Raw genomic sequence first — 72,089 nt, 5'->3', positions numbered from 1 at the left:
CTTTTCAAAGGCCAAGATTACATGGTTGCATTCAAGACAAGGTCGTTTTTATCTGTTTACAGCACCAGGCTATTCTGATTCTGCTAATGTTTCCAGTCAGTGTAGTGGAATTGCATGAAAAGTTTAACAAAATACACATTTTTTGCAATGGAAATAAACTCCTCTGATATAGCCTATAGGCCTACGCGCTCATTAATAGCCTAAATTATGAATAGCCAATCTACTCATCACATTAGGAATAGTAGGCTTACATCAGACTGCAAATGCAATGATAAATGCATGCAATCAATCCTTTGTTACAAAAGGTGATTTTTTTTATGGGGGATGGGGGGGGGTCCCCAAAAACTTGAAACTCACGCGCTGCCTATGTAAGAGAGACTGCAAGCTATCTAGCTAGCTAATGTTGGCTGACTTAATAGAATTGGGGTGAACACCTTGTTATAGCAGCGGAACTCGAAATCGGACTTACCAGTTGGTTCCGGTCTTGACGGGCAAAAAGGTTTCTTCGCTTTTCTGACAGTTCTTGAGTCTTATCTCGTTGTATTTTCCCGTTGTCTTTTGTACCTTGTTAGAGCAACCAAATACAGCACAGAAATGGACTGTGGTGATGAATCAACTAGTTTTAGGAACCGTTAGCACGCAGCTTGGGGTAGCCTCTCAGATGTGGTCGAAAGAATTGATTGTGTGGTTTTACAACATGGCCGCAAGGAGGCGTCATATGTCAACTCCCTGGCCACACTAAAGCAATTTTGGGCTGAAGAATCCGTCTATCGTCTGCACAAGGGCTTGGAAACCACCGCACTAGTTTAAGCACCGCCTTTGCCAAATCCTGATTCGTCCAAATAATGGAAGAAAACCACAAACTACTACTGCTCATAAATTACACAATTATACGTCGTGAGCGTTGACAGATTCTCGCCGTTTCATCTGTCCACCAGAGATTAATAGCAGCACCAAAATAAGAACTCGTGATACTGTTCGGCAGACCACTGACCTCAATGTAACAAGCTATCCACCTGGTATTACAATAATAGCATAAACTAGCTACAATTGAAGAGTTGCTTCTGTTTCTGGGTCTGCAGAAGTATGCAACTCTTGGCTTGTATATACACAACTTTGACTTCTAGCTGTGCTAGCTAGATTGTTGCTATTACCCAGGAAGAGAGCAGTGCCTGACTGGCTGAGTTTCTAGCATTTCTGCTTTGCTGCAGCGGCAGACACATTAGCCTAGGCTAGCTAACGTTTGCCGGTGAAAGTATATTTTAAAACCCTGGTGAAATTGACAACATATCCCTTACAAACTGCTCAATAACTATCTCATGAGAAGAAACGACTGACAGAGATAAGGTTAGCCTTGCACAACTATGGCTAGCTAACGTTAACTGGTAAACATTCAACACTCAATGGCTAGCTAGTTACTCTATTACATTAACGCTAGCTACTTTCTTACCTGTGGTTGGACTGTTGTTGACAAGGAAAACATTTCCAATGTCGCTCTTAGACAGGCCAACAAATATGTTTCAACGTTCCTTTCCGAATTCTCCTTGTTTCTCTGTCTGTGTTCCTTTAGCTAATGTTACTGAAACTCCTGTTCAATGTGCGATCCACCCATTTAGCTTGTGAAGTTCGCAAGAGGAAAGCTGCTCATTTTAAAGGTCAACCGGATATTTTTCTTTTTGACAACCGGAGTAAATTCGCTGGCTAAAGGCTTAAAGAAACAACCCTTAAGGGATAGTTCACCCAAATTAAGACATCTTATCATAAAGTGTGGGTCATGACCAATGACGTATACCAGACTGTAAAAACATATAAACCCTGGATTGCTGATGCTATGCATTGGCCATTGAGAGGCTGTCCTCCATACGAATGAATGAAATACTAAAGTATTTCAATTAAATACAACATTATATAGTATCTCCTCCTTGTCAAGAAAAGCACATGAGCTAATTATAATACACAAAGTAAGCAAAACAATCAAGTCATTCCAACATAGCCTAAAATGATGAATAAGATACTAATGAGATAGACCTATATAAGCAATAGGCCTATACAAATTTAGAAGTATAAACTATGGCATAAGGGAATGATGAGCGGATAAGAGGCAATCCGTAATTTCTATTAAGACATTAATGAGCGAGCAAAGATGGACGTAGTCAATATAACTATTTGTTCAGCACTTTTGAAATGTACAGTGACAGAATTCCGAACACAGGTCGTTTTTACAGTATTCTCCCTGTACACCAAGTCAGAACCGTAGGATAAATAAAGGGGGTATATAAAGCAGACAAAGAAAGCTCTTGCAATATTAAATGACATTACTCTAAAACAGGCTATAGGCTACATGTGCACCACAAAGTCAGAACAGTAGACTAAGTTCTGAGGGGGAAAGGGACCAAATTATTAGGGTAAGGCACATGGGCTACTAAAAGCTTACTACACAACATACACTTAGTATTACTTTCTTAGCTACAGTATACAGTACCAGTCAAAAATTCGGACACTGCTACTGTAAGGGTTTTTCTTTATTTTTTACTATTTTCTACATTGTAGAATAATAGTGAAGACATCAAACTATGAAATCATGTAGTAACCAAAAAAAGTGTTAAACAAATCAAAATATATATTATATTACAGATTCTTCAAAGTAGCCACCCTTTGCCTTGATGACAGCTTTGCACACTCTTGGCATTCTCTCAACCAGCTTCACCTGGAATGCTTTTCCAACAGTCTTGAAGGAGTTCCAGCATAGGCTGAGCACTTGTTGACTGCTTTTCCTTCACTCTACGGTCCAACTCATCCCAAACCATCTCAATTGTGTAGAGGTGGGGTGATTGTGGAGGCCAGGTCATCTGATGCAGCACTCCATCACTCTCCTTCTTAGCGGAAACCAGATTGGATGGCGTATCGCTTGCTGAATGCTGTGGTAGCCATGCTGGTTAAGTGTGCCTTGAATTCTAAATAAATCACTGTCAGTGTCACGAGAAAAGCACCATCACACCTCCTCCTCCACGCTTCACAGTGGGAACCACACATGCAGAGATCATCCGTTCACCTACTCTGCGACTCACAAAGACACGGCGGTTGGAACCAAAAATCTCAAATTTGGATTCATCAGACCAAAGGACAGATTTCCACCGGTCTACACAATCTCCTCAGTTGATGTTGAGATGTGTCTGTTACTTGAACTCAGTGGAGCATTTATTTGGGCTGCAATTTCTGAGGCTGGTAACTCTAATGAACTTATCCTCTGCAGCAGAGGTAACTCTGGGTCTTCCTTTCCTGCCTCATGAGAGCCAGTTTCATCATAGCGCTTAATGGTTTTTGCGACTGCACTTGAAGAAACTTTTAAAGTTCTTGAAATTTTCTAGATTGACTGACCTTCATGTCTTAAAGTAATGATGGACTGTTGTTTGTTTTTGCTTATTTGAACTGTTCTTGCCATAATGTGTACTTGGTCTTTTACCAAATAGGGCTATCTTCTGTATACCACCCCTACCTTGTCACAACACACAGCACACCTGTTCATTGAAATGCATTTTCAGGTGACAACCTCATGAAGTTGGTTGAGAGAATGCCAAGAGTGTGCAAAGCTGTCATCAAGGCAAAGGGTGCCTACTTTGAAGAATCTAAAACATAAAATATGTTTTGATTTGTTTTAGAAAAAAGTTGGTTACTACATGATTCCATGTGTCATTTCATAGTTTTGGTGTCTTCACTATTATTATTCTACAATGTAGAAAATAGTAAAAAATAAAGAAGAACCCTTGAATGATTAGGTGTGTCCAAACTTTTGATGTTACTGTATTTACATATGACTGATTCACTGGGGGCTCCCGAGTGGCGCAGCGGTCTAAGGCACTGTAGCTCAGTGCTTGAGACGTGGCTACAGACACCCTGGTTCGATTCCAAGCTGTATCACAACTGGCTGTGATTGGGAGTCCCATAGGGCGGCACACAATTTGCCCAGCGTCGTCCGGGTTTGTCCGGTGTAGGCCATCATTGTAAATAAGATTTTGTTCTTAATTGACTTGCCTAGTTAAATAAAGATTAAATAAAAATACAAAAAATTCACAGGGCACAGATGACATACAGTATAGGACACTCACCTCCTCTTTTGTTGTAGGTAAATCTGAACCAGCCAATGAACGAACAAAGGCCAACCAGTAGCAAACACCACAGTGATAGGGGACAGGTGAAAAGGACTCTGGAAAACCAAATGGACAACTTATCATTTATCTCATCCGTGTTGACATTAAAGAGTAGCCAACAGAAGGCAATGCACTTCTCTTGTTTATAATTACACATTTTAAACCCCTCCTGTTAAATGTGTACATGTTTTAAGATATTAGATTTAAAAATATATATTTGAACTATTATTAATAGTTAGACACAAGCACATACATTTCTTGTTAGGGATGAGGCGTCCTCTTGTCTAGCCTGAGAAGACCATCTAGTCGTAAAATTAACACAAAATGTAGACCATGGTGGTCTCACTTGGTCTTATTGGGGGCATGACACTAGCCCTGATAAAAAGGTTGCAATTTGGCATTTATTGGAATGACACATGTACTGGAGGCTCTGCAGGATAGTCACTAGCTGGCACAGCCACAAAGTCATAAAATCTGATTTTAAACCTGACCCTAACCTTAACCGCACTGCTAACCCTAACCTTGAATTAAGACCAAATACCACATTTTTGTTTTCATTCATTTTTACGATATATTGCGTATCTTGCTTTTGCAGCAGGCCCATCTAGTGGAAATCGCTCAGCTCTGTCTTCAGGACAAGATTCATACCAATAAACGCCTGACCCTGAATCTGCTCTAAAACTTTTCTAATCTATTTTTATCTCACTGAAAGACAAACACTCCCCCATCAAACGCCTTAGAGCAGGCATAGTCGTGGTAATTTTTTACTTGTACAGACTACCAAATACAGCACAATCCCAAATAGTTTCCGAGGTTTAAAATTCTACAAACACAAATGGCACTATTTCGCTCGACCAATAGGTGGCAGTATAAGATAGATGTTGACCTGCTGCATCTACATGTGCAGTTGTGTAAACCGTTACTTCACTCTCAACGAGGCTAGCTATGGAGGCAAGAGGCACGGACTGAGAGAAGCAACAGTTTGGCCCAGAATTTACGGTATGCGTTTTGGGCCGCACCAAAGTCAGTATTTATCACCATCTTTGGCCGAATCGAACTACCTTGCAATTAACATTTAAAAAAATCATTGGCTCTCCATATAACTTTTAGATCTCATTATGATGAGAAATCAGGCCTGCGCCAAAGCTAGAAAATCTGACTGTAGCTGATTGGCAGCTTTTCAGGCAATTGGGAAATAGATGCAATTCCTATATGAAGAAAGATAAATCAAGCTACTTTCTAAAGCACAGTTCAGACACATAAGATGAGACATGACGTCTTAAGGCGTTTTAGAACAAAGATGGTTTGATATTTGAGAGAATGCCAAGAGTGTGCAAAGCTGTCATCAAGGCAAATGTTATGCTAGATTGAAGAATCTCAGATATAAAATATATTTTGATTTGTTGAACAGTTTTTGGTTAGTACATATGTGTTATTTCATAGTTTTAATGTCCTCACTATTATTCTACAGTGTAGAAAATATTTATTTATAGGCAATATAGTTATCTACAACCTAAGCTCTGTGCTTCTCCGGCCTACACACAGGCTATAGCCTACTCTATTGAAATGAGACCACAGATATACTGTAGGTGCACTTGATGTCACACGCCCAACTCAAGAGAGCTACAGATGTTGAATCTTAATATGATCACTCTTTTGTCACAGAGAGTTTTCCTGCTGCACCAGGAAAATCAAATGAGCCTTTAAGTCCCTTAAAAAGAGCAGTTCTCTTTCTCTCCATGCAGGGGCAGTCGAGTCATTGGGATCAGGGCATGCTAACAAAATCATTTCTTCTCTCGCTCGCTTAAACCTAGGCCTAGATCTTATTACTGCAACATTCAAAAATGCAACCATCATTTTATATAGCTTAATAACACAAGATAGATATTGGTCTCCACTAGGCTACGACATAGTGTATCTTAATATAAAAATATATATATATTGTAACCTGGGGTGGTCTAGCGGTTAGGGCTGCTGCCTTCAGATTGCACATATAGGCCTACCATATCGGTGTCGGTTTGATTCTGGCCTGCGCCCTTCTGGCACAAATAACTAAATCCCCCAGATTGACTTGATTTAGTTACACCTTTCAAATATGGACAGTCCATTTATATTTACACCCGATCTTGATAAGAGATGACCATACCAGAAACTTTTGGATAACATAAATAGGAAACAAATAAAGTAATACCACCAACATTAGTTCCCATTCATACAAAGTGTCAGGTAAATCACCACAGTAGATTTGCCGTGGTAAACAATGAAATGCTCTATTTATATTGTTCCGGAATGCTTCTCAAATAAATAAATCACCCTTAGACTTTTCAAAAAAGACTAAGTTGTTCCAATTACAATACCAACCAGAGGGTGAACATATCTTGAAAGCAGGTCTAAGGATAACACCGACATCTTTTAGGGAGCAGTAATGAGGTGACCAATAATGGTTGCAATTGAGATCAGCTGTGCGGGTGAATTGAACTCTTATTGATGGTTTAATGACATCAGCAGTGGCGTGGATTCATGGGTACTGTTGGTCAATTTCTTCAACAAATGATCAGGTCTATATAATTATCAAACATACTTTAGTAATGGAAAGGAAACACAGACTCTTTGTTTAAGTATTAAAAAATACTAATTTAGTAATATAATTTGTAGGCAGAAGTTGGTACAGAGTACAATATAACAGTATATGAAAGACATTTTGCAGAACTTGGGGAGAAACTAAGACATCCTGTAACTCATATAGCCTCCCCAATCCCCCTTATGTAACTTTCCCTGGCAACAACATTTTAATAAATCTAACCTCACCCTGACAGCAGCAACCATCTTATCATTAAGTAAAAACTCAGAAGTGGGTTTGACCGAAACTTGACCTTTCATCACAAGTATAGGGTCATAACAAGGTGAACGAGTGTAAGCATCTTCTAACAGGGGGCTGGTTTCATCAGGTCTGTGGCAGCCTTGTGTTCTCAGAAAACCAGATAACCACAGTGGGATCCAGATAGGAGGAGTCTGAATGTAGATGCCTTCTGATAGTATCTGAAGGTCACAACACTCAAAACAGGTTTTAACACACACACACCGAGGTCCCCTGAAGAGGAGACCTTATCATAACATCATTTATTAACCCTTTAAAAGGTATTAGGCCTTGGTATAAGGTCTTTAATACCAAAGGGAAGCCAGGCTTCCCCAAAAAATGTAACAAGAAAAAAAACATTAAATCATTTGTCCTTCAATTCGCAAGCGGCTGAATGTTTCACACCAGAGAAAGCATCCAAGCGAGCAAAACAGCGCCCCTCTGTCTCAGTATGTGTTGCCCATCTATCTGATGCTGTCTGGTCAAAAAGAGTATAACGTTGTTGCCGCCCGTAGCATTGAATGTAAGGGAAGCCAGCGAGCATGTGGCCTCCCTTGATAAAAAATACAATAAAATAACACCAATCTGAGCTAAACTGAGTGAGCTCAACTCTGAATGGTCCTGGTACACCAAAATAAAGTATGTCTGGATTTGGCTTCACACCAGTTACATCAAAAGCTAAATGTCAGAACAAACAAACAGAAAAAAATTCTTGTGTCATTGTCCTCCGGTGGCTAGCTAGCTAAAAAAAGTTTTACTAATAAAAATATCAAAATGCCCCAGGGCAGTGATTGTGGACATTTCCCTGTGTAGGGTATCCTGACACTCTGTGGTCCATAAATATGTTGCATAAAGATCTCATGACATTTATCATAAGAGTAGGGTGTTAACCCTGGTGTCCTGACTAAATTCCCAATCTGGCCCTCATACCATCACGGCCAACCAAATCATCCCCACTTTCCAATAAGCTTATTCATTCTCCCTTCTCTCCCCTGTAACTATTCCCCAGGTCGTTGCTGTAAATTAGAATGTGTTCCCAGTCAACTTACCTGGCAAAATAAGGGAAAAATAAAAAAGCTAGCTAAAATCGTCCCTTCTAAATTAGCCATGGATGGAGATAGGGATTTAACCTTGTGGTTTTACTTAATTCTCCATGCTGGCCAATGATTATAGCGGTGATTCTGATACAACCATAAATTAATACATTGTGCCCCTGGCCTGAGAGGATTGAAGTTCAATATGTACAGTTGAAGTCAGAAGTTTACATAAACCTTAGCCAAATACATTTAAACTCAATTTTTCACAATTCCTGACATTTAATCCTAGTAAAAATTCCCTGTTTTAGGTCAGTTAGGATCACCACTTTATTTTCAGAATGTGACATGTCAGAATAATAGTACAGAGAATTATTTATTGCAGCTTTTATTTCTTTCATCATATTCTCAGTGGGTCAGAAGTTTACATACACTCAATTAGTATTTGGTAGTTTTGCCTTTAAATTGTTTAACTTGTGTCAAACTTTTGGGATAGCCTTCCACAAGCTTCCCACAATAAGTTGGGGGAATTTTGTCCCATTCCTCCTGACAGAGCTGGTATAACTGAGTCAAGTCTGTAGGCCTCCTTGCTCGCACACACTTTTTCAATTCTGCCCACAGATTTTTTATAGGATTGAGGTCAGGGCTTTGTGATGGCCACTCCAATACCTTGACTTTGTTGTCCTTAAGCCATTTTCCCACATCTTTGGCAGTATGCTTGGGGTCCATTTGGAAGACCCATTTGCGACCAAGCTTTAACTTCCTGACGTCTTGAGATGTTGCTTCAATATATCCACATAATTTTCTTTCCTCATGATGCCATCTATTTTGTGAAGTGCACCAGTCCCTCCTGCAGCAAAGCACCCCAACAACATGATGCTGCCACCCCCGTGCTTCACGATTGGGATGGTGTTCTTCAGCATGAAAGCCTCCCCCTTTTTCCACCAAAAATAAAGATGGTCCTTATGGCCAAACAGTTCTATTTTTATTTCATCATACTAGAGGACATTTCTCCAACCATAGTCTGGCTTTTTTATGGCGGTTCTGGAGCAGTGGTTTCTTCCTTGCTGAGCGGCCTGTCAGGTTATGTCGAAATAGGACTCGTTTTACTGTAGATATAGATACTTTTGTACCTGTTTCCTCCAGCATCTTCACAAGGTCCCTTGCTGTTGTTCTGGGATTGATTTGCACTTTTCGCACCAAACTACGTTCATCTCTAGGAGACAGAACGCGTCTCCTTCCTGAGCGGTATGACGGCTGCGTGGTCCCATGGTGTTTATACTTGCGTACTATTGTTTGTACAGATGAACGTGGTACCTTAAGGCGTTTGGAAATTGCTCCCAAGGATGAACCAGACTTGTGGAGGTCTACAATTTTTTTCTGAGGTTTTGGCTGATTTCTTTTGATTTTCCCATGCGGTCAAGCAAAGAGGCACTGAATTTGAAGGTAGGCCTTGAAATACATCCACAGGTACACCTCCATTTGACTCAAATTATGTCAATGAGCCTATCAGAAGCTTTTAAAGCCAAGACATAATTTTCTGGAATTTTCAAGCTGTTTAGTCAACTCATCGTTATCCATTAAAGAAAGTTAGGCTAGCGAGCAAGCGATTTAGCCAGGTAGCCTATGACATCAAAACCAAAAAGCATGTACTGTATGACAGAGTCATAGACCGTTTCCCATTAGGTTCAGGATCAAATGGATACTTACAATATTTAGCCATGGTTTTTGTTATCGCTATTCACACTTGCTTTGTTGACTTTCTTAAATGGATTGTTCAAGACTCAAAGTCAACTGTTCAAGTGCTCAAAATCACTGTCACTGTCCAATGATCCTGAACATTCCCCTGTCCAAGTGTCCAATGTTAACGTTGTCTACTTGCACACACACACACACACACACACATAAATCAGTACCATGGACAGATACATAATATAGAGTTCATGTTGATTGGACTAAATTGTTTTTGTTATCTTTTAGTTATCACTGTATTAGAGTAAGCATAGGTGATTTGATGATGTTGAAATGTTGAAGTTGAAATGGTAGTAATCCGAAAATGTCGGAATCATTAACTTGCTTGACCATGCTATAGATCATGTAACTGTTTGTTACATACAATATGCTTTGTGGATTTCACCGGACAGATGTTGCTCTCTGGTTTTGTAATGAAACAAAGGTGTGATTAAATGTATTCTGCCACTTTGTCTTCTTATTGTCTTGGCCTTAGGCCTATATATGATAGTGGCAGATTATGGAGCAAACAGTGCAATTATCACAACACATGGGTTAATATCGAAAGCCTGTATTGTGTGGCTTCAATATTTCATTTTGTAAAGCTACAAAAATTCTATCTTATTTTTCCATTTCATGACATAAGCCCATTTTCTGGACATATTCACTGAATTTAGTCTTCAGAAATAACACCAGGGTTTGATTTTATGCATTTGAGCCTATCCAAAGACTTTAGTTGAGTGGACACACTTTTCTTTGATGTATAAATTAAAATTAAAATTATCAGAAGCCATCATTTTACTTCTTGAAAACATTTAAATAAATGCAACTAACTTTTGGGCATAATGTAGGCTCAGGCTGCTCACTATATCGCCCAGCAATGGGGCACGAACTCATGAGGCTCGGAGCCGGGGCGCACTGCCTACACCACTGCGGTGTGCATTGTATACAAACACTGCTTCCAGCTGCCCCCCTGGAGAATCTAAATATTTCTTCAAATCCTCCTGCTACAGGATTATTTTTCTCCTGAGACAAAAGGGGTCAAATTAAAATCCAACATCTGTAGTCTACTGAACTTGAAGCAGCGGAATGCTGATAGTATGTGAATAATGTGACAAAGAGGTGACTTTCATACAATAGGTAGGCTGACGCATACGAAGCAGAAAGACGACCATTTCCAAATAATCTGCGAGACAAAAACACATTTTCATCCCAAAGTTGTCTGTCTGACCACCCATTCCAGCATAATAAATGCTGACTGCGTCGCTATGATCTCTGTCAGGTCCAGCAGGAATGCAGCCCACTACCTTGAGGCAAAAACTCAACCAATGTTTTTACTTTTCATTCGCCTTTGCCTCGCTATGCCATTCTTTTGCTGTTTAATCACATTTTCAAGCGGTTGCTTTGCCAAGCAGTACTTTCAGAAGTGCTCTTGCTGTAGGCTGGCATATCTCCTGTCTTAGTAGTCAAATACGTATGAGTCAACAACATTCGCATTTACTTGTTTTTCTTTGCCCATGTTAAAACATGCAATATTTTTTTCTAACATGGGGCAAATTGACTGTCAGCTGATTTGATAACCTATTGCTGCAACAACATCATTCAACAGGGTCATGTTCAGTAGCCACAGAACCGAAGAGGTCCAAAGCGGAGTGAAACTGGGAGGTTCTACTCTATCTGAACATGTCCAATGAGAAAAACAAATGTTTGTTTTCTGTTGCAAAATGCTTTGCTACGGTGAGTGCTAATGAACACGACCCAGTCCAGAAACATAATTTACCATTTGGCTTTGCCTGCGGTGTCCCAGTATCCTGTGGGTCTTGGAATGTTACAAGGCCCTAACATAGCCTGCTTGTAATAACTATAAAACATGAGCATCATGTCATCTGCCGGCTGATATGGACCTATAGGAGAGCAAATAAAGATAGGAGGGAAAAAAGAGGATGAGTAAGGAAGTTTGATGATTGACATGATACGTTGAATTATTGTTACATTGTAGCTGATAGTCCCTCAACTTGCAGCGATTACTATAGGCTCGCTGCAACTGATATTAAAAATATATGTCATCAGAAGATATAAATAGACTTCACTTTTAAATGCAATGCTTTAATGTGTTAATCTGCCCATCTTCAGCTCTAAAGACACAGCCTGTCATTTCTATAGCCTGCCTACAGAGCTATACAAGGACTGGCTGTTCATGAGATTGACATGATAGTTTTAAACATATTTTGAATCACTGTTTATAAAGACTCATATGACGACAAAAACATAAACAATGGAGAAGCCTAATACAACTGTAACTGTATTTGGGGTTAAGACAGGGTAAAACAGTTGTAATAATTGATAAGGTAGTTATGTTCTTCAAGAACAGCATAACATCCAACTGAGTGTGACATAAGAGCCAACCAACACAGAGGAACTCTGGATATCTGTCAGAATGACCATCAGGTTTTTGGTCACCTCCTTGACCAAGGCCCTTCTCCCCTGATTGCTCCCCGGATTGCTCAGTTTGGTGGTTCCAAACTTCTTCCATTTAAGAATGATGGAGGCCACTGTGTTCTTGGGGAACCTTCAATGCTGAAGAACATTTTTGGTAACCTTCCCCAGATCTGTGCCTCAAAACAATCCTGTCTTGGAGCTCTACGGACAATTCCTTCGACCTCATGGCTTGGTTTTTGCTCAGACGCACTGTCAACTGTGTGTCCTTATACAGACAGGTGTGTGCGTTTCAAAATCATGTCCAATCAATTGAATGTACCACAGGTGGACTCCAATCAAGTTGTAGAAACATCAAGGATGATCAATGAAAACAAGATGCACCTGAGCTCAATTTTGAGTCTCATAGCAAAGGGTCTGAATACTTATGTAAATTTGCAAAAATGTTGAAACCTGTTTTTGCTTTGTCATTCTAGGGTATTGTGCGTAGCTTTGATAAAGGCTGTAACGTTAAAAACAAAAATGTGGAAAAAGTGAAGGGGTCTGAATACTTTCCGAATACACTGTAACCTACCAATTGTACTTGTAGAATCACAATAGAGTGGTGAGGAGGAGGAGCTCTGCGGACCCTTAGTGTCCGGAAGTAATTTAGCCATTTCATTGTAGTCATTGCGATCGATTGTTTATATTTTCTCAATTTTCTTGTGGTGTCAATTAACTCGTGACATTCCTGGATTACTCATTAATAAAGTAAATGTAATCAACTAATACAATAGGTTAAGGGTACAACTGTGTACATATCTGTCTGTTTTGGCAAAATCACTACATATCATTACTACTTAACGGCGAGCCAAGCAGGGAGAGGCTGCCCATTGTCACAGTTCCAAGACCAGTCAGACCAATGAAACAATACATAATTTTAAAGTTTCTTTCCAACAAATTGTTAAGTTGAATGATTGTATAACTAGCAAAGGAGTGTTGAAGTTGAGGGAGCAATATTTATGAAGTTTGGTAATGAGGACAAAAACTAGCATAGTTCAGCTAGCCAGCTAGTTTAGCGAGGGAAAATGAGCTCGGGCCTAGCATACTAGGCTAGTTCAGGAGACATATTGTAGTTTTTATGCCCTGATATCAGGAGCTGGTGGCAAAAAAAATTATTAAAACAATTCAGAAACAAATAAATCAGATGACTTATATTTAAAGGAATACTTATTTACAGGACAAGAGGGCATTTTCACCTTAAATCCACGGATGAGATAGTCACGCTTCATATACAATGTAGGCTATATTGGATGATAGATAGCAAGTGCACAAACATTACTAAATACTCCCTCCCTTTTGACTGTCTCTGAAAAACACCAAAAAAAGATGCCCAAGGTCCCTGCTCATCTGCGTGAACATGGCTTAGGCATGCTGCAAGGAGGCATGAGGACTGCAGATGTGGCCAGGGCAATAAATTGCAATGTGTGAGACACCCAAGACAACGCTACAGGGAGACCGGACGGACAGCTGATCGACCTTGCAGTGACAGACCACGTGTAACAACACCTGCACAGGATCGGTACATCCGAACATCACACCTGCGGGACAGGTACAGAATGGCAACAACAACTGCCCGAGTTAAACCAGGATCCCTCCATCAGCGCTCAGACTATCCGCAATACTCTGAGAGAGGGTGGACTGAGGGCTTGTAGGTTGTTGTAAGGCAGGGCCTCACCAGACATCACCGGCAACAACATCGCCTATGGGCACAAACCCACCGTCGCTGGACCAGACAGAAATACTTTTTTTGCAAAAAGTGTTCTTCACTGATGAGTCACGGTTTTTGTCTCACCAGGGATGGTCAGATTTGCGTTTATAATCGAAGGAATGAGCGTTACACCGAGGCCTGTACTCTGGAGAGGAATAGATTTGGAGGTGGAGAGTCCGTCATGGCCTGGTGCGGTGTGTCACAGCATCATCGGACTGAGCTTGTTGTCATTGCAGGCAATCTCAATGCTGTGCGTTACAGGGAAGACATCCTCCTCCCTCATGTGGTACCCTTCCTGCAGGCTCATCCTGACATGACCCTCCAGCCTGACAATGCCACCAGCCATACTGCTCGTTCTTTTTTTGCTGAGTTTATAAGGTCCCACAGCAAAAACCAAGCGACGAGGTTGAAGGAATTTGTACATCTCTGAGACAGGATTGTGTGGAGTCACAGATCTGGGGAAGGGTACCAAAAAATGTAATTCTTAAATAGAAGAAGTTTGGAACCACCAAGACTCTTCCTAGATCTGGCCTCACGGCCAAACTGAGCAATCGGGGGAGAAGGGACTTGGTCAGGGAAGTGACCAAGAATCCGATGGTCACTCTGATAGACTTCCCTCTGTGGAGATGGGAGAACCTTCCAGAAGGACAATCATCTCTGCAGCACTCCACCAATCAGGCCTTTATGGTAGAGTGGCCAGACAGAAGCCACTCCTCAGTAAAAGACGCACGACAGCTCGCTTGGAGTTTGCCAAAAGACACCTAAAGACTCTCAAACCTTGAGAAACACGATTCTCTGGTCTGATGAAACCAACATTTCAGGCTTGTTTTGGCCTGAATGTCAAGTGTGTGCATTGTGTCCCGCCACTCACCACCCGCCAACCCCCTCTTTTACGCTACTGCTACTCTCTGCTCATCATATATGCATAGTCACTTTAACCATATCTACATGTACATACTACCTCAATCAGCCCGACTAACCGGTGCCTGTATGTAGCCTTGCTACTTTTATAGCCTCACTACTGTTATTTTACTGTCTTTTTACTGTTGTTTTTATTTCTTTACCTACCTATTGTTCCCCTAATACCTTTTTTGCACTATTGGTTAGAGCCTGTAAGTAAGCATTTCATTGTAAGGTTTACACCTGTTGTATTCGGAGCACGTGACAAATAAACTTTGATTTGATTTGCTTTGAAGCATGGAAGCCATTAACTAACAATGCAGTTAAAGAAATAGAGTTAAGAAAATATTTACAAAATAAACTAAAGTAAAAAAATACAAGAAAATCTAAAAGTAACACAAGAAAATTACATAACAATAACTAGGCTATATACAGGGGGTACCGGTACCGAGTCAATGTGCGGGGGTACAGGTTAGTTGAGGTAATTTGTAAAGTGACTATGCATAGATAATAAACTTCGAGTAGCAGCAGTGTAAAAACAAAGGGGTGGGGGGGGTCAATGTAAATAGTCTGGGTGGCCATTTGATTAATTGTTCAGTCGTCTTATGGCTTGGGGGTAGAAGCTGTTAAAAACAACTTAGTGATAGGGGGCAGTATTCGGAAGTTCGGATGACTGACGTGCCCAAAGTAAAGTGCCTGTTACTCAGGCCCAGAAGCTAGGATATGCATATAATTGGTAGTGTTGGATAGGAAACACGCTGAAGTTCCTAGAACTGTTACAATAATATCTGTGAGTATAACAGAACTGATATGGCAGGCAAAAACCCGAATCCATCCTGAATTCTTTTGGGTTGAGGTGACCACCCATTGAAATGCTTGTCTATGGGAAATTCAAAGGAAATCCTCCCATATTGCAGTTCTGGCTTCCACTAGATGTCAACAGTCTTTAGAAAGGTTTTCAGGCTTGTTTTCTGAAAAATGAGCTAGAATTAGTCGTTTTTCAAGGTGGCTCTCATTTGGACTGTAGTCTTGTGGCGCACGTGGACGAAGGTGTGCACTTCGTTTTTATCTCCGGTATTGAACACACTATTCTCCTTCTTAAATGTAATCATTCATTTACATATTAGGGTACCTAAGGATTGATTAGAAACGTTGTTTGACTTGTTTGGACGAAGTTTATTGGTAACTTTTGGGATTCCTTTGTATGCATTTTGAATGAGTGGAGCAGGTGTATTACTAATTCAAGCGCATCAACTAAAGTTACTTTTTTGGGATGTAAAGAAGGACTTTATCGAAAAGAAAAAAACATTTGTTGTGTAGCTGGGACCCTTGGGATTGCAAACAGAGGAAGATCTTCAAAGGTACGGGATTTATTTTATCGCTTTTTCTCACTTTTCTGACGCCTCTGCTGGTTTGGAAAATGTTTTTAATGCTTTTGTACGTGGGGAGCTGTCCTCATATAATCGCATGGTATGCTTTCGCCGTAAAGCCTTTTTGAAATCTGACAAAGCAACTGGATGATTTTTTTTTGTTTTTTTTCATGAAAGTTTAATATTACGGTTTTTGTATTTTGAATTTCGCGCTCTACAATTTCACCGGATGTTGTTGAGATGGTGCTAGCGCCCCACCTTTCCCAAAGTTAAGGAGCCTTTTGGTCCGAGACTTGGCGCTCCGGTACCGCTTGCCGTGTGGTAGCAGAGAGAACAGTATGACTTGGGTGAGTCTTTGACAAATTTTGGGGCCTTCCTCTGCCACCGCAAAGTATATGTCAGGAAGTCAGGAAGCATCCCAGTGATGCACTAGGCCGTACGCATTACCCTCTCTAGTGCCTTTACAGTCAGATACCGAGCAGGTGAGACACCAGGTGGTGATGCAACTGGTCAGGATGCTCTCGATGGTGCAGCTGTAGAACTATTTTTTATTTTTTTTATTTTACCCCCTTTTTCTCCCCAATTTCGTGGTATCCAATTGTTAGTAGCTACTATCTTGTCTCATCGCTACAACTCCCGTACGGGCTTGAGAGAGACGAAGGTTGAAAGTCATGCGACCTCCGATACACAACCCAACCAAGCCGCTGCTTCTTAACACAGCGCGCATCCAACCCGGAAGCCAGCCACACCAATGTGTCGGAGGAAACACCGTGCACCTGGCAACCTTGGTTAGCGCGCACTGCGCCCGGCCCGCCACAGGAGTTGCTGGTGCGCGATGAGACAAGGATATCCCTACCGGCCAAGCCCTCCCTAACCCGGACAACGCTATGCCAATTGTGCGAATCCAGAATCTCTGGTAGCACAGCTGGCGCTGCAGTACAGCGCCCTTAACCATTGCCCCACCCGGGAGGCCAGCTGTAGAACTATTTGAAGATCTGGGGATCCATGTCATACATAATTTAATCCCTTTACTCCCGCTTGACAAGCACTACTGTCCGGCAACTGCGTGGGAAGTAGCTACCTAGCGGCCAATATCAACAACTTGTAGACTTGTTTACGTGCTGCTGTGCAGTTTGTTGCTAATGATTCTTTGCTTCCTGACAACTTTACGGTTTTTACTTTTGAATTACCATCTTTTATTTTTCCCTCGCTCAACTTTTTTCATTCAACTTTTTCACCTCGGATACTTTATCTGGACATGGTTCTATACGACCTTCACCAGCCGAAGCTAAGTAGTAACATTAACATTATGCCTTCTAATTGCAGTCACTGTACTCATAATATACAGGAGAATGATCGCCTTATGGCGAGGATAGCCGTGCTGCAAACCTAACTTCAGAAGCAATTGTTAGGCAAGAGTAATTTAAGTGTAGGAAAGGACGAAACAGCGTCTGTGCCACCAATAAGTACAGATAGTAGTATAAATCCCCTCGCACAGTCCCCACAGCCGGACAATTTTCTCATGTCTTCTGAAAGGAAATGCTGTAGGAATGTCCAACCGGTGTCGCTCATTCAGCCAACATAAACTTTCAACCTCATTAAGCAACGAGTCAGAGTCTGAGTCTTCTCTGGTCTCTCCTCCACCCGTTACGGGGTCTGAGTCGCCGAAGCCTCACACCATTAGCTCTGACAAATTGAACACCCTAGTCATTGGTGACTCCATTACCCGTAGTGTTAGACTTAAAAATAATCATCCAGCAATCATACACTGTTTACCAGGGGGCAGGGCTGCCGACGTTAAGCTAATCTGAAGATGGTGCTGGCTAAGGCTAAAACTGGCGAGTGTAGATTGTATAGGGATATTGCTATCCACTTCGGCACCAACGATGTTAGGATGAAACAGTCAGAGGTCACCAAGCGCAACATAGTTTCAGCGTGTAAATCAGCTAGAAAATGTCGGCATAGAGTAATTGTCTCTGGCCCCCTCCCAGTTAGGGGGAGTGATGAGCTCTACAGCAGAGGCTCACAACTCAATCACTGGTTGAAAACTGTTTTCAGCCCTCCCAAAAGATAGAATTTGTAGATAATTGGCCCTCTTTCTGGGACTCACCCACAAACAGGACCAAGCCTGCTGAGGAGTGACGGACTCCATCCTAGCTGGAGGGGTGCTCTCATCTTATCTATGAACATAGACAGAGCTCTAACTCCTCTAGCTCCACAATGAGATAGGGTGCAGGCCAGGTAGCATGCTGTTAGCCACCCTGCCAGCTTAGTGGAGTCTGCCACTAGCAGAGTCAGTGTAGTCAGCACAGCTGTCTCCACTGAGACAGTGTCTGTCTCAATCTAGGTTCGGCAAAACTAAACATGGCAGTGTTCGTTATAGCAATTGCACTGGAATAAAGAACTCCTCCATTCCTGTCATTATTGAAAGAGATTGTGATATCTCACATCTCAAAATAGGGCTACTTAATGTTAGATCCCTCACTTCCAAGGCAGTTAGAGTTAATGAACTAATCACTGTTCATAATCTTGATGTGATTGGCCTGACTGAAACATGACTTAACTTCGTACGTTTGATGATTTTCATCAGAATGCACTCCCAGGAATCCCAGTTCCACAATAAATGTTTGTTTTGTTTGATAAAGTCCATCATTTATGTCCAAATACCTCCTTTTTGTTTGCGCGTTTAGTTCACAAATCCAAATTCTTGAGTTGCGATCACTAGGTCCAGACGAAAAGTCAAAAAGTTCCGTTACAGTCCGTAGAAACATGTCAAACGATGTTTTGAATCAATCTTTAGGATGTTTTTAACATAAATCTTCAATAATGTTCCAACCGGAGAATTCCTTTGTCTTTAGAAATGCAATGGAACGCAGGTCGCTCTCACGGGCGTGCGTGAGATCAGCTCATGGTTGAAACAGCTCTCATTCGTCCCCACTTCACAGTAGAAGCCTCAAACCAGGTTCTACAGACCTATGACATCTAGTGGAAGCCTTAGGAAGTTCAATCGGACCAAATCTACACTGTATCTTGGATAGGCAAAGATGAAAACCTACAAGCCTCAGATTTCCCCCTTCCTGGTTTGATTTTTTCTCAGGTTTTTGCCTGCCATATGAGTTCTGTTATAGTCACAGACATCATTCAAACAGTTTTAGAAACTTCAGAGTGTTTTCTATCCACATCTACTAAAAATGCATATCTTAACTTCTGAGCCTGAGTAGCAGGCAATTTACTCTGGGCACCATATTCATCCAAGTCACGCAATACTGCCCCTAAGCCATAAGAAGTTAAGCCTGATGAATTTACTGTGTTAAATGATGCCTCTCCTTGTAATGGATTTCTTCATCTGAACAAGAGGCGGACCAAAGCGCAGCGTGGTTGTTTTGATTAATGTTTTAATAAATCCCTTCACATGAACAAACTAACAAAAACAAGAAATGTGAAAACTCAAAACAGCCCTATCTGGTGCAAAACACAGAGACAGGAACAATCACCCACAAACACACAGTGAAACCCAGGCTACCTAAGTATGATTCTCAATCAGAGACAACTAATGACACCTGCCTCTGATTGAGAACCATACTAGGCCGAAACATAGAAATACCCCAAAACATAGAAAAACAAACATAGACTGCCCACCCAACTCACGCCCTGACCATACTAACTAAATACAAAACAAAGGAAATAAAGGTCAGAACGTGACAGTACCCCCCCCCCCCCCCCCAAAGGTGCGGACTCCGGACGCAAAACCTTGACCTATAGGGGAGGGTCTGGGTGGGCGTCTGTCCGCGGTGGCGGCTCTGGCGCGGGACACGGACCCCACTTCACCATTGTCTTAGTCCGCCTTATTGTCCGCCTCCGTGGCTTTCTCACCATGGCCACCCTTCTCAATGACCCCACTGGACAGAGGGGCAACTCGGGACAGAGGTGGGGCAGCTTGGGACAGAGGTGGGGCAGCTCGGGACAGAGGTGGGACAGCTCGGGACAGAGGTGGGACAGCTGCTCCGGACAGAGGGGCAGCTGCTCGGGACAGCGGGGCGGCTGCTCGGGACAGAGGGGCGGCAGCTCGGGACAGAGGGGCGGCAGCTCTGGACAGAGGGGCGGCGGGCCCCTGGCTGACTGGCGGCACTGGCGGCCCCTGGCTGACTGGCGGCACTGGTGGCCCCTGGCTGACTGGCGGCACTGGCGGCTCCTGGCAGACGGGCGGCACTGACGGCGCTGGGCAGACGGGCGGCACTGGCTGCGCTGGGCAGACGGGCGGCACTGACGGCGCTGGGCAGACGGGCGGCACTGGCGGCGCTGGGCAGACGGGCGGCGCTGGGCAGACAGGCGGCACTGGGCAGACGGGCGGCACTGGCGGCGCTGGGCAGACGGGCGGCACTGTGCAGACGGGCGGCCCTGGCGGCGCTGGAGAGGAGGAAGGCTCTGGTAGCGCCGGAGAGGAGGGAGACTCCGGCAGCGCTGGAGAGGAGGGAGCCCCTGTAAGGATGGGCCGGAGAGACAGCCTGGTGCGGGGGACTGCCACCGGAGGGCTGGTGCGTGGAGGTGGTGACGGATAGACCGGGCCGTGCAGGCGCACTGGAGCTCTTGAGCACCGAGCCTGCCCAACCTTACCCGGTTGAATGGTCCCGGACGCCCTGCCAGTGCGGCGAGGTGGAATAGCCTGCACTGGGCATTAATTCAAACAGCACTTTCCTGTGTTTGCCAGCAGCTCTTCGCAATGCTTGAAGCACAGCACTGTTTATGACTTCAAGCCTATCAACTCCCGAGATTAGGCTGGCAATACTATAGTGTCTATAAGAATATCCAATAGTCAAAGGTATATGAAATACAAATGGTATGGAGAGAAATAGTCCTATAATTCCTATAATAACTACAACCTAAAACTTTTTAACTGGGAATATTGAAGACTGATGTTAAAAGGAACCACCAGCTTTCATATGTTCTCATGTTCTGAGCAAGGAACTTAAACATTTGCTTTTTTACATGGCCCATATTGCACTTTTACTTTCTTCTCCAACACCTTGTTTTTGCATTATTTAAACCAAATTGAACATGTTTCACTATTTATTTGAGACTAAATTGATTTTTATTTACGTATTATATTATGTTCAAGTATTGTTGTAATTGTCATTATTACAAATATATATTTAAAAATCAGCCAATTAATCGGTATCGGCTTTTTTTGGTCCTGGTATCGAGACCTACTCACTGCCACAGTCATACTCTGGACCTAGTTTTGTCCCGAGTAATAAATATTGTGGATCTTAATGTTTTTCCTCATAATCCTGACTTTCGGACCACCATTTTATTATGTTTGCAATCGTAACAAATAATCTGCTCAGACCCCAACCAAGGATCATCAAAAGCCATGCTATAAATTCTCAGACAACCCAAAGATTCCTAGATGCCCTTTCAGACTCACTCCACCAACCCAAGGAAGTCAGAGTACAAAAATCGGTTAACCACCTAACTGAGGAACTAAATGTAACATTGCGTAATACCCTAGATGCAGTAACACCCCTAAAAACAAAAAACATTTGTCATAAGAAACTAGCTCCCTGGTATACAGAAAATACCCGAACCCTGAAGCAAGCTTCCAGAAAATTGGAACAGAAAGGCAACAAACAATGTATACGAAACACCAGTCTGGTTTTACACCCCACCATAGCACTGAGACTGCACTCGTGAAGGTGGAAAATGACCTTTTAATGGCGTCAGACCAAGGCTCTGCATCTGTCCTCATGCTCCTAGACCTAAGTGCTGCTTTTGATATCATCGATCACCACATTCTTTAAGAGTGAGTGGAAACCCAAATTGGTCTGGTTTAGATCTTATCTGTCTTGGCTAGAACCAAAGAATTTGATCATATTACTCCAGTGCTAGCCTCTCTAGACTGGCTTCCTGTTAAGGCTAGGTCTCAGTATTGATGCTGCAATAGTTTGTGTGTCGGGGGGCTAGGGTCAGTCTGTTATATGTGGAGTATTTCTTCTGTCTTATCCGGTGTCCTGTGTGAATTTAAGTATGCTCTCTCTAATTCTCTCTCTTTATCTCTCTTTCTCCCTCTCTCTCTCTTCTCTGAGCTCTAGGACCATGCCTCGGGACTAGCTGGCCTGATGACTCCTTGCAGTCCCCAGTCCACCTGGTCATGCTGCTGCTCCAGTTTCAACTGTTCTGCCTGTGGCTATGGAACCCTGACCTGTTCACTGGACATGCTACCTTGTCCCGGACCTGCTGTTTTGGACTCTCTCTCTAATTCTGAATGATATTTACTCCTGAGGTGCTGACCTGTTGCACCCTCTACAACCACTGAGATTATTATTATCTGACCCTGCTGGTCATCTATGAACGTTTGAACATCTTGGCCATGTTCTGTTATAATCTCCACCCGGCACAGCCAGAAGAGGACTGGCCACCCCTCAGAGCCTGGTTCCTCTCTAGGTTTCTTCCTAGGTTCCGGCCTTTCTAAGGAGTTTGGAATCAGAAAACTGTATGGAGATCAAATGCTTCATAGATAACAAAATGTCAGCCAAAATCTCAACCCATCTTCTCCACTATAGGCCACTGGTCTTCTTCTCATCACCATATTTGGTAGTGAGTGGAAACGCCAACCGGATGCTTCACATTTATACATCTGTTGAAATATCTGTCTCATTGTTCAATTTATGCAGATAGCTTGGAATCTAGACCATAAGGACCACGCACGGATTGTCATTCCCAAACAATGCTACTGGCTCCTTCTGGTTTGGAATGTTTCAACAAGGCTGAGTGGCTGACGACTTCCAAGGTCTTTGTGGTGTGAACACAAAAGAGATTGATTGACGACACTTTTCAGAGATGCTAAGTGCTGTCAGCAGGCAAACGTTTGACAATCTTAACGGTGTGTCTGAGCTTTAAATGACTAAATACAACAGAGTAGGCAGACATAGGCTAAACAAGCTAACGTTACTGCTAAATAGGCTACTCAGTTGTAGCACATAACCCACAATTAATTTCCTGATTTAATGTATAGGCTAGTATAGTTATTAATGGATAATTAGCCTACAATCTGCAGGTAAACTCCGAATCACTCGCACTGCGGTTCCGATCGTCTTCGTTGGTGTGCTCCATGACTTTGTCACAACCAGGAGGACATGCGCAGATTTAACATTCAGTCATCTCTGTGACAACAAAGTTACATGGCAGCAATAATGTCAATTTTAAAATAGTATTAAATCAACAGGCTTTCATAATGTGTCATTGAAATCGGCCTATTCAATACCCTCACACCTCGTCATGGTATTAAATGGATAGGCTACATGCCTATCTAATAGGATTATTACATTTATTATCACTTGAGGCTATTCAGTTGTTGCAAAAATTCTCAACATTAAATGTTAATATATGAGTGAATGTAAAAACAGAACCAAGTCGATAGAAGGTGAATTGACCCTAAGCATGTTTGGATGGATTAAGTCCTCTGCTGTCTGCATATAGCCCTATGCCGACAGTCCGATGCCGACAGTCCGATACCGACCTCTCAAATTCGGTCAAACAAAACATATAATCCCCAAAACTGCTAGGGAGAAGTAGGCCTAGTGTCTTTTCTACAAGGCCCATAATGCTCTTTATGGGGGATTTCATATGTGAGATGTTGTGCTTACTCAGAAAGAGGTGAAAGCGATAACTGGGCCCAAAATCTGTATTCTCCAGCAGGTGGCTTTTTGTCGGGGGGTTTTTCGCTCACCAAGCGATGAGTTTTGTATGGAGGTCAATGAGAGAGTCTATTTGGTCAACAAAATATTGAATGTATTATTTGATCGTATAGAAGTGTCGCAATGCTTATTAGGTTGTTACGAATGTACTTATATAGGACACGTGACATCCCGGCAACTTTGAGAAAAAACACTTAATATCTGAGTTGGGCCTGTTGTTCACACGCGTATCTGCCCTCTCATTGGCTAGAATGGTCCCACCTGCTCTTGCCTCCTTCCGACTGCCCTCCATTTTTAAAGAAACGTATATTCATTGTTAGAGCTGCCACTTGAGTATCTCTGTTCAATATAACGGATAATCTGTGGCTTTTTTTTTTGATACACACGCACAAGGACAAAATGTTACAATGTAGCATATAGAATGCAACAAAAGTTGGGTGCCATCGATGGAACACTGGATAGGCTACTTTGTATCACTAGACCGGATTGTACATCACCATTCATCACTTTTGGGTTTAGGTTCACGAGCGAATATCGCACTGAAATTCAATTGGTCAACAACTAATCGATGCAGCATTTGAACCAATCACATTTAACAACGAGCCCCAGAGCGCGTATAATTTTTGGGACAGTTATAAAATCGAGGCCAGAAATCTCACAATACCAGGCGGAGAGCCCTTTTCTCTCTCACCGCACGGAAAGCCACAACGCTTGGCCTCATTGAAAAGAAAGAAAGAAAGGAAATGCAGAGGGATGTAAGATGGCAGAGCTACAAATGTTGCTAGAGGAAGAAATTCCAGCCGGTAAACGAGCACTCGTGGAAAGCTACCAAAATCTGTCGAGGGTTGCAGAATACTGTGAAAACAATTATGTACAGGTAAGGATAAAATGTTGAATTATATGCGGAATTCGTCGTATTAGTAATGTTATAGAACTGTGTGAAACCGGAGACAGGAAATGTGTCTCTGAGACCAATGACCGCTAAACATGGATATTTAACTCTTATTTAAACAGGCTTTGGCAATGTAAAAAAAAAAAAAAGCCTACCTCATCATTATATGCTGAAACGGTGGTTACAGTCGCGGACTCTATTCTCCTATAACAGCCGTGTTCGGATGGTTGTCTACTCTTACGACCATTCTAACCAGCTATTTGCAAAGCTTTTACAAAGCTGCTGAAGACTATTCAGAGGGTGTGTCGTTCTCTTTGATAGGTAGGCTAGAACTGCAGCCTAGGCAATGCTATTACAATTGTAGCCAGGGCAAAAACATTTTTTATCGCTTTCCAAACCTAGGATATCGAATAGGTCAAATGGTTTGAATCGTTTCTTCATTATAGGCTTAATGCCTATTGGCATCGTTCGTCACCGAATGGTGTTACTAGGGCAATAATGGTCGCTCTACTGCAGTTTCCACCAATGTACTATATGCCTTTGAGAGCAGCACAGTAGAGCCAGCAAAGCAGTTCCCATCATTCTGTAACATGCATGTAATAAATGCGTGACTGGTCTTTGTTTTTTTGTTTTTTTACCGACAGTGTCGGTAGCTTAACATTAGTTAGAAATTGGTAGGTATAGCAGTTTATTGCCCCTGGATAGGTTTCTGTGCAAGCGACGTATGTGTGTATAAACTACCATTTATCAAATCTATTGCCCGACTTGGTTGAGGCTGCCTGAATTGTAATTACCTGAAAGAAGGGACTGCATCGTGGTACCAGTCATTCCAGATTGATGGATAAAGCGTAGTCCTATACACTTGTTTCATCCTCCGTCTTTCAGATAATTTGAATAGTTGAATTGCGCCCCAGTAGTGGTCTACTGAAACGGTGGGAGCTGTTGTCACTGTACAAATATGATTTAAAAAAATGAAATATTATATGTATTTCCTATTCAACAAAACTGTATGAATAAGGCATGCAATTACTTGTGTGCTTTCTAAATATAGTAGAATCAAATTATAAAATGACTAACTAATGATTTAATCTTCCTTCTAACTGTAAAATACCAATTTGTATGTTTAGTGTAAGAGAAAATGTGCATGTTTTCTAAAGGCCTCTATTGATCAAAACGTCTGTCCCATCGACTTGAACGTCTCACAGAGCTCTAGCTCGGCTTTCTGAATTCGTTAGGAAATCACCTTTCATATCCTATTAATCGTGTCTGTCTAGGACACAGAAAGTGTTTTTTGTTTAAAATCTATGAATTATTTTAGATTAGTGGCTATAAATCGACCTCTGTATGGATTACCGTGATGAAACAATGCTCTCCTGCTGCACTATGATGTAAAGATTACATGCATGTGCGATGTCAGTGGCTGGGATGTAGGGTTCAGCCAGGAGTGGATGGACAGTCGGAAGAGCAAATTAAATGAGAGAAGGGACATCCCAGCTTCAAGTGGTTTCAGATTTCACATCCTACATTACACTGGCTCAGGGCTCAGGAAATATATTGTTTCCACCTGACCTAGGGGTATAGCTCAAGGCAAGCTATTTTTAATCGACTGCGTCCATAGATCAATTTATAAGCGAAAATGTCAGTCGGAACAGATACCAGAACCATGCAGGTCTTTACATCTAAGAGGATTTACTAATAGCCAGGCAACGGCTCCACATTTCTATCCCTCCAATCATCTCTAACTCCTCTTCCTCCCTGCCTTTTGCTGCTGAGCCCTGACTCTCCACATCACTTCCATTGACTTAGATTAACAGAGGGAGAGGAGCAACAAATAGGATACAATTGTGGTCAGGAACTTAATCTTTCTCTCTCCCTGTCTCTCTTCCTTCCTCAACCATACACATTCACTCTTGCTAATAAAGGGTTTCCATAATAAATTGTGTGATACAGTTACACACACACACACACACACACACACACACACACACACACACACACACACACACACACACACACACACACACACACACACTCTCTCTCCTCCAATCAACTTTCTTGCCTGACAGACTAACTACAGAGTTAGCCAATGCTAGCTGATTAGTTACGAAGCAGGGACAGTTTTCAAATGAAATGCATTGGTAGAAACAGGACAAAACACGCAACTTGCTAGCTGGCAATGTAAACAAATATCGAACTCATCATATGAGCTCCACTGCACAGGCATCTACTACCCTAACAGGACAGCTAAACTGTATAATAACAGGAATACTAGGCAATGTACAGTGCTTTTGGAAAGTATTCAGACCCCTTGACATTTTACACATTTTGTTATGTAACAGCCTTATTCTAAAATGGATCCAATTCTCCCCCCTTCCCCTCATTAATCTACACACAATACCCCGTACTGACTAAGCAAAAACAGGTTTTTATACATTTTTTGCAAATGTATTAAAAATAAAAAACTGAAATATCACTTTTACATAAGTATTCAGATCCTTTACTCAGTACTTTGTTGAAGCACCTTTGGCAGCGATTACAGCCTCGGGTCTTATTGGGTATGACGCAACAAGCATGGCACACCTGTATTTAGGGAGTTTCTCCCATTCTTCTCTGCAGATTCTCTCAAGCTCTGTCAGGTTGGATGGGGAGCGTCGCTGCACAGCTATTTTCAGGTTTTCAGGTCTCTCCAGAGATGTTCGATTGGGTTCAAGTCCGGGCTCTGGCTGGGCCACTCAAGGACATTCAGAGACTTGTCCCGAAGCCACTCACGTGTTTCTTGACTGTGTGTTTAGGGTTGTTGTCCTGTTGGAAGGTGAACCTTCGCCCCAGTCTGAGGTCCTGAGCGCTCTGGAGCAGGAATTTTACAAGGATCTCTCTGTACTTTGCACCGTTCATCTTTCCCTTGATCTTGACTAGTCTCCCAGTCACTGCCGCTGAAAAACATCCCCACAGCATGATGCTGCCACCAACATGTTTCCTCCAGACATGACTTTTGGCATTCTGGCTGAAGAGTTTTTCATACTGAGGAGTGCCTTCTGTCTGGTCACTTTATCATAAAAGCCTGATTGGTGGAGTGCTGCAGAGATGGTTGTCCTTCTGGAAGGTTTTCTCATCTCCATAGAGGAACTCTGAAGCTCTGTCAGAGTGGCCATCGGGTTCTTGGTCAACTCTCTGACCAAGGCACTTCTCCCCCGATTGCTCAGTTTGGCCGGGCATGCAGCTCTAGGAAGAGTCTTGGTGATTCCAAACTTCTTCCATTTAAGAATGATGGAGGCCACTGTTTTCTTGGGGACCTTCAATGCTGCAGAAATGTTTTCGTACCCTTCCCCAGATCTGTGTCTCGACACAATCCTGTCTCGGAGCTCTACGAAAATTCCTTCAACCTCATAGCTTGGTTTTTGCTCTGACATGCACTGTTAACTGTAGGATATTTTATAGAGGTGTGTGTGCCTTTCCAAATCATGCCCAATGAATTAAACTTAGCTGAGCTCAATTTTGAGTCTGATAGCAAAGTGTCTGAGTACTTATGTAAATAAGGTATTTCATTTAAAAAAATAATTTCCACTTTGTTATTATGTGGTATTGATGAGAATTTTTAAAATCAATTTTAGAATAAGGCTGTAATATAACAAAATGTGGAAAAAGTCTGAATTAATAATCACAAATTACTCTAGCCTTCATTTCGGAGGCTATTTAACTGGTTGTCTGTATGGCTAGCTGGTGAAAGGGACAGTTGAGGTTGACGCTTCAGTGCAGCCCAAATTTACCGCTACACACAACTTTTCTTGCCTGACAGACTAACTAGTTAGCTAGCTAGTTATAGCATGCCATTTATCTGTGAATTACATTGGTACAAACAAGACAAAACAACCAACTAGTTATCTGACTATATACAGCTAAACACGGTAACTATTTCCAAGACATGGAGAGCAATTATTCGAGCTCCACCGCTGATGTGCTTGCCTGTACCAACCAAGTTATCATGACATGACAGGACTTGTTAATCTGAGAGCTATTCCCCAACTTTCACAGCATCAAACATAGACAGCACCAAACATATATCTGCTGTTTACTTATTTCACTCACCTCGACATCATTGCTTTTCAAAATACAAAGACGTGTCCTAATCCATATCACCGACCAATATAGATACAGCCTCTTTCACAGTGAAATGTCGTGTCCGCTTCGGCGGCGTCATTTTGAGTAATGAAGTTTAAAAACGTTGAAATGTCAAATGACAGCAGCCACGCGAATACGACAACAGGTGGTTGTTAGCAAGTTCATTTTGCGATATTGACACAGATATTATTGTTAGAAAAATATGGCCGTTCGCTGCTGCTGTAGTAATTTTAAAGTAAGTCCGTAGACAGCCTCTATGGGTCCTAAAGAGTTAATTAAAGTATAATTTTGTTAAAAGTTCTAATGTTACTTTCCCCACCATAACAAAAAAATACTTAATGAGAAATTTCACTGCTATTCTGTTTCACTATATGTCGGTTAATATGTTATTAACATATCATATGTGTCATAAAAATGTTACATTTCCTTACTACACGTAAATATGAGCGCACCAGTAGAAATGGGCCTGCTACATTTCTTGGTTGTAAGTAAAGCACATTATCCAGAATTCATAGCGATTTCAGGACATAGTACTGCCTGGCAGAGGTGTATCCAGTTATGGGAGAAATATCAAAGTGTTTGTAGCCAGCACATTCAGACAGAGGATTTTGAAAAGGAACTGAATTCTCAACTGATGGGGTTGCCATGTCGTCGAACATTGAAAGGTGATGCTGCTCCATCGATTTTCTCTTTCACTTCGAAGAGGAAGGCATCCGATCAGCCAACATCAGAGCAGCAGAAAAGAAGTCAAGCTGAGGTAACGTAGCTAACGCTAACTAGCTAGCGAACTACATTTGTTTTTAGTGCCTTCAGAAAGTATTCACACCCCTTGGTTTTGTTGTGTTACAGCCTAAATTAGATATTTTTTCACTGGCCTATACACAGTACTCTATAATGTCGAAGTAGATTCATGTTTTTTTTAAATTTGATTTAGAAAATAATAAGAAATTAAAAGCTGAAATGTCGTAAATGTCGGCTTCCCATCATTACGCACACCTGTCACCATATCAATGCAATATAGACTCACCTGGACTCCTTCACTTTGTTGATTGCCCCTTCTATATCTGTCTGTTCCTCAGTTTGTTCCCCGTGTCAGCATATTGTCGTTATGTTTCCCATGTTCAGAAGCTGTCCTTTTTTGTTTCTTATCAGTTATTTATTAAATGTTCACTCCCTGTACTTGCTTCTCGTCTCCCAGCATCTGTCCTTACAAGTGGTGAGTTTAAAATGGGTACAGAGTTTAATGGCTGTGATAGGATAACTGAGGTTGGATCAACAACATTGTAGTTACTCCACAGTACTGACCTAATTGACAGAGTTAAAAGAAGGAAGCCTGTACAGAATACAAACATTCTAAAACATCCATCCTGTTTGCAACATTGCACTAAAGTAATACTGCAAGAAATGTGGCAAAGCAATTAGCTTTTTGTCCTGAATACAAAGTGTTATGTTTGGGGCAAATCCTATACAGCACATTACTGAGTACCACTTTTCAAGCATAGTGGTGGCTGCATCATGTTATGGGTATAGACTAATATACATATTTTGCACAATCCAGGTGTGGAAAACTGTTCAAGAACTTACCCAGAAAGACTCACCGCTGTAATTGCTGCCAAAGGTGATTCTAACATGTATTGACTCAGGGGGTGTGAATACTTATGTAATCAAAATATATTAGTATTTTATTTTTGATTCAATTTTTTTTTTACACACATTAGACTTTTTCTTCCGCTTTGACATTGCAGAGTATTTTGTGTAGATTGTTGACAAAAAATGACAATTAATTCCACTTTGTAACAACATTATAAATACTTTCTGAAGGCACTGTATATCTCAACCAAAATCTAGCTTTCATAATACGCTGACTAGACATTCCAAAGCATATCAATTTAATTAGCCAGCTGCTATCTGGCAATGTGATTTGTAACTTTGCAAGCTGACATTAGCTTCATTAGGTTACTAACTAACTACCGCAGAGACTAATGTGACTTTGTTCTATTTAGAGTCCGATCCCATCAACATCTGCATAGGCATCAAGCTCAGCACCAGGAAATAGTGTAAGTCACCTTGAAAAACCTACTAAAATCTACTAAATCTTTCAATGACTCTATGCATTAGCAAATATATTGGAGCTAGGGATTAACATGGTCTGTATGTTGTTGTCATAGTTGGTGTGTTTACAAGTAGGCTACAACTTCTACTGTAGTTTTCTCTGTATTATGGAGTCTTAGTTGATTACTCATGCAAGGCTTGAAGTCTAAATTGGAGTAAATTATGCATTAGTAAGGAGGGGATGGTGTGGGTATTGTATGTAAAGGTTAGTATGCATGATCTATTGGCATGAGGGGGTTGGGTGGATATAGTACCTTGTTTGAGCATGTGTTGATGGGGGGAAAAGTAGTAAAATGTTGGCTTATCACTCACTACTGTGTGTCCTACAGACTAATCCTGCTGATGATGACCTTAACACCAGCTTTAGTAGTACAGCGCCTGTAGACCCATTGGATGAAAGCTTTCAGCCTGGAATAAGCTTAATCTCAACATCATCTGACTTAGAAACAAGCCAGGACAGCCAAAGGTATTTATGAAAGTACACTACCCTCTTGAGAAAACAAAATCACCAATACAATTAACTGTCTACAAGACGAGAGCTCCTCAAACCTTTCACACCCTTGTAGTCAATTCTTTGGCATGGGGGAGAGGGGCTGTTAGTATACTTTTCTAGCCTATTCACTCGATTGTTGGCAGTGCTTGTCTGCTTAACAGCACAACTAGAGGTTGAAGCAGTGGGTGGTGAAGAAAGTGTATGAGAGGCTTGTACACCTGGCTGTGGAGTGCAGAAAGGACCAGACAGTTGTCAACAAGGAGCCTGATTCACAGCTCCCCAAATCCAACATCCCTGCCAACATCGCCACAGCGCCAAAGCCTGCTCAACCAGCTGCCATTACCCAACACAAGAAGAGGCTCACCAGCTGAAGAACATTCTGGAACCTGCTTGGAACATTCAACCAACACAACATCCATATTCAGTTTGACTGATATAGTAGTATAATATAAAATGCCTATTATGCTCAAAACTGCAATGTGGTATAGATTTAGCTAGCTTTTGTACATAGTGTTTTTATATATGATCTTTTTTTTTTAATATTTTTTTTACAAGTGTCTATATGAAAGCAATAAAGTGTTGACTTCAACTTCTGGCTCAATACATTGTGATATTCATGAAATATATTTGGATAAACTAGCTTCAGTCTTACTGCTAAAAACAAATTATGTAGGGAGTTGGTGTATCATTCAAACTGAAATTTGTTGGCAAGTGAACATGCTTCAATAGATTAGTCTGTCAAAATAGCAAATAAGTAGACATGGCTTGTATTCAAGACAAAGCTTATTTACTCTGGAGACCGAGGTGAGTTTACAAAGCAGTATGCAGGGGCAGTTATGACAATGTATGACATAGTATATTTTTTATTTTACTGTACACTAACGCTTATAATAAATACTACAGTTCTACATAGGAAATACTTGCATATTGTGTGTTTGGTGGTGCAATGAGGTGTTCGAAGTCACTTTGATACAGGGGAGATTGTTGTTATGGAACCTTTCACATCTCATCTTGAGAGTCACAAATTTATTTGTATCCAAGCGGTTTTGTCTGTGAGGGAAACACGAAAATGCTAGTACACATTCATGGCCAATCATTGTATACGGTATGTATTCCTACTGTAGCAGCATGCTGTAGAATATGAGACATCTCGTAGACACACGTTAGCTAGCTAGTTAGCTACAGCACACAGGTATAGTTACTCCAAGACTAATATGAGTCATAAAACCAAAGTCATTCCTTTACTTTCCACCATCCTCAAAACATTTCTCCAGTTTTGCTCTTAATGAGACGCGTTAGGCTTGTTAGCTAGCAAGCGATAACATTAGACTACAGTACATTTTAGGTATAGTAAATACACAGCTAGGTAGCTGAACTTGTCTAGCTTGTATTGTAGTGGTACTAGCAAGCCCTGTCATGGACGAATCAATTACACAATTGTACTGTACTGACCAACACTGCTTCGTGTAAAAAGAGAGCTTCTATTGCTAGCTAGCTACCGACAGCAAAACAATTTACGCGTTTGTCGTTTGCCCTCTTGAGTCCTGGTCCAGCTGGTCTAGGCTGCCACCCCTGCTCGCTGGTCTCACAATAATTTTTCTCATTGTCTCAACTCCTCTCCAGTTTATTCCGGTTCAAATAAATAGTGCTGTATATACAAGAACATGAACAAAAACAATTGTCGTCTAGCTCTTTTTGGAAAGAGGAAAAATCAGAAGCAGCCATTGTAGCTAATTATTTAGCAATCCTGGATAGACGGCCCTTACGAAATAAGATTGCAGTCAGAGTGCAGTATAACTGCAGTATGCTGCAAATACCGAGTACAAAATAACAGCGCTTTTTTTACTGCAGTAATTTTACAGGATAACAGCAGTTAGAGTGCAGTATAATCCAAAATACCACAATCGACTGCAGTTACTGCAATATTACTGCAGTTTCAAAACTGCAATCTTTTTTTGAGAGGGAGTGCATGGTAACATAGCTTCTGTGAACCTGTAAACTAGGATAATGAGTCAACCTAGATATCCTGCAATGTCCTGGGAGATAGGAACATTGAGACAAGTCCAACGGTTCTATTGAACAAGGACAACCATATCTACTAGTAGCGTGGTAGCGTGATCGTGCAAACTGCAAAACACAAAGCCCACAATAATTGTTACAAAACATGATCCCATTCATTTTTAGATCGTTTACCATGAACACACAAATCACATTTTAGTGGTTGCATACACATATTTAGCAGATGTTATTGCAGGTGTAGCAAAATGCTTGCGTTCCTAGCCCCAGCAGTACAGTAATATCTAAAAATTCTCAACAATACACCCAGATCCAAAAGTAAAATAATTGTATAAATATTAGGACGTATCTCAAAGAACATTTTATGCTTTTTGTTTTTGGTGGTTGCAGATGTTTTTGCCATGTCCCCGGATGCTATTCATCAACTTCTATGAGAAATATAAGCCAAATATAAGCCATTAAATAACAAAATTTCTTCATTATTTTATAATCCTACTTAAAATCTTTCATCAAAAACGTTTTTTTTAATGATGATTGTATTTATTGTTATTGTATTTAATGTTTTCTGTGTCCTTGATTTCACTTTCTACCCTGTTAGTTTGTAGTACCCCTTTTAAACACAGCCCCTTCCCACAATGACATCACATTCAGAAAGTGTCAACAAAAAAAATGGGTGTGAAAACAACAGCGCAAAGCTACATAAATATAAACACACAGTTTTGCCTAGATGTACCTCCCCAGGGACCACCAAAGAAAAATCCAGATTGGATCTTTTTTCTCCTCAGTTTTCTCAGACATTGATATTTAAAAAATACAACAATTATTAGAAGGCTTTGTTGGTTCCCCACTGATATACAGTCCGGTCCAAAATGAGTGGCACCATTAACAAAGATAATAAAAAAACTGTAGAAAGTTAATAATACAGGAAACTGACAAAATAATGGAAACACCAACGTAAAGTGTCTTAATAGGGTGTTGGTCCACCACTAGCCAGAACAGTGGCTGAAACTATATTGGAGGGATGCAACATCCTTCTTCCACAATAAATTATATAATTTGTTGTCTTATTGATGGTGGTGGAAAAGGGTATCTCAAGCACCACTCCTGAATATCCCATTATTGTTCAATTGGGTTGAGACCTGGTGACTGACATGCTGACCACACACATTCATGTTATTCAATCATTGCATCCACACTGCCTGCGCGCTTCAATGAGCTTGGTTCTATTTGTGATGCTTGAAACGCTGCAAGTCCTTCCACTCCCATCTCCTCATTGGTTTTTAGGAGCATATACCCACATGGGTGATTGATTGATGAACTGAGGTTTACACTCCAGTCCAGTTGGTGGTGGTAATGCACCTTAAAGTTTTTTTTATTTTACCTTTATTTAACTAGGCAAGTCAGTTAAGAACAAATTCTTATTTTCAATGACGGCCTAGGAACAGTGGGTTAACTGCCTGTTCAGGGGCAGAACGACAGATTTGTACCTTGTCAGCTCGGGGGTTTGATCTTGCAACCTTCCGGTTACTAGTCCAACGCTCTAACCACTAGGCTACGCTGCCGCCCCAAGTTGGTGTTCAACCGCCATATAAAGTCCAAAGAAGAAGAAGCCTGAAGGAGGAGAGATTACTAGAATCAAACTCTGTTTAACTTTTATCTGTATATTAATTGTTCGAGTAGAGGACCTTGTTCATTTCAGGTAAAATAACAACCCAATGTTTATATCCCAGGACAAATTAGCTAGCAACTGCAAGCTACTGTAGCTAGCTAAATTGCCATGAATGTTTAATGCTTTTCGACCTGTCCCCAAATGAATTTAGTTGGTTCATTTTGTTTTGATATTTCAACCTACGTGTCTTGATTGCATCTGGTGTGGATGGACAAAATCAACATGCGAGCAATGGCGCACGTAGACGCACCCACACGCATATGCACACGCCCGGTGTAGTCAGCATGTGAGACGGCCATGGCATATGACATCGTTTTCATGCTCATCAAACTATTCAGTGATCACTCATACCCTGTGGGGTCATAGCCATGGTAGCCAAAAGAATGGCCTGCCCAGCCAATACTTGACCTAAGCATGATGGGTTGTTAATTCCTTAATTAAGTCAGGAACCACACCTGCTGTGTGGAGCACCTGCTTTCAATATACTTTGTATCCCTAATTTACTGTTTCCAGTATATTGGCAGTTACCTGTATATTGTATGCTCAACATTTTTGGAATATAACGTTATTTTATACTAATACAATTGCTCAGTGAAAGATTCTTGTTTAACAAGAAAAACAAATTCTCAAAAAGATAGGGGGCAAAATGTGTTTATCAATGGGGTTCACGTCCAGAGACTGAGATCAAATGTTGATTTTGTGGTCAATTAATCATTTCTTTGTGGATTTTGATGTGTGCATGGGATTATTGTCTTGCTGGAAGATCCACTTGCATCCAAGTTCCAGACTCCTTGCAGAGGCAGCCAGGTTTTGATCTAAAATGTTCATAAAGCCCTTAACAAGAGCCCCAGGATCAGTGGAAGTGTATCATATTAATGAACAAACAAACAACAAAAAAGTCTGGGCCAGATTTTGCACTTAGGAGTGCCATTTTGTTGAGGCTATGACAACGACGCTAACGGAATAGCAATTTGTAGATCTAATGGTCACCCAGTGGGCACCAGATATGCCATATTGTAGAATCCAGATGAATCCAACTGTGCAGATGGATAGCTCGTCATCAGTGACATCATTGAGGAGCACTACAGGTCATGTTGCCTGCTATAACACCTTTATAACCATATCATAAAAGAACACAATGCCCATTGATAAATGCCATAATCCGTAATGACAGGCAAACTAGCATAATAGCTATCCCCATAGACTTCCAGTTGTTGCGCTAATGCTTGTTGGCATCTTCTTTCAAACTGCACGCAGAGACAAAGAAAATCATTGCCAAAATCACAAACTATCCCATTAAGGAAGGAAACACACAAGCAACAGTATTTGTCACAGCTGAGCCCCCACTTTAAATCCCCCTTCACATGATATCCTACTGACTGGATGTTTCTCTCATGAGTCATTCGTTTTTGGACTTAATGTGTTAAGGCCCTTCAAGTCTTTTTCACAGTAGTAGCAGCAGGCCTGTCTGACAAGTATCGTTAAATGATGGGGTACTAGTTCAAACGTACCAGGTTAGTACAATGTGGGTCTCCCATCATAAGGTAGGCTACCAAATACCAAGAAAAGAGACTGGTTAGTCTTGGTAAAGGAGTTGAAAATGAAGAGATATAGGGGTTGGAGATTAGAAGAGTTGTATCAGGTTAGTATCATGTGTGTCTTCCATCAAAAGGTACCACCTACCATTAGTGATGGGGGGAAAAAAGCGCAATATTATACTGATTCCTTAACCCCAAGTATCGATTTGTGTATATATATATATATTTTGTGTTTTTGCTAGCTAGCGTTAGTTTCTGAACAGGTCGCCTGCTAACGCATGAAATTAGTGGAACATTTGATGAGAAATTAACACCACAGAACAGTGAGTATTGTACACACCATTGGGTGATTAAACTGTCAATCAACTATGCATAGAATCCCTGATACAACTATTAGTTTACACAGGATATGAAGAGGAGGGGAAAGGGGTCAAAGAGATGTTGAGTGAGATGTTTTTGTCCTGTCAATTTCCCCTGTGCTATGGATTCAGACCAAGAAGTGTTGTGTTTCAATCTACTATCACTTAGTGATTTCTATCATGAAATTAATTCAGTTGCTAGACGACTTCAAACAATCATGTCCCCTGGAGAAGATTTTTATATTAGAATTACTATTAACTTCAGTAGGGACTCTAGGGAGTGTTTTGTTGTGGTTTTACCTTCTTGTATACAATTACCTACCATGAGGGTTGTGGCCCTACTGTACATGCCATGGGCTGCTCCACATGTATCCAATGTTATAGAGAATGTCCTCTTTGACCCTTGGGTTACTAGGCCAATCTTCAATAGCAGTTTGGAATAATTCCCTTCTGGCTCAGCAGTAACAGGGGTTCCAAACTGCTCTCCATTTGGGCGAGCAGTACTCCACCATAAAAACTGTTGTACTGCAGGTTGAGTAAGATCAGTGTTCAATTTGTACTGCTCTACCTATATTGTGCCCTGATGTGTTGGTTTATGGAAATATCTAACATATTAAAAATCTTGGCTCTACCAAATCCAGTATGAGAATTTAGGTAATCCCACCACGGCCACCAAATGTACATATAATGACTGAGTGCTTCTGTTATGTTGTATATGGTTTCTAAACACTCAAGCTTTGTTGAAATAGTATTTATACACTCGAAATGCATTCAACAGCCTAAATACAACTTGATCGCAAATGTTGCAAAAATAAAATTGGGACTGTGTAGCTTTTTTTAGGATGTTGGTCAATGTTTAAAAGGTGTTAACACAACCTAATCCTTCTCTCTCCACCACTAATATGTATCACTTGTCCTCAATTACCCTGAATTAAAGGTGTGCCCCCTTGCTTTGTAGACAAATATAGACACCAATACAGATCAGACAGACATTCTCCCAAATTCATTCACTCAACCCATTAATTGCGCCGACCAAGTTGCTTTCAATGATAACAAGGCTTTAGCCATGGTTCGATTTCTAAGTGCATAATGTAAGAGTACTTTAAGTCACACATTCACACTGTACTTTTATTCAGATGAATGGAAGAATGGGGACATACAGTATATGGAGATGTCGATCACTGATACAAGGTGCTTTCTAGATGTGTGCGTGTGCCTGAGGACATGCATGCGTGTGTATGTGTGTGTTGCTGTTGTGTATGTACAATTCGGTGCCAAGTTTGTGCTGCGATTACATTGTAAGACATAGGCCTTTTAAATGTCTGTGTTTGTGCGGGTATGTGTTGTCAGAATCTCTTTGTCTGCACTGTGTGGACTTGCTTTGATGCATTGCGTACACTCAGGGAATTTTCTATTTACACAAATCCACTGTAACAGGGTCTGTTGTATCGAACCCAATCTTTCAAATACCTTGAGCATTTGCTCTAGTCTGCCTGGAGTGCCAGATGAGAGGGGTATGCAGTTTAGGGACTATTTTATTGGTACATTAAGCCAGGCAAACTTAATCAAGCACCGATAAAGTATTTGAAATGAATTAAAATAGTATTTGAACCCAGGTCTGCTGTGTGTGTGGTGTAGTCTTCATGCACTTCATAGGCCTATACTTACAACGGAACTGTGGGTAGAGCAATGGCTGTAGGCTCAGACAGATGGCTCTTGCAGCAGGGAGGGACTCGCTTCTTAACCGATGTCCCAGCATTCCCGGAGGCTAACGTCCCAATGTGCACCTGTCTATTCGGAAGTGGCGGTGTGAATTCCACTCTACCCAGCCTGCATTGCTTTGCACCTTATCAGAAATGTCAAGTAACATATGGAGAAAAACCCTGTCCTCGTTTAGGCAGAGGTATTTTTAGAGCACCACCTAAGTGTTTTTATCATTGTTTTCCTATGGTGTCCCCTGGGTGAATTTGTGTTCTGTATTTGTTTTTCACAAGTTTATTTGACTCTGCCTGTGTCCCCCCTGCATTGCATGCCTTCTATTTCTCCTCCTTTTGTATATCTCTGTCCTTTCCACCTTTCCAGTTATATATTTTTATTTTGTTATTTAAAAAGTAACCTTTATTTAACTAGGCAAGTCAGTTAAGAAAAAAATATTATTTAAAATGACGGCCTACACTGGCCAAACCCAGACAGCGCTGGGCCAATCGTGCGCTATGGGACTCCGAAACACGGCCGGATATGATACAGCCTGGATTCAAACCAGGGTGTCTGAAGTGTCGCCTCTAGCACTGAGATGCAGAGCCTTAGACTGCTGTGCCACACGGGAGCCCAATCTCCCAAATCTCGCTTTCTCACTTTTTAATTGAATTCAATAAAGCAACAAATACTAGCTAAATGCCAAAGCAGAAGAGTTGATGATCTACAACAGTTTTCTGTTTTCCAAACCTCTACTCAAGTACCCCCTGCCAGTTTCATTTATTTTATGTATTCCAGTGCTAGCACACCCGAGGGGGTACTCAAGGAAAGGTTTGCAAACATTGTTGTGGATCTACAACTCCTCTGCTTTGGCAATATGAGAAATTCAACGGAATTTCTCTTTTAAAATGTACGAGAAACAAAAACTACTGATTTCATTATTTTAACAAACCATACAACTCGATGCACATGGACTACTTATAACTATTTACACTAAACATTTTTCAAAAACACATTTACTGGAAGATCTGGTCAAATGCAAAGTTTCAAAACAGAATTGCGGTAAACTCGCCCTTTGTTTTTTTGCGACCACGTTTCCCAAAAACTTAGCTTAATATCTGCTCTCAATTAAAGATTCAAAGATGTCTGCAGAAGGAATGGGGTGGCAGCTTAGACGACACCTTGCCTTTGAAAAAAATATATTTTGGTTATTGAACTACTGAAAGTTACGTGGATCTACACCCGGTAACATAATTGCGGTAACGGAATTTCATCATGGGTCCCTGATCTGTACTACAGAAATGCATAATTATGGATATGAATGTCATTCTCTTCATGGTGATGTATCCTAAATAGGTATACAAAGGTAGAAATATGCAATATCCTCCTTTGAATATTTGGGTATTATTCTACACACTGGCTATTGTTTTTATGACCTCCACCACCAAACAAGACCAGATTTGGTGGGTCTGGACCAAGCAAATCTGAACCAATCATATTTGTTTAAGTTTCACAAGTTTTAACTACTTATCAACGTCCATGGACGTCCGGTGTTTGTCGGTGCTCAGTGGGTGAGGATGCTAGTTACGGTAAATGGAAAGAGCGGGCTCATGGGTAGGTGTCAGTAAGAGCCGAGAGAGGTGACATTAATTAGACATTAATTTCAATTCCAAAAATTCTGCTTAAAATTTTTCTGAAATTTCGTTACCAATTTGGTAACAGAATTCTGAGTGTGAATCACTTTATAATTCATAAACAAAATTGATATCAGTAAAAACACTATAAAATATTGATAGGTCTACCTTTACTTGTTACTTCTATGCACTTTCACTTTCCTTCATTGTCATGAGGGAGAGACATTAGAAAATATCTTAAAGATATGTGGGTTTTTGAATTTCAAGGTATAATACAATGTTTCTTAAAATTACAGAAGGCAGAATAAATTCTCCTTAACTAAATAAAGTGTTAATATTATTTGGCAGGGATCTTTACTTTAACAGTATTATGTTTTGATGTATTTATAATACCTTTGAAGACTTTTCTGGTTGATGTTTTCTAAGACCTCTTTTCCATCTGTTTAACAAGAAATCAACCATTGCTTATTCATAATTTTTTACGATGGAAAATGGTTGAAAAATGTATAGCTTAGCTTTCATTTGACACCCAATTTGACATGCTCCTATGACCTTTACATGTTGGTGCTCATGGGTCCTTTTACATGGAAATGACCATATACATGAATTGAATCTACAAATGTGTAATGTTAAATTTATACAATGGTCTTTCCCCCTGCTCCAACCTCTCCAACCTATGTATGTGTATGTGTCTTTCGGGGGGTTTGGGATAAAGTGGAAGTCAAATTTCCATTGGATCTTGTGTAGTCATCTTCATCTTCCTCATCTTCTAGGCCCAGGACAAGAGGAAAGCTCTGGAGGAGACTAAAGCCTACACCACCCAGTCTCTGGCGAGTGTTGCCTACCAGATCAATGCCTTAGCCAACAACGTGCTGCAGCTGCTGGACATCCAGGCCTCGCAGCTGCGCCGGATGGAGTCCTCCATCAACCACATCTCTCAGGTCAGGAGAGATAAACATTAGAGCTGGGTGTTATGGAAATAAATCCATATCGCAACAAATTTTCTGAATTTATGCTTAAAGGGACCAACTCAAAACCTACGTACATCTACGTATGGGTTGTTTAAGTTGCATCTCTTTATATTCCCAGTATTACTTCATCAAATCTCTAGTTATCGATTATACACACATACAATTCATCATATTTTCATATCTTCACAGAATCCATATAGAACGTTACAAATTCTTAGGTACTCACTTCAACTAAATCCATTGGCTCAGCAATCTCCGATAAATAGAACAATGTTTATACCATTAATATGCACCACAGTTTTTTAAATTATCCTTTACTAGTTTGATTGTTGTTGCCATCAATTGTCCCATTAATAATCACCCACATTAGCAAACTTTTTTCATTTCAAACTTCACATTTCTCTAGTATAGGCTACTTATCGAAATGAACGATATCAGCAAAATGCCTGCAATAAGTGATCGATATGGTCAGTGTCGATCATTTCCGATTTATCGTCCCAGCTTTCGTACACATACAGTGGGGCAAAAAAAGTATTTAGTCAGCCACCAATTGTGCAAGTTCTCCCATTAAAAAATATGAGAGAGGCCTGTCATTTTCATCAAAGGTACACTTCAACTATGACAGACAAAATGAGAAAAAGAATTCCAGAAAATCACATTGTAGGATTTTTAATGAATTTATTTGCAAATTATGGTGGAAAATATGTATTTGGTCACCTACAAACAAGCAAGATTTCTGGCTCTCACAGACCTGTAACTTCTTCTTTAAGAGGCTCCTCTGTCCTCCACTCGTTACCTGTATTAATGGCACCTGTTTGAACTTGTTATCAGTATAAAAGACACCTGTCCACAACCTCAAACAGTCACACTCCAAACTCCACTATGGCCAAGACCAAAGAGCTGGTTTGAAGAAATCAACTGTGGGAGCAATTATTAGGAAATGGAAGACATACAAGACCACTGATAATCTCCATCGATCTGGGGCTCTACGCAAGATCTCACCCTGTGGGGTCAAAATGATCACAAGAACGGTGAGCAAAAATCCCAGAACCACACGGGGGGACCTAGTGAATGACCTGCAGAGAGCTGGGACCAAAATAACAAAGCCTACCATCAGTAACACACTACGCCGCCAGGGACTCAAATCCTGCAGTGCCAGACGTGTCCCCCTGCTTAAGCCAGTACATGTCCAGGCCCGTCTGAAGTTTGCTAGAGAGCAATTGGATGATCCAGAAGAAGATTGGGAGAATGTCATATGGTCAGACTTTTTGGTAAAAACTCAACTCGTTGTGTTTGGAGGACAAAGAATGCTGAGATGCATCCAAAGAACACCATGCCTACTGTGGGGGTGGAAACATCATGCTTTGGGGCTGTTTTTCTGCAAAGGGACCAGGACGACTGATCCGTGTAAAGGAAAGAATTAATGGGGCCATGTATCGTGAGATTTTGAGTGAAAACCTCCTTCCATCAGCAAGGGCATTGAAAATGAAACGTGGCTGGGTCTTTCAGCATGACAATGATCCCAAACACATCGCCCAGGCAACGAAGGAGTGGCTTCGTAAGAAGCATTTCAAGGTCCTGGAGTGGCCTAGCCAGTCTCCAGATCTCAACCCCATAGAAAATCTTTGGAGGGAGTTGAAAGTCCATGTTGCCCAGCAACAGCCCCAAAACATCACTGCTCTAGAGGAGATCTGCATGGAGAAATGGCCAAAATACCATTAACAGTGTGTGAAAACCTTGTGAAGACTTACAGAAAACGTTTGACCTCTGTCATTGCCAACAAAGGGTATATAACAAAGTATTGAGATAAACTTTTGTGATTGACCAAATACATATTTTCCACCATAATTTGCAAAGAAATTCATTAAAAATCCTACAATGTGATTTTCTGGATTTTTTTTCTCATTTTGTCTGTCATAGTTGAAGTGTACCTATGATGAAAATTACAGGCCTCTCTCATCTTTTTAAGTGGGAGAACTTGCACAATTGGTGGCTGACTAAATACTTTTTTGCCCCACTGTAGCTAAACCTTTCATTCTCTCTTTCTTCTTTTCTTTCCTGCCCTCTCATTCTCATTTTGTTTGGGATTTTTTGTTGTTGCTCTCTATATGAACTGTTTGTGAGCCCCCTCTCTGATTCAGACAGGAAATGGGCATGAAGGGTTTGGTGCTGGTTCCAAGCTGAACCTGGGCGTGACCATGTTGTTTCCTCTCCAAAAATAAGTTACAACCTTGTTTTCTATTTTATCACACGGCACATAAAATGTGTAGCATTGAATGCAGAGAGGTTTGTGTGGCTGCAGCTCAGGGACTTCTTTAAGGTCGTTCCAGAGGGTCAAATGAACTACCTGTCTATTAAATATTCCCTTTATCTCTCACCTGTTGTAACGGATCTCTTCGTCGTCTGACGACGAGTATGAAATATCGGACCAATGCTCAGCCTGGTAAGTATCCATGTTAATTTATTAACCGAACACACAAAACAAAATAACGAAGTGAATGGAAGAAACTAAACAGTTCTGCAAGGTGACATACTCTAAACAGAAAACAACCACCCACAAACAAGAGTGGGAAAACAGGCTACCTAAGTATGGTTCTCAATCAGAGACAACGATTGACAGCTGCCTCTGATTGGGAACCATACCAGGTCAAACACATAGAAATACCAAACATAGAACAAAAACATAGAATGCCCACCCCAACTCACACCCTGACCAACCTAAAATAGAAACATTCGAAAGGAACTAAGTGTCACGTTCTGACCTTAGTTCTTTTGTTATATCTTTGTTTTAGTATGGTCAGGGCGTGAGTTGGGTGGGTAGTCTATGTTCTTTGTTCTATGTTGTGGTTTTGTGTTTGGCCTGGTATGGTTCTCAATCAGAGGCAGGTGTCGTTCATTGTCTCTGATTGAGAATCATACTTAGGTAGCTTTTCCCATCTGTGTGGTGTGGGTGATTGTTTTCTGTTACAGTATGTGTATGTCTCCTTACAGAACTGTTTCGTTTCGTTCTCCTTTGTTATTTTCTTTAGTGTTCTCTGTTTAATAAATATAATGATGAACACTTACCACGCTGCGCTTTGGTCCTCACCTCATTCCAACGACGAGCGTGACACTAAGGTCAGGATGTGACACTTGTTCTCCATCTCTAGCTCCTACAGCAATGGAATCCCTAAAGAGTAGTTAACCCAGTTGGATGAACAGTGACTGAAGTGTGACCTCATTGCCTAGGGTCACACACACACACACACACACACACACACACACACACACACACACACACACAGTCTTGTACAGCTAACCTTGTGGGGACACACAATTTAGTCCCATTCAAAATCCTATTTTCCCTAAACCTAACACTAATTCTAGCCTTAACCCTAAACCCCCTAGAAACAGCATTTGACCTTGTAACAAAATGTCTGGTCCTCACAAGAGTAGTTAAATACCTCCACACACACGCACCATCTAATCCCCCCCCCCTCTCACACACACATCATCATCTCTCTCTTACTGACTGAAGTGTGACCTAAATGCCCAGAGACATACACATCCACCCACCCTCATTCCTTCATCTATCGTTCATAAGAATCAACCCTCTGAGGCTCTAACAGGAGACAGGCAACCTGCTGCGAGATCATATCATTTATGACTGTAATTTAAAAGGATATGGGGAGCACTCGCAGCTTCAACTGACCCAGACGGGAGTCGTCTTTCGAATGGTCTCCAAGTTAAAGACAGTGTTCTTTGGTCGTGTTCATTAGGGCACACAGTAGGAAAACGTTTTGCAACAAAAAAGGACACGTCCAGTGGAGTTATTGGACATTTCCAGGCAGTCCCTCCCTGTTTCAACCCCTAAGGGCCACTAAATGTGAAATACTGTTGTTGTAGTCCATCAGTATGAATAGTTTATACGCTCTCTTAATGCTGCCGTAAAAATGACTTAATGGAGGTGTTAAACAATCATAGTAAAAGGTAATGATCTAAGACTGTCGTGAAAATCTATGACAGACACACCAAACATATGACAGTGTAAAGTCACTGTAATTACATTTAGCAGAGCACTCCTTCCTCTTCCTTGCTTCTAATCCTCTCTCTCTCTCTCTCCCCATCCCTCCATTCAGACAGTGGACATCCACAAGGAGAAGGTGGCACGGCGAGAGATCGGCATCCTGACCACCAACAAGAACACGTCGCGCACGCACAAGATCATCGCCCCAGGCAACATGGAGCGGCCAGTCCGGTACATCAGGAAGCCCATCGACTACACGCTGCTGGACGACGTGGGCCACGGTGTCAAAGTAAGAGCCCCCCCCCCCCCCCCCCCCTTCTCAAAGTAAAAGCAACAGACTGGAGTCACATCATCCTCAGCCCTAGTGCCTCATACTGACTTTTTCAGAAAAAAACACTACTCTATATGTAATACTGCATTGACGTCTCCAGTAATCATGCTGGTTTCGGCTTACACAGTTAGTCATCATTCCCTTAGGTGTGTACTAGTCCTTGTATAAATCCATTTTCCTGAGAGGCAAACACACAATTAGCACCAGATTCACGCCTGGAACAGTCATGTAAGTGGTCTGTCTAGCCATTTTATTGCCATTTAATTACTTCCACTTAATTAAATCATGCTAATCAATAAACTGCCCTTTTTAGTTAATGAAGTGCAGTAGGGCGTGTGAAGATTTAACATAACACTGTAGCTGTCAGTGTAGTAGGCGAAGCCATCAGTGGTTACAAGCTTGGCTCCTCTAACCTCTGTCTGTGTCCAAGAACTCTAGGAGGTTACTGGCTGGGAAGTCTGACGGCATCATATCCCCCCGTGAATTGTGGGAAAATAATCTTTCAGCTATCTTCCGGTTCCGTCTTCATTTTTTATTCTCCCTCCCTTGGATCTCTCTCTCTCTCTCTCTCTCTCTCTCTCTCTCTCTCTCTCTCTCTCTCTCTCCCTCCCTCCCTCCCTCTCTCTCTCTCACTTTGAGCTTGTTGTGTGTATTGGTTGCTGCCTGTCATTAATAGTCCTTTATTTGCCATGGTGTGCTATGCATGAATGAATCACTATATTACTCTTGCTGTGACTGTGTCTTATGTTAGATAATGAGTTTGTTTGTTGATATTCTTCTAACATCCGCTGCAAAGCAATTCTAACCAAAAGAGGCCCTATTAACACATTTGTCTTAGTCTCATGATACAAATGGATTTGAGAATTTGCAGCCATACAGAATTAATGAATGGATACATGCATATAGTATATAATATGTCTGTCCACTATATCGGGGTTTCCTATAGTGACCAAATTTACAATATGACTTCTCGGTCTACACTTTGGTACTGTACTGTTAACGTATTCCAGCTACTCAAGAACACAAAGAGATCAACATCATTTCAGTCATGACCCCCGATGACATCAAATGGGGTATTTTTCTTCTGACCTTTTCTTTTCATCTTTTTGACTACAAAACACACAAAAGTTTCACAATGTTCACATATGTAGAAACTAGTATGACGCCGAAGATAATGGATATGAGATGTTAAAAAGTGGTGAAGTGCACCTTTTAAAATGAGTTTCTTGTGTCTGGTACAGAAAGCTGTCAGATTCATGCTTCTCAGGACTCGGTAGTGCAATGTACTGAATCTGATGCACCTCCATTTTGATTCCTCGGGTTTCACTGTGTCTGCTTCATGGTTGACAGACAGTCAGACAGAGAGGGAGCCCTCTCAGATTTCCCCTCTCTCCACCGAAACATTTGTGTGTTATAATAATTCAGAGCCATTGATATCAGCCCAGTGCCACAACAGTGTGTGTGTGTGTGTGTGTGTGTGTGTGTGTGTGTGTGTGTGTGTGTGTGTGTGTGTGTGTGTGTGTGTGTGTGTGTGTGTGTGTGTGTGTGTGTGTGTGTGTGTGTGGGTGTGTGTGTGTGTGTGTGTGTGGATATACCATTAAACATACACATTTTAATGCCGATGAGGCCCAAGTGGTTGGATGTGTGTGTGTTTTTGGATGTATGTTTAAGCAGACTTGTGTAGTATGAGCGCCATGCATTTTGTGTGTGTGTTATGTATGGGATTGGGGTTTGTGTGGTGTGTGTGTGGGGCTCATGTACTGTATGTATACGTGTGCATGCGCGTGTGAATAGCTCATTAGCCCAACTCATTCTCACAGCCTATTTCCCCTTCGTTGGGACAGGAGAAGTCCCCGGGGGCTCACCTTGGACAATGAATACCAAATCACTCTCCTCGCCTCCCGGTTACCGTGGTATCCTCCCAATAGTCATTACTGACAGACAGTTGCCCCTGGAGATGGAGGCGTGTGTCTTCCCCCTACAGACACATCCATAGTGACAGCCCAGGGAGCTTCTCAACAATTACGAATCAGGAGACATTTTAGAGAGACAGGGTAGTCGACTCACCAGTCACTGTAAACGCAAGTCATGTGTTAGACCACACTGACTGACTGACTGATTACAACAGCTAGCTTCCAGTAGAATCCAAATCAGGCATTTGACAGACTGAACTGTGAGCTATCTCAATTAGGGTGCAGGTTTTAGCGGGAGCTAGCTGTCGTTGATAAGGTTCAATATTAGGTGTTGGATAAATAGAGTAGGAAATTCAGAGGTTACAGTTCACTATTCAGGCTAATTCAGGAACTTAATCATTGAGAACTCAAGTATTTTATCCCTGCTACCTCTATCTCTTTTTAAATGATATTTTCACTGTATTCCTAACTAGAATAGTTACAAAATAATACTCTCTAATCCAGTGGTTCCGAAATGTTGTTTGCACACAACTTAAAATTGACAGTAGAAAATGCAGGGGACACCACTTGGGAAAATGATATATTCCCTAGTTAACGCTGTGTGTTCATATTCATTCTATTTTATGTCCCGCAGGCTCTCAACACATGATAATGACATGAAACAAGTGTTAGTCATCTTTCTTGTCTTAACCAATAAGTACAAGAGTTCTCACTATGTCTCCTCCAGTGAGCCCAAGTGTTACTCCTTAGGTCTTACTCCCCTGCTACTCTTAACCAATGAGCACAGCTGTAGTTCTCACTCTGTCTCTTCTCTTAACCAATAATCACACGTGTTAATCCCTTTGTTCTTACTCACCTGCTACTCTTAACCAATGAGCATGTTTTTTTTTTGTCTCTCTTCTCTTTTTTACTGCCTGCACTCAGTGGCTTAAAGCCAAGGTAAGAGCTGTGTTTCTCCCCCTACCCATGATGCTTTGGCCCTCTAAGCCCCCATTACTCTGAGTCGCCTCATTTCGTAACATCAGTATATGTTGTATGTATATTAAAACTTTATGAGAGAATGTAGTCCTAATATAAGGTCCTTGTTATGTCTCCAAATGATCTAAATTACCTCTCAATTAAACAATATAGATACCATCACAATACCATCACAAAACACTAAAAGTGAAAGCAAAATGTTAACTATAAACTGCACCGTACTGTAATAGGATACTTGCACAATGTAACATACAGTAATTGCCTTTGTAAAGGTTTGAACAGTAGGCCACCTATGACTGAGTATCCATGTTTTTCTTTTTCATAGCAACATGGCAACAACCAGCCAGCTAGGGGGGGAGGAGGAGGAGGGGGGACATTATCGAGGACCAATCCACCGACACAGAAACCCCCGAGCCCACCCATGGCTGGTCGTGGAACTCTTGGGTATGGTATCCCAAAAATGTGTGTATGAGTGGGTGTGTGCCTGTGTGAGCTTGTGTTGTGCTGATGTGCACTTAAGTTATTGGTGTGTGTGTGCACATGTGTGTCTTCTTAACGTGCAAAATGTTTTTGGTGTGTGTTGTGTTGACATACACTTAATGTTCTAAATGTGTGGGTCCTCTCCAGGCGAAACACCCCATATAAGACCCTGGAGCCAGTCAAGCCTCCGACGGTGCCTAACGACTATATGACCAGCCCAGCACGACTAGGCAGCCAGCACAGCCCTGCACGCACTGCCTCCCTCAACCAGAGACCCAGAACACACAGGTAAAACACACTGCACACCCCTAATTTGCAGTGGGCCACTTGAGCGTGTGTGTGTTAGTGTGTTTTACACCTTTCAAACCAAGACGTGGTGAAGCCAACGTTTTGCAGACTTTTCTTTATATCTGAAAGGAAATTGCCAGCAACAAAGACTGCATGGTTGACCAATGAGCCCAGTTCATCTTGTCATCCAATCAAACAATGTTTTAATGACAACATTTGTGCTGACAACAAAGGGGACCGCTGGTCTCTACACACGGTAGCCGGATTTACTCGCAGTTCAATAGCCGTTTACCGCAGCCTTCATGTGATTAAAAACAAAGCATTCCACTCAATGAAGGCTGAATTTATTTTGTCCCTCAGAAGTGTTCCTTTTTTTTGTCCTTTTTTTGTTCGTCAAGTAGCCAAGATGATCAATAAAGGGTCGTGAGATTACTTTGAAATAAATCTTATTCAACAAAGCTTTATTAAAATATCAAGTTTGTGATCAGCAAAACAGTGAGCGGACATCCTCTTTTTATCTGTAGGCCTAAATTATTTTATCTAGCTCCCATTTTTTTCTTTTAACTATTGCTTGCTTTTTATTTCATATGATTAAAAACCAAGCCTTCCTCAGGCTACCCTTACACTAGGCCAGGAATTGGCCGCTGGTGGCACCCGGACCCAATTTTTAGATTGGTAAATTAGTCCATTATGTTTATGTCACGCCTGCTCCCGCGCTCGCTCTCGAGCAACATCATCATTACGCACACCTGTCACCATCATTACGCACATCTGTGCTCATTGGACTCACCTGGACTCCTTCACAGTGTTGATTGATCGTCTGTTCCTCAGTTTTGTTTCCCGTGTCAGTATTATTGTCATAATGTCATTTTGTTTCCCCGGTCCATACGCTGTCCTTCCTCTGTTTGATGTCCATTTTCCATTAAATGTTCACTCCCTGTACTTGCTTTTCGTCTCCAGCGTCGGTCCTTACAGAATACTGACACACCTATTTGAAGCATCAGGAGATCGTGTTTTTTGTTTTTGGTGGTGACGTTGGGTCTGGGTGCCGCCGATGGAACCGGGGGTGCCTCAGCGGGCTCATCTGGCTTCCACGCCTTAGCTGGCTCGAGAGGTTTCCTTGCCTCGGTTGGCTCGGCAGGCTCCCATGCCACGTCATGCCTCGGCTGGCTCCTATGCCTCAGCCGATCATCAGGCTCCCATCCCACATCATGCCTCAGCCGGCCCGCCAGGCTCCCAAGCTTCAGCCGGCTCGTCATGTTCCCTTGCCTCAGCGGGATCGTCAGGCTTTCACACCTCAGCCGGATCATCGGGCTCCCACGCGTTAGCCGGCTCGTCGGGCTTCTACTCCTCAACCGGGTAGTCCAGCGCCCATGCCTCGGCCGGCGCGTCAGGCTCGCCCAAGTGGGACGCCAGGTGGGACGCCAGGTGCCCATAGGGGGAAGCGGTACTGTCACCCCTGCTCCCTCTCTCCCTCGGCTGCCCTTTATTACGCACACCTGTCACCATTACTATGCGTATCTGCTCTCATTGGACTCGCCTGGACTCCTTCATGTTGTTGATTGCCCCCTCTATATCTGTCTGTTCCTCAGTTTTGTTCCCAGTGTCAGCATTATTGTCGTAATGTCATTTTGTTCATTATTGTCGCAATGTCATTTTGTTTGATGTCCGTTTATTCACTCCCTGTACTTGCTTCTCATCTCCAGCGTCGGTCCTTACAGTTTATAAAACATTACATTTGGGAGCTGTATAAAGTTGAGTGGACATTTCCCCTTTCTCTTGATATCGGATATTTATCCAGCTTCTGTGAAAACTTTGAATATGCGTAAAACCCTCCAGTCATTGTTGCCTTAATATTATATGCCCACGGTAACCTGCAACTGTATTGAAACAGCCTATTTAAAACAAGTTGTTGTTTTGTTTTTATTAGAATTTGACTGGAATTATTCACTCTTTTTAGGCCTTATCAAAGTAAATGTAATAATGCCTATTGACAACATTTGGGATACCCACTGCAATCCCTGGGTCGAATCCAGGCTGCATCACATCCGGCCGTGATTGGGAGTCCCATAGTGCGGCGCACAATTGGCCCAGGGTCGTCCGGGTTTGGCTGGGGTAGGCCGTCATTGTAAATAAGAATTTGTTCTTAACTTGTTATGTACGTGGGACAGTATTGCTACTCAGGCCCAGAAACTAAGATATGCATAGTATTAGTAGATGTGGGTAGAAAACACTCCGAAGTTTCTAAAACGGTTTCAATGATGTCTCTGAGTATAACAGAACTCATATGGCAGGCAAAAACCTGAGAAAAAACCCAACCAGGAAGTGGGAAATCTGAGGTTTGTATGTTTTCAAGTCTTTGCCTATCCAAGATAGTGTGAATTTGGTCCGATTGCATTTCCTAAGGCTTCCACTAGATGTCAACAGTCTTTAGAAACTTGTTTCAGGCTTCTACTGTGAAAGGGGAGCAAATAAGAGCTGTTTGACTAAGAGGTCTGGCAGAATGCCATGAGCTAAGTCATGCGCGTGGCCGTGAGAGTGAGCTGCGTTCCTTTTCATTTCTAGAGACAAAGGAATTGTCCGGATTGAAACATTATTGACGATTTATGATAAAAACATCCTAAAGATTGATTCTATACATTGTTACATGTTTCTATGAAATGTAATGGAACGTTTTGACTTTTTAGCCTGGACTAAGTGCCTGCGCCTCGTGAATTTGAATTTGTGAACTAAACGCGAGAACAAAAAGGAGGTATTTGGACATAAATGATGGACTTTAATTGAACAAAACAAACATTTATTGTGGAACTGGGATTACTGGGAGTGCATTCCGATGAAGATCATCAAAGGTAAGTGAATATTTATAATGCTATTTCTGACTTCTGTTGACTCCACAACAGGTCGGGTATCTGTATGGCTTGTTTTGGTGCCTGAGCGCTCTACTCAGATTATTGCATGGTGTGCCTTTTCCGTAAAGCTTTTTTGAAATCTGACACAGCGGTTGCATCAAGGAGAAGTTTATCTTTAATTCCATGCATAACACTTGTATTTTCATCAACATTTACGATGAGTATTTCTGTAAATTGATGTGGCTCTCTGCAAAATCACCGGATGTTTTGGAAGCAAAACATTACTGAACATAACGCGCCAATGTAAACTGAGATTTTTGGATATAAATATGAACTTTATCGAACAAAACATACATAAGTCCTATGAGTGCCATCTGATGAAGATCATCAAAGGTTAGTGATTCATTTTATCTCTATTTCTGCTTTTTGTGACTCCTCTCTTTGGCTGGAAAAATTGCTGTTTTTCTGTGACTAGGCACTGACCTAACATAATGCATGGTATGCTTTCGTCGTAAAGCCTTTTTGAAATCGGACACTGTGGTGGGATTAACAACAAGTTTATCTTTAAAATGGTGTATAATACTTGTATGTTTGAGGAATTTTAATTATGAGATTTCTGTTGTTTTGAATTTGGCGCCCTGCACTTTCACTGGCTGTTAGCGGAATTTCAGCCGTAAGAAGTTAACTGACTTGCCTTGTTAAATAAAGGTTAAATATAAAAAATAAAGCCCCAATATCAGTGTGGATGCTATGTATACAGTTGAAGTCAGAAGTTTACATACACTTAGGTTGGAGTCATTAAAACTCGTTTTTCAACCACTCCACAAATGTCTTGTTAACAAACTATAGTTTTGGCAAGTCAGTTAGGACATCTACTTTGTGCATGACACAAGTCATTTTTCCAACAATTGTTTACAGGCAGATTATTTCACTTATATTTCACCTTATCACTAATCCAGTGGGTTAGAAGTTTACATTCACTAAGTTGACTGTGCCATTAAACAGCTTAGAAAATTCCAGAAAATGATGTCATGGCTTTAGAAGCTTCTGATAGGCTAATTGACATAATTTGGAGGTGTACCTGTGGATTTATTTCAAGGCCTACCTTCAAACTCAGTGCCTCTTTGCTTGACATCATGGGAAATTCAAAAGAAATCAGCCGAGACCTCAGACAAAAGATTGTAGACCTCCACAAGTCTGGTTCATCCTTGGGAGCAATTTCCAAATGCCTGAAGGTATCACGTTCATCTGTACAAACAATTGTACGCAAGTATAAACACCACGGGACCACACAGCTGTCATACTGCTCAGAAAGGAGATGCGTTCTGTCTCCTAGAAAGGAAGTACTTTGGTGCGAAAAGTGCAAATCAATCCCAGAACAGCAAAGGATCTTGTGAAGACGCTGGAGGAAACCGGAACAAAAGTATCTATGTCCACAGTAAAAACGAGTTCTATATCGACATAACCCGAAAGGCCGCTCAGCAAGGAAGAAGCCGCTACGGTTTGCCATTGCACATGGGGACAAAGATCATACATTTTGGAGAAATGTCCTCTGGTCTGATGAAACAAAAATAGAACTGTTTGGCCATAATGACCATTGTTATGTTTGGAGGAAACGGGGGAGGCTTGCAAGCCTCCATCCCAACCGTGAAGCATGGGGGTGGCAGCATCATGTTGTGGGGATGCTTTGCTGCAGGAGGGACTGGTGCACTTCACAAAATACCCGAAACATTTGACCCAAGTTAAACAATTTAAAGACAATGCTACCAAATACCAATTGAGTGAATGTAAACTTCTGACCCACTGGGAATGTGATGAAATAAATACAAGCTGAAATAAATCATTCTCTCTACTATCATTCTGACATTTCACATTCTTAAAATAAAGTGGTGCTCCTAACTGACCTAAGACAGGTGATTTTTTTATGAAAATCTGAGTTTAAATGTATTTGGCGAAGGTATATGTAAACTTCCAACTTCAACTGTATATTTACATATTCAAGCCATGAAATAACTTAGAATAATGTGGAGTGTTAACATTTTCAACATATTTAGCAAAGATAGGATAGCCCCAAATTGTGTTGTTTTGTTTTTGTTGGCTATTTATCAGACTAGGTTATAACGGACTAACATTAGAATTGGAGTTGATGACAACGCAATACATTTAAAAAATGTAAATACACAACTTGAAGAAGCCATATTTTTAGGGACAGAGCATGTTCTGATTGGCCATTGAAGAGTCAGGCCTCGACAAAACTACAACAAAAGTGTTCATCAGAACCCAGCCTATTCGCACCTCCGTTAGCTTTTGCGCTCATAAGTCCTGCAGGGAAAATAGCTAAACAAATTCTGAGACACCCCCGGACCTATAGAGCTACCACCAGTCTAAGACTTGCCATTGTGTTAAGTTTGTTAAAATAGAGCCCATCATGCTCTACAGCTGAATTGTGATAGGAGCTCATACTGACATTATAATTACAGATTGTCTGACACTCTCGCTTCTTTTGTCATCCTTTTCTTTTATTCTCTCTCCCTATGACTCCCTCTTTACCTCTTCCCCATCCCAATTTCTTCCCCACCATCTCTCTCTCTCTCTCTCTCTCTCTCTCTCTCTCTCTCTCTCTCTCTCTCTCTCTCTCTCTCTCTCGCTGTCTCTCTCTCTCTCTCTCTGTGCAGTGGCAGCAGTGGGGGTAGTGGCGGGCGAGAGAACAGCGGTGGCAGCAGCATAAGTGTTCCTCTGGCCGTGCCCACTCCCTCCCCTCCCAGCCTGGGACCAGGTGAGCCCAGCGATACATCTCCTTTAGATTAGCTTTGCATTTAACTAGCCATTCTATTATTGTAGATTCTTTGCTAGCTTAGTATTTAGGTGTCCATTCCATTGAATTAGCTTCTCTTTTAGCCTAGTTTAGCATTCAGCCTTCCATTCTGTTTGCTTCTCTGTTAACATTGTTTAGTTCAGCAATTAGCTGTCGGTTCTGTCAAATTAGCTTCTCTGTTAACCTATTGGTAGTGTAGCATTTTAGCCTTTTCATTCTGTTAGCTTAGCATTAGCCTTTCTGTCTAGCTTTTCTGTTAGCTTAGCATTCAGCCTTCCATTCTGTATAGGATCTCTGGTACCTTAGCTTAGAATTTAGACTTCCATTTTGGTACCTTTTCTTCTCTGTTAGCTTAGCATTTAGCTTTCCATTCTGTTATCTTAGCTTCTTATTTTGTTTAGCATAGCATTTAGCTGTCCTTTCTGTTTGACCAGTCTTATTCTTTTAGTATAGCAGTATCGCCTATTTCTATCAGGCCTTTTCCTGTCTTCAACTTAGCATGTGTCTGGTTATTGTGTCAGCTAATATTTTCATATTCATACGCTTAGCTGCCTATTTGTTCTGTCAATTTGGCATCTCTTTTTGCAAACAATGGTATTTGTCTGTTTGTTTTAGCCTCATATTATGCATCAGTTTTCCATACAATTCAGCTGTCCATTTAGATCTAGATTCATATGCATATTTTGATGATATTTTGGCAGCACAGTATATCTTCTCATGGAACTCTTTTTTTTCTGTCTGGTCAGCCACAGCTGAGTCACTTCCATCCAACCACACACTAAATAAGTGCAGTTAAGACCGGGCCAACTTCAGTGAATTCACTAACTCTCTCACTCTCCTTTCCCTACCTTCTTTCTCCGTACCTCTCTCCCCACCTCAACAACGACCGCAGCAGTCCCCCAGGGCCCAGGCCTGGGTCCCATCCCCATGTCCCAGTTTGGCACCATCTCGAGGCAGGTCTCACGCCACAACTCCACCGCCACCTCAGCCTCCATGGTGTCGGCCACAGGTACCTACCGCCGGGCACCCTCCGGCAGCTCCCATTTCTCCATGTCCCAGCAGCCCCACCTCAACGGGGGACCCGCATACCCTCAGAACTTAGGTAAGACCACGGGAATCATTTTTGTTGGATTATGGTTGAAGTAATGTTATGTCCGACCAAAGAAGAAAGTTAATAGACCGTAGTTGGATTATGGTTGAATGTTTGTAACCGACCAAAGAGCAACATCAATAGACCGTCGACTCAGTGTGTCCTGGATAGGAGTCAGTCTGAGGTAGCTCACTTTAATTAGCCTACAGATTGTCAACAGTGTAACTAGGTTGAATATAAAATATCCTCTGAAATCCTCTTTGATTGATTTGATCTTAACCAATACTCTCCATCGTTTTAATGCTTCTGGTATTTTTGCAAATGACATAAGTGATCACTGTGCTATTGCCTGTGTGAGAGATGGTACAATTCCTAAGAAATCTCCACGTGTTGTTACGAAAAGAAACTTGAAGCGGTTTGATATTCAAGGTTTTTTACATGATGCATCTAGCATTGAATGGAATAGAATGGAATTCATCCCTGGTGTTGAACTAGCCTTTTCTTACTTCCACAACGCATTCTAGGATATATGCAATAGGCATGCCCCTTTTAAAAGATTCAGGATTAAGGGCAAAGAGAACCCTTGGTTTACGAAGGAATTTACAAAAATCATAAGGGAACTAAATGCTATGTGGGCTAAAGCAAGAGGGACTGGTTTGCCAGATGATTGGAAGGCTTTTAAACAACTTCTAAATATGGGTGTAGCTATGATCCATCAATTGAAATCAGACCACTACCTGAAATCTACTTCACAAAATGTAAATAATCCATCCAAATTTTGGCAAGTAGTGAAGGGTTTGGAGTGCAAAAAAGATACACAGCTTTCCAAACAATTGTTGGTCGATACACAGATTGTAACTGAGAGAACCTCCATTCTGAAAGCCTTGAATACGCATCTTTTAGATGCAGGCAGTTTATTTGAAAAGGTCAATGGTATAATTGAGCCCCCTATGAATGTACATGACATCCCTGTGCACTCCTTCACCAGGTTCTCCTTTTCATCCTTCTCTGTTTCAGAAGTGTGTAAAGCCCTGAAAGAAATTGATTTTAAAAAATCCCCTGGCTCTGAAGAACTAGACACCTAGTTGCCTCCTACACCTAGCTGCTGACATCATTGCTCCCCTCCTTAACATGTATTTTTAATGTTAAGGGAATCCCCAAGTTATGGAAATCTGCTTTTGTACTGCCTCTCCTGAAAGGTGGAGATCCTTCGCTACTTGACAACTATCGACCCATATTAAAATTGTCTGTACTGTCAACGGTACTGGAGTCCTTAGTTAGTAGGCAGCTAAAGGTCTACTTCCAAGAAAACAACATCTTAAATGGAATGCAATCAGGTTTGTGTCAATCTGGCCACAGCATTGTTTCAGCAACATTAAAGGTTTTAAATGACATCCACTGTGCTCTTGATAAGAAGTTACATTGTGTGTCTGCTTTTACTGATTTGTCGAAGGCTTTTGACACCGTGGACCACGCTGTGTTAGTGCAAAGGTTAAGATGTTGTGGAATTACTGGTTTATAAATTACCTATCAAATCATACACAATGTGTAATGGCGGATGGTTGTAAATCTGTGTCCATAGAGGTGTGCTCAGGTGTTCCGCAAGGTTCTATTTTGGGCCCACTGTTGTTCATTTTGTATATCAACAACATTGGGGATCTTATTGAAACAGCAGATGTTCATTTTTATGCAGATGATACTGTTCTTTATTCAAGTGGTAGTATTTTATCTTTACCTTTGAAAATGCCCAAAGAGCATTTAACATCATACAACAGAATCTGTATGATTTAAAGCTGATTCTAAATTCGGGTAAAACAAAATGCATGGTATTTTCAAATGCCAGGCATGTTACAAATCATGTAATTGCTACATTGGCTGGACATACTATAGAGCAAGTTAAAGTGTACAAATATTTGGGTGTGTGGGTTGACGATAAGCTGAGCTTCACTGTGCATGTGGAGAACTTGATAAGGAAGCTCAAGCTGAAAATAGGATTTTATTACCGGCATAAGGCTTGTTTTTCTTTTGAGGCCAGGAAGGAGCTGGTACAATGTACATTACTGTCGGTTTTAGATTTTAGTGATGTTATATATATATGCAGGCCTCAGCCACTGCCCCGAGAGCATTTGATTCAGTGTATCATGCAGCCCTCAGGTTAATTTCAAATCAGAAACATCTAACACATCATTGTGATCTCTACAGAGCTGTTGGCTGGTCGTCATTGACCTTGCGTAGGCTTAAACACTGGTATACACTGATTTATAAGGCCATGTTGGGTAAAATGCCATTTTATCTCTGTTCTTTTTTAGTCAGGTCAATAAATAAATATCAATTACGGTCCCATTCTGATTTACTTCTAACAGTACAAAAAATTAGAACAGGACATGGTAGAAATAGTTTTAGTTACTTAGCTCCATGGTCCTGGAATTCTGTCATGAACATTTTAAAATGTGATGATCTAGTTTCGTTGGAAGAAGAAGAGTGTCATTGTTTTTAAGCCAGCTGTTTTTAGTCAAGACGTTTGTGTTTTTAATGTACAATATTTTTGCTGTACTGTATGTGTGTTTATAGTTTTGTTTAATGTTGTGTTTGTGTATGTAAGTTGTTTTGTCTGAAACATTGTTCCCTCTGCTGCTATTGGACCAGGTCTCTCTTGGAAAAGAGATGTTATCTCAATGAGAAAAAAACCTGTACACATAAAGGTAAAATAAAAATAATTAAATTGCAGGTAAAAGAGGAAGAGGAAATAAATCCACACACACTCACATTAGCAGTCAGACAAAGGGAAATCCAGGACACACATATACACACGCCGACATTAGCTGTCAGACGAGGAGATTTAGGACGAACGTCGCAAACATAAAACCAAGGCATACAGTATCACTGTTAGCTCTCACACATAACATTGACCCATAAGAGGTAGACTAGTCTGGAGAGGGGAGACAGTGACTGATCTATGTATCTGAAGGCAGCTCTATGGCGGCAAAAATAAATCAGACGTGACTAGTTGAGAGACAACCATTTCATTACTGCTGATTTATGCCCCGGGAGTCAGAGTGGAAAATCACCCTCATGATGATGTGTCACCCTCTATTACAGTGGTTTTCAACCAGTGTGCCGCAAAACTATTCCAATTCTTGAAAACACTCGCTTATAAATGATACCTGTGGAATGAACGTGGGATTTTGACTTGTGGGCACCAGTGCCGGTAGAAAGAAAATCAATCAGATAATCCATTGATTGAATGGCACACATGGTTACAAATCTGTATCGTTGTTTCAAGCCCGGTGCGCTGCAGCTGTTTTTTACATTTGGATCATTTGAGGGGCGCGTATCATGAGCAAAGAAATTAGTATCATTTTACTTTGCCTGTGAGAACCATTAACACAGGCAAGTCTGAGGCTTAGCAGTACCACAGCCATAGAAACAAACGGAGCTTGGCTTGGTGCCTGTGGATGCACCTTTACAATGCAGGAAACTGCTCGTTTCTAGACCTTTCCGTTCAAAGTATGACCTATTTTACCAGAGCTACATGTTTTCCTTTCTATCTGAGATTTGCGGGATGCTCTTAAAGGGGTACACACAAATGAACCATCATGAGTGGGCCAAAGGAACTATGAAAGTAGTTGAAATACACCCAGTTTAATCTATGAAAAAAATGGTTGTCACAGAAAATTAATTATTTGCAGTATGGATCGGATGAGATGAAGGTCATTAACACTTAATACATGATTAGAAAAAGTTTTGGTGTGCCACATCATTTTTTAGCCCATCAAGGTGTGTCACTGATCAAAAAATGTTGGGAACCACTGCTTTATGACATCATGCCTTTGGGTGGGAACAATCATTACAACACTGTACAGGGGTTAGGGTGACGGTCATTCAATGAAGGGCATAATCATTGTCTTACGTAAGATATGAGTTATGCAAACTGTCAGAAGACAAAGGAGTGTCATAAAAAATGTGTATTTTTCAACTGAAGAACAGAAATGCACAGTGTAGCTGTTTGCATTTTATTGCACAGTAAACTAGAAGTTGGTATTATTACACAATACAAAATACATTTTGACACTTTAAATTTAAAATAATTCCTATAACATTGGGGACTACTCTGTATGACATGGTACCTCATGGTGTTCATTTCAATTTTAATTTTAATTTTATTTTACCTTTATTTAACCAGGTAGGCAAGTTGAGAACAAGTTCTCATTTACAATTTTGACCTGGCCAAGATAAAGCAAAGCAGTTCGACAGATAAAACGACACAGAGTTACACATGGAGTAAAAACAAACATACAGTCAATAATGCAGTATAAACAAGTCTATATACAATGTGAGCAAATGAGGTGAGAAGGGAGGTAAAGGCAAAAAAGGCCATGATGGCAAAGTAAATACAATATAGCAAGTAAAATACTGGAATGGTAGTTTTGCAATGGAAGAATGTGCAAAGTAGAAATAAAAAAATAATGGGGTGCAAAGGAGCAAAATTAATTAAAATTAAATACAGTTGGGAAAGAGGTAGTTGTTTGGGCTAAATTATAGGTGGGCTATGTACAGGTGCAGTAATCTGTGAGCTGCTCTGACAGTTGGTGCTTAAAGCTAGTGAGGGAGATAAGTGTTTCCAGTTTCAGAGATTTTTGTAGTTCGTTCCAGTCATTGGCAGCAGAGAACTGGAAGGAGAGGCGGCCAAAGAAAGAATTGGTTTTGGGGGTGACTAGAGAGATATACCTGCTGGAGCGTGTGCTACAGGTGGGAGATGCTATGGTGACCAGCGAGCTGAGATAAGGGGGGACTTTACCTAGCAGGGTCTTGTAGATGACATGGAGCCAGTGGGTTTGGCGACGAGTATGAAGCGAGGGCCAGCCAACGAGAGCGTACAGGTCGCAATGGTGGGTAGTATATGGGGCTTTGGTGATAAAACGGATTGCACTGTGATAGACTGCATCCAATTTGTTGAGTAGGGTATTGGAGGCTATTTTGTAAATGACATCGCCAAAGTCGAGGATTGGTAGGATGGTCAGTTTTACAAGGGTATGTTTGGCAGCATGAGTGAAGGATGCTTTGTTGCGAAATAGGAAGCCAATTCTAGATTTAACTTTGGATTGGAGATGTTTGATATGGGTCTGGAAGGAGAGTTTACAGTCTAACCAGACACCTAAGTATTTGTAGTTGTCCACGTATTCTAAGTCAGAGCCGTCCAGAGTAGTGATGTTGGACAGGTGGGTAGGTGCAGGTAGCGATCGGTTGAAGAGCATGCATTTAGTTTTACTTGTATTTAAGAGCAATTGGAGGCCACGGAAGGAGAGTTGTATGGCATTGAAGCTTGCCTGGAGGGTTGTTAACACAGTGTCCAAAGAAGGGCCGGAAGTATACAGAATGGTGTCGTCTGCGTAGAGGTGGATCAGGGACTCACCAGCAGCAAGAGCGACCTCATTGATGTATACAGAGAAGAGAGTCGGTCCAAGAATTGAACCCTGTGGCACCCCCATAGAGACTGCCAGAGGTCCGGACAGCAGACCCTCCGATTTGACACACCGAACTCTATCAGAGAAGTAGTTGGTGAACCAGGCGAGGCAATCATTTGAGAAACCAAGGCTGTCGAGTCTGCCGATGAGGATATGGTGATTGACAGAGTCGAAAGCCTTGGCCAGATCAATGAATACGGCTGCACAGTAATGTTTCTTATCGATGGCGGTTAAGATATCGTTTAGGACCTTGAGCGTGGCTGAGGTGCACCCATGACCAGCTCTGAAACCGGATTGCATAGCAGAGAAGGTATGGTGAGATTCGAAATGGTCGGTAATCTGTTTGTTGACTTGGCTTTCGAAGACCTTAGAAAGGCACGGTAGGATAGATATAGGTCTGTAGCAGTTTGGGTCAAGAGTGTCCCCCCCTTTGAAGAGGGGGATGACCGCAGCTGCTTTCCAATCTTTGGGAATCTCAGACGACACGAAAGAGAGGTTGAACAGGCTAGTAATAGGGGTGGCAACAATTTCGGCAGATAATTTTAGAAAGAAAGGGTCCAGATTGTCTAGCCCGGCTGATTTGTAGGGGTCCAGATTTTGCAGCTCTTTCAGAACATCAGCTGAATGGATTTGGGAGAAGGAGAAATGGGGAAGGCTTGGGCGAGTTGCTGTTGGGGGTGCAGTGCTGTTGTCCGGGGTAGGAGTAGCCAGGTGGAAAGCATGGCCAGCCGTAGAAAAATGCTTATTGAAATTCTCAATTATGGTGGATTTATCAGTGGTGACAGTGTTTCCTATCTTCAGTGCAGTGGGCAGCTGGGAGGAGGTGTTCTTATTCTCCATGGACTTTACAGTGTCCCAGAACTTTTTTGAGTTAGTGTTGCAGGAAGCAGATTTCTGCTTGAAAAAGCTAGCCTTGGCTTTTCTAACTGCCTGTGTATAATGATTTCTAGCTTCCCTGAACAGCTGCATATCACGGGGGCTGTTCGATGCTAATGCAGAACGCCATAGGATGTTTTTGTGTTGGTTAAGGGCAGTCAGGTCTGGGGAGAACCAAGGGCTATATCTGTTCCTGGTTCTAAATTTCTTAAATGGGGCATGTTTATTTAAGATGGTTAGGAAGGCATTTTTCAAAAATATCCAGGCATCCTCTACTGACGGGATGAGATCAATATCCTTCCAGGATACCCCGGCCAGGTCGATTAGAAAGGCCTGCTCGCAGAAGTGTTTCAGGGAGCGTTTTACAGTGATGAGTGGAGGTCGTTTGACCGCTGACCCATTACGGATGCAGGCAATGAGGCAGTGATCGCTGAGATCTTGGTTGAAGACAGCAGAGGTGTATTTAGAGGGGAAGTTGGTTAGGATGATATCTATGAGGGTGCCCGTGTTTAAGGTTTTGGGGAGGTACCTGGTAGGTTCATTGATTATTTGTGTGAGATTGAGGGCATCAAGTTTAGATTGTAGGATGGCTGGGGTGTTAAGCATGTTCCAGTTTAGGTCGCCTAGCAGCACGAACTCTGAAGATAGATGGGGGGCAATCAGTTCACATATGGTGTCCAGAGCACAGCTGGGGGCAGAGGGTGGTCTATAGCAGGCGGCAACGGTGAGAGACTTGTTTTTAGAGAGGTGGATTTTTAAAAGTAGAAGTTCAAATTGTTTGGGTACAGACCTGGATAGTAGGACAGAACTCTGCAGGCTATCTTTGCAGTAGATTGCAACACCGCCCCCTTTGGCAGTTCTATCTTGTCTGAAAATGTTGTAGTTTGGAATTAAAATGTCTGAGTTTTTGGTGGTCTTCCTAAGCCAGGATTCAGACACAGCTAGAACATCCGGGTTGGCAGAGTGTGCTAAAGCAGTGAATAGAACAAACTTAGGGAGGAGGCTTCTAATGTTAACATGCATGAAACCAAGGCTATTACGGTTACAAAAGTCATCAAAAGAGAGCGCCTGGGGAATAGGAGTGGAGCTAGGCACTGCAGGGCCTGGATTCACCTCTACATCGCCAGAGGAACATAGGAGGAGTAGAATAAGGGTACGGCTAAAAGCTATGAGAATTGGTCGTCTAGAACGTCTGGAACATAGAGTAAAAGGAGGTTTCTGGGGGCGATAAAATAGCATCAAGGTATAATGTACAGACAAATGTATGGTAGGATGTGAATACAGTGGAGGTAAACCTAGGTATTGAGTGATGAAGAGAGAGATATTGTCTCTAGAAACATCGTTGAAACCAGGAGATGTCATTGCATGTGTGGGTGGTGGAACTAATAGGTTGGATAAGGTATAGTGAGCAGGACTAGATGCTCTACAGTGAAATAAGCCAATAAACACTAACCAGAACAGAAATGGACAAGACATATTAACATTAAGGAGAGGCATGCTTAGTCGAGTGATCAAAAGGGTCCGGTGAGTGGAGAGGTTGGTTGGTGATTTAGACAGCTAGCCAGGGCATCGGTAGCAAGCTAGCATAGGATGGAGGTCTGTTGTTAGCCACCTCCTGCGCTCCGTCAGTAGATTAGTGGGGTTCCGTGTGGTAGAGGGGATCAATCCAAATCACACAACAACAACAAAAATAAAAACAATAGATATAGTTATAGAGGCCCAAGAAGAAAACATAATAATAATAATAATAAAAATAATAAAAAAATTGAATCCCAAAGAAACACCGAGGACATTTGGTAATAATAATTGGTGAAAGTAAATTGTTACAACACAAATAAACACTGTATAGTAAGTGTACTGTGAAATATCATGCTGCCAATGCTGAATGTTGTTTGTTTATATAGCCAGTAGGCAAAACTGGTTCAAATAACATCAAAATAACCTAATTTCAACCAGTTTGTTGTAATAACATCATTCTAACCATAACATAATTTTAACCAGTTTGTGGTTGTAATAACATCATTTCAACCAGTTTGTGGTTGTAAAAACGTAATTTCAACCAGCTTTGCCTGAAGGGTAGGTTTTGGTGTCTATGAGCTAATGGGGTCACAGCGTCCCACACTGCCTTTCTATTCGCCTAGCTTTCTTATTGTCTTGTTACAGAACCGCACTTTGTATATCAGTAAATTGCAAGCCACTATCATAGATAAAAGCTTTGGCTATCCTTTGGATAGATCACAAGTTCCAGTGGTTGAATTGAGAGAATAAAATACTCTTACTCTTAAGTGGGTATGCACTCTTACTGCTTTGTTTTGCTCTCTGACAAGCATATTTTTCCTGTGTTTCTCCTTCCATCTCTCTATCTCGCTTTCTTTCCCTCTCTCTGGTATGTCCATCTGTCTGCCTGTCTGTGTTGCTGCATTTAGTGTCTGTGGCTCCTCCTCCCCCTCCTATGGTCCAGCTGACTCCTCAGATTCCTCTGACGGGCTTTGTGGCCAGAGTACAGGAGACCAGTAAGTAACACACACGCACACAATCAAACACACACACACACACACACACACACATGTTATATTCTTCTATCCCCGTTGGGACCTACAATTTATTTCCATTTAAAATCCTATTTTCCCTAAACCTAACCATACCCCTAACCAAACCCGAAAACTAAACCTAACCGTCATTTTAACCCCTAACCCCTGAGCTTAAAATAGCCTTTGTCCTCATGGGGACGTGAGAAATGTCTCCACGAGAGAGAATTTTCCTTGTTTTTCTATCCTTGTGGGGATATTTGGCGATTTTAGTATCCCCAAAAGGATAGAAGAACCAAAGCACACACAAGTAACAGCACCTCTCCCTCAGCCTTATATTTCACACTGTCGCCTATTAGTGCTCTTTTATGCTGTGTCTGTCATGCCTTTCTCGTACGCTGGCGACTGCCTTTAGACACACCCCTCCAATGTTTTGTCTGTTGCCATGGTCATTAAGAGACAGTGGTGAGAGTTATATGGTTCTACCTTTGTCCACTGAAAACACGTGACTTAACGTTTGGAAAACCTCATAGTGTCAGCCAAGTCAAACACGGTTTTAATCAGACAGGGCACGTCTCAGGGATCCTCCCAATCCCTACTGTACACAGCAGCTGTTTCCTTGTCCAGGTGACTTTAGTCGTTAATCCAGCTTTCAAATGACAGTTTGATCCTTACTTTCCTTATTTTGCATTTGCATGTCACCTCAAGAAACCCTACTAGCCATATCTGAACTACTGTGTCTGTTTTATGCATACAGTGGATTCGGAAAGTATTCAGAACCGTTTACTTTTTCCACATTTGGTTACGTGACAGCCTTATGCTAAAATGGATTAAATAACCATTCTCATCAATCTACACACAATACCCCATAATGACGAATACAGGTTTTTAGACATTTTTGCAAATGTATTAAAAATAAAAAACAGACATACCCTCTTTGCATAAGTATTCAGAGCCTTTACTATGAGAATCGAAATTGAGCTCAGGTACATCCTGTTTCCATTGATCATCCTTGAGCTGTTTCTACAACTTGATTGAAGTCCACCTGTGGTAAATTCATGATTGGACATGATTTGGAAAGGCACACACCAGTCTATAAGGTCCTGCAGTTGACAGTGCACGTCAGAGCAAAAACTAAGCCTTGAGGTTGAAGTAATTGTCCGTAGAGCTCAGATACAGGTTGTATCAAGGCACAGATCTGGGGAAGGGTACCAAAACATGCCGAATTGCCGAATTGAAGGTCCTCAAGAACACAGTGGCCCCTTCATTCTTAAATGGAGAAAGTTTGGAACCACCAAGACTCTTCCTAGTGCTGGCCACCTGGCCAAACTGAGCAATTGGGAGAGAAGGGCCTTGGTCAGGGAGGTGACCAAGAACTCGGTGGTCACTCTGACAGAGCTCTAGAGTTCCTCTGTGAAGATTTGAGAACCTTCCAGAAGGACAACCATCTCTGCAGCCCTCCACCAATCAGGGCTTTCAGTAAAAGGCACATGACAGCCCGCTTGGAGTTTGCCAAAAGGCACCTAAAGAACTCTCAGACCATGAGAAACAAGATTCTCTGGTCTGATGAAACTAAGATGGAACTCTTTGGCCTGAAGGCAGCATCATGTTGTGGGTATGTTTTTCAGCGGCAGGGACTGGGAGACTAGTTAGGATTGAGGGAAAGATGAACAGAGCAAAGTACAGAGAGATCCTTGATGAAAATGTTCAGGACCTCAGACTGGGGCGAAGGTTCACCTTCCAACAAGACAACGACACTAAGCACACAGCCAAGACAATGCTGGAGTGGCTTCGGGACAAGTCTCTGAATGTCCTTGAGTGGCCCAGCCAGAGCCCGGACTTGAAACAACGCCCGGACTATGCAGCAACGCTCCACATCCAGCCTGACAGAGCTTGAGAGGATCTGCAGAGAAGAATGGGAAAAACTCCCCAAATAGAGGTGTGCCGAGCTTGTAGCATCATACCTAAGAAGAATTGAGGTTGTAATTGCTGCCAAAGGTGCTTCAACAAAGTACTGAGTAAAGGGTCTGAATACTTATGTAAATGTGATATTTCATTTTTTTATTTGTAATACATTTGCAAATATTTCCAAAAACCTGTTTTTCCTTTGTCATTATCGGGCATTGTATGTATATTGATGAGGGGGAAAAATGATTTAATCAATTTCAGAATAAGGCTGTAACGTAACAATATGTGGAAAAAGTCAAGAGATCTGAATACTTTCCGAATGCATGGTATAATAAGAGAAGACACTGTTCTGTCATGCTATCTGCTGGCCAGTATAGGTCATCACACGTCTGAAAGATCAGGCTCATGCATGGCATAGAATGTAATTGAATAGAATAGACAGGAATATTGGTATAATAGAATACAATTGCGGTAGAATAGAATACAGGTAGAATATAATGGAATGGAATAGAATACTGGTAGAATAGAATGTAATATAGACTGAGTGTACAAAACATTAGGAATACCTTCCTAATATTGAGTTGCACCCACTTTTGCCCTCAGAATAGTCTCAATTCGTCGGGTCATGGACTCTACAAGGTGTCGAAAGCGTTCCACAGGAATGCTGGCCCATGTTGACTCCAGTGCTGGTGGTGGACCATTCTTGATACACTGGAAACTGTTGAGAGTTTAAAAAAACAGCAGTGTTGCAGTTCTTGACTGTGCCTGGCACCTGCTACCATACCCCGTTCAAAGGCACTTAAATATTTTCTTAATTGTCTCAAGGCTTAAAAATCATTCTTTAACCTGTCTCCTCCCCTTCATCTACACTGATTTAAGTGGTATTTAACAGTTGACATCCATAAGGGATCATAGCTTTCACCTGGATTCACTTGGTCAGTCTGTCATGGAAAGAGCAGGTGTTCCTAATGTTTTGTACACTCCCTGTATATGAATTCATGTTTTGTTTGTATGATGTTAAGGAGCAACACACTGGTAGGGGCAGATTTAAGTTATTTGTTCAGTTTGGAGTGGCGGAGCTAAGACCATTTCAGAAATGTTTTAATTAGCTTTTATTGTTTAAAGAAACCATGAAAGAGATTGGTGTGTTTTTTCACTATTTCATCATGGCATGGGGTTGTGACAGACATTTGTTTCAAATCTATCAGTTGATGGTTTCATTTCAGAGAGACAAATTAGCTTGTTTTTTTGCTAAATGCTATATATCTGCTTCACTGTCAGAGAAATAAGTAGTACTGCTAGGTTTTACAGTCAGATGTAGCAAATAACTTCATTTTTAATAAAGAAATCTACAAATTATATATTTGTGACATCAATATAATTATTTGTAAAGAATTATAATTCAATACAGCAATATGAGATCTGTATGTAAAACATTTACATTTGACATTTTAGTTATTTAGCAGATGCTCTTATCCAGTGACTTACAGTAAGTGTGTTCATCTTAAAATAGCTAGTTGAGACAACCACATATCACAGTAAAATATACAGGATACAAACATTGCATTCCAGCTGAACAATGGATATGTAGCGTTTAGCAAAAAAAACATTGAAACTGAATTAATTAAAAATCAGAGAACAGTCATATTTTACACATACATTAAGGTACCCATAAGAAATCATTTCTGATGAAAAAACACAAATATGAAAAATGTGTGGATATAGCATTTTGGAAATAAACTTAAACAGTTGTTCCTGTTTACGCTACAGTATATATATATTTAGGAGTTTTTCCTGGTCAGGTCACATGGTCAGGTGAAACACCAGGCCATAGTATAGAGAAATTATAATGGCATCTTTTTGTAGGGACTAACTCCGCCATGGTTCGTTGGACAAAGCCTATGGGGAAATGAGTGGTGTTTTTGATAGGATTTTGGGATATACGCCGAAAATAAGGTATGTGTGATAAACACAGGCTTAGGAGATCTCATACGTTTTGTTCTAGGAGATCATCTTCATCAGCTAACGTCACTTTTTTGTGAATTTTTAAGCATTCATGTAGTTAAACAAAGCACAAAGCATAAAGGTAATGTTAACTGACTGGTATTATCTCATAGAACAAAACGTATAAGATCTGCCAAGGCTGTGTTAAGTTCAGACCTTATTTTCAACGTTTATCCCAAAACCCTATTCTTTCCCCATAGGAATGGCTGAAGGAATCAGAGGTAACTCATTTCCGTTTTTTTAGCACTACAAGCTAGCGAGCGCTATTGATATCACACAAATAAATATAATTACTATAACAGAAATATAACAGACACTATGAAATTGTGCTTCCATAATGTCAAATTTATTTTCCTCTCCCCTCCTGTTCAGTAACAGACAGCCCGGACCCCCTTCCACCGCCCCCTCCCGAGGACGTTGTCATGTTTGAGGAGCCCTCGCCCCCTCCCCCGCCCCCACCAGTGGACTACCAGGGGGATGAGGAGGCGGCCGTGGTGCACTACAATGACCCTTATGCTGACGAAGACCCCCACTGGGCCCCCAAGTCCTATGTAGAGAAGGGTGAGTTTGACTGGTACCCCCGGAACTTTAGTGACGTAATACACTGATACCAGTTTGAGCATGATTTACATGCTGTTATAAGCTTGTTTTAAACGGTGCAAAACAAGTGTCTGTGGAGGCAAAGTATCATACTTATCCAAATCCAAAGGACCAATTAAGTAGTATAGGACAGTTACAGTACAGATACTACTAAGGGACACCCACAAATTGTCACTCTTGGGTGTAGGCCTACTATATTATACTATACTATATTATAGTGCTGTATCTCTTTAAGTAATTATTTCACGTACAGCCCTATTCCCACCAGCTGTTCCCCCTCACTCTGTTCTGTCTATGGTCAGGTTGTTATTGTAAAAGAGAATCATTTATCCGGTTAAATAAATAAATCAAATGTTTTTTTACAGTGGTGGCCATTTATGACTACTCCAAGGACAAGGAGGACGAACTGTCCTTCATGGAGGGCTCCATCATCTACATCATCAAGAAGAACGACGACGGCTGGTATGAGGGCGTCTGTAACGGCGTCACTGGCCTCTTCCCCGGCAACTACGTAGAGTCCATCATGCACTATGCAGACTAAGGGCGGCCATTTTGACAGTGCAAAAACGCCAGGATGTTACAAAGAAACGTGCTGAGTTTAGTATTTGAAACGATAAGGTAGCTTTTAGTAAGATTTTGGCATTTGTTTTGCACGGTCAAATTGTCCTGAAAGCCCCCCATCTCTTATCCACACAGAAAAACGTCAATCTTACTTTTACAGAAAAAAAATAAGAAAGAATAAACAAACAAACAAACAAACATAAAGAAGTGCATTGCGACATGAGTGACCGAATGTTTGTTTTTGTCAGTGTCCAAATTTCAATGTTACAAAACAAGCTAAATATTCAATTTACTATGCTACATGTTGGAGGGAGGGGTGGGTTGGGGAGGTGGGCCAAGGGATAGGGAATAGGAGTTTTTAATGCTAAAAGATATGAACATTAATTTGCTTATTTCTGGTGAAGTTATTTGGTTTTGTTTACAGTACCAGTCAAAAGTTTGGACACACCTACTCATTCAAGGGTCTTACTATTTTCTACATTGCAGAATAATAGTGAAGACATCAAAACTATGAAATAACACATATTGAATCATGCAGTAACCAAAAAAAAGTACCAGGTGAAGCTGGTTGAGAGAATGCCAAGAGTGTGCAAAGCTGTCATCAAGGCAAAGGGTGGCTACTTTGAAGAATCTCAAATATAAAATATGTTTGATTTGTTCAACACTTTCTTGGTTGCTACATGATTCCATATGTGTTATTTCATAGTTTTGATGTCTTCGCTATTATTATACAATGTAGAAAATAGTAAAATAAAGAAAAAACCTTGAATGAGTAAGTGTGTCCATATTTTTTACTTGTACTGTATATATACAGTGCATTTGGAAAGTATTCAGACCCCTTGACATTTTTCACATTTTGTTAGGTTACAGCCATTTTCTAAAATTGATTAATAGATTTTTTCCCTCATCAATCTACACACATTCCTCCATAATGACAAAGCAAAAACAGGTTATACATTTTTGCTCATTTAGAAAAAAACAACAACTTAAATATCACATATACATAAGTATTCAGACCCATTACTCAATACTTTGTTTATGTACCTTTGGCAGCGATTACAGCCTTGAGTCTTTTTGGGTATGACGCTACAATCTTGGCACAGCTGTATTTGGGGAGTTCTCCCATTCTTCTCTGCAGATCCTCTCAAGAGGTGTCACTACAGAACCGAGTTCGATCCCGGGCCATGTCTTTATAAAATGGCGCCGGAGCAGAAGGCAGACATTTTACCTGCCCACAACCGATTGTGTTTTTTGTTCGTTTATCTGCGTTGTTTGTGACTTAGTTTTTTAAACTATTTTTGTACATAATGTTGCCGCTACCGTCTCCTATAACTGAAAATAACTTCTAGACATCAGGACTGCGATTACTCACCATGGACTAAAAGACTCAATTTTCTTCTTTCATGACTCTGACAAGCCCGAGGCAGAGGATATACAGCTCCCTCGGAAACAGGCCCCGACCTCAGTGATCTACGTGATGTGGAGAAAGAGAGGCCGGAGGGCGGGCTGCCTTCTGAGGAGTAGGAGACGCCTCAATTCTGCTTGCAAACATGCTATCTTTGGACAGTAAAATTGACGAGTTATTGGGAAGATTAAACTACCAACCAGACTTTAAAAACTGTAACATCTTATGCTTCATGGAGTCGTGGCTGAACGATGACAATATCAACATACAGCTGGCTGGTTATACGATGTACCGGCAGGATAGAACAGCGGCGTGTGGTAAGATAAGGGGTGGCGGTCTATGTATTTTACAGCACAACATCTAAGGAAGTCTCGAGCCATTGCTCGCCTGAGGTACAGTTTCTCATGATAAGCTGCAGACCACATTACCTACCGAGAGAGTTTTCATCTATATTCTTTGCAGCTGTTTACATACCACCACAGTCAGAGACTGTTGCCAAGACAGCATTGAATGAGCTGTATTCCGCCAAAAGCAAACAAGAAAACGCTCACCCAGAGGCGGCACTCCTAGTAGC

General features: G+C 41.4%; 2 protein-coding genes and 1 long non-coding RNA gene across 8 annotated transcripts in view; 1 reads left to right on the top strand and 2 right to left on the bottom strand.

The window, feature by feature from the left end:
* The window catches only part of LOC116358650 (uncharacterized), a 6,651-nt gene extending 5,207 nt beyond the window's left edge, over nt 1–1,444 (bottom strand). Inside the window, exon 1 of the long non-coding RNA XR_004206424.1 lies at nt 470–1,444. This is a non-coding gene — a long non-coding RNA (uncharacterized LOC116358650). The remainder of the gene's footprint in view (nt 1–469) is intronic.
* Nucleotides 1–1,767, bottom strand: part of LOC109875020 (ATP-dependent zinc metalloprotease YME1L1) — a 59,352-nt gene extending 57,585 nt beyond the window's left edge. For all 3 annotated transcript variants that reach the window (XM_031810799.1, XM_031810800.1, XM_031810801.1), the window contains exon 1: nt 1,451–1,767. In XM_031810799.1, the coding sequence (XP_031666659.1) occupies nt 1,451–1,483 (33 nt within the window). In that variant the 5' untranslated portion in view covers nt 1,484–1,767. The remainder of the gene's footprint in view (nt 1–1,450) is intronic.
* A 22,435-nt stretch (nt 1,768–24,202) lies between these two features.
* Nucleotides 24,203–70,591, top strand: LOC109874480 (abl interactor 1-like). Of its 4 annotated transcripts, XM_031810797.1 has the most exons (14): nt 24,694–24,797; nt 29,597–29,688; nt 30,935–30,988; nt 31,373–31,509; nt 41,221–41,388; nt 45,537–45,713; nt 48,593–48,607; nt 48,972–49,090; nt 49,274–49,414; nt 54,939–55,039; nt 55,971–56,180; nt 64,936–65,022; nt 69,322–69,510; nt 69,915–70,591. In XM_031810797.1, the coding sequence occupies exons 5-14, from the start codon at nt 41,359–41,361 to the stop codon at nt 70,088–70,090; spliced, it is 1,245 nt and encodes a 414-aa protein (XP_031666657.1). In that variant the 5' UTR covers nt 24,694–24,797; nt 29,597–29,688; nt 30,935–30,988; nt 31,373–31,509; nt 41,221–41,358; the 3' UTR covers nt 70,091–70,591. The 4 variants fall into 4 exon arrangements, with proteins under 4 accessions (XP_020321971.1, XP_020321970.1, XP_031666657.1 ...); XM_031810798.1 differs by lacking the exons at nt 24,694–24,797; nt 29,597–29,688 and having other exon boundaries at nt 30,715–30,988; XM_020466381.2 differs by lacking the exons at nt 29,597–29,688; nt 30,935–30,988; nt 31,373–31,509 and having other exon boundaries at nt 24,223–24,797.
* The last annotated feature ends 1,498 nt before the right edge of the window (nt 70,592–72,089 follow it).

Source organism: Oncorhynchus kisutch, linkage group LG30 (assembly GCF_002021735.2).
Source record: "Oncorhynchus kisutch isolate 150728-3 linkage group LG30, Okis_V2, whole genome shotgun sequence".
NCBI classification, from domain to species: domain Eukaryota; kingdom Metazoa; phylum Chordata; class Actinopteri; order Salmoniformes; family Salmonidae; genus Oncorhynchus; species Oncorhynchus kisutch.
This window is presented reverse-complemented; position numbering and strand designations above follow the sequence as displayed.

Coding starts and splice junctions, on each gene's coding strand:
- LOC109874480 (XM_020466381.2), top strand. CDS start 24,681: ATGGCAGAGCTACAAATGTTGCTAGAGGAAGAAATTCCAGCCGGTAAA. Junction 55,040..55,970: donor CCCTCCCAGCCTGGGACCAG/GTGAGCCCAGCG, acceptor CAACGACCGCAG/CAGTCCCCCAGGGCCCAGGC. Junction 69,511..69,914: donor CAAGTCCTATGTAGAGAAGG/GTGAGTTTGACT, acceptor GTTTTTTTACAG/TGGTGGCCATTTATGACTAC.